General features: G+C 42.4%; 4 protein-coding genes and 1 pseudogene across 10 annotated transcripts in view; 3 read left to right on the forward strand and 2 right to left on the reverse strand.

Annotated features, from left to right (window-relative positions):
- arhgap39 (Rho GTPase activating protein 39) overlaps window positions 1-10,914 on the forward strand; it is a 197,321-nt gene extending 186,407 nt beyond the window's left edge. For both annotated transcript variants that reach the window (XM_052461380.1, XM_052461382.1), the window contains 4 exons: window positions 1,553-1,752; window positions 2,625-2,716; window positions 3,942-4,111; window positions 4,251-10,914. In XM_052461380.1, the coding sequence (XP_052317340.1) occupies window positions 1,553-1,752; window positions 2,625-2,716; window positions 3,942-4,111; window positions 4,251-4,445 (657 nt within the window). In that variant the 3' untranslated portion in view covers window positions 4,446-10,914. The remainder of the gene's footprint in view (window positions 1-1,552; window positions 1,753-2,624; window positions 2,717-3,941; window positions 4,112-4,250) is intronic.
- Window positions 10,915-12,562: 1,648 nt separating this feature from the next.
- LOC118393374 (GDP-L-fucose synthase-like) lies at window positions 12,563-17,486 on the forward strand. Its single transcript, XM_052461388.1, has 10 exons — window positions 12,563-12,718; window positions 14,447-14,607; window positions 14,825-14,939; window positions 15,241-15,369; window positions 15,445-15,518; window positions 15,782-15,915; window positions 16,185-16,316; window positions 16,438-16,517; window positions 16,646-16,745; window positions 16,947-17,486. Exons 2-10 carry the CDS (start codon window positions 14,447-14,449, stop codon window positions 17,000-17,002), a joined length of 981 nt encoding a protein of 326 aa, XP_052317348.1. The 5' UTR covers window positions 12,563-12,718; the 3' UTR covers window positions 17,003-17,486.
- A 2,896-nt stretch (window positions 17,487-20,382) lies between these two features.
- On the reverse strand, window positions 20,383-29,967 carry bmb (brambleberry). 3 transcript variants are annotated; one of them, XM_052461392.1, is made up of 14 exons: window positions 29,812-29,967; window positions 29,002-29,259; window positions 28,520-28,648; window positions 27,920-28,105; window positions 27,549-27,771; window positions 26,713-26,829; window positions 25,542-25,721; window positions 24,504-24,713; window positions 24,169-24,304; window positions 23,875-23,936; window positions 23,642-23,766; window positions 23,432-23,453; window positions 22,126-22,223; window positions 20,383-21,450 (listed from the first exon to the last, which is right to left on the reverse strand). In XM_052461392.1, the coding sequence occupies exons 2-14, from the start codon at window positions 29,236-29,238 to the stop codon at window positions 21,424-21,426; spliced, it is 1,752 nt and encodes a 583-aa protein (XP_052317352.1). In that variant the 5' UTR covers window positions 29,239-29,259; window positions 29,812-29,967; the 3' UTR covers window positions 20,383-21,423. The 3 variants fall into 3 exon arrangements, with proteins under 3 accessions (XP_052317352.1, XP_035641843.1, XP_035641834.1); XM_035785950.2 differs by lacking the exon at window positions 23,432-23,453 and having other exon boundaries at window positions 24,504-24,710; XM_035785941.2 differs by lacking the exon at window positions 23,432-23,453.
- Window positions 29,266-36,426, forward strand: pycr3 (pyrroline-5-carboxylate reductase 3). Of its 4 annotated transcripts, none has more exons than XM_035785972.2 (7): window positions 29,266-29,617; window positions 32,478-32,586; window positions 32,966-33,030; window positions 33,240-33,419; window positions 33,744-33,956; window positions 35,763-35,855; window positions 35,954-36,426. In XM_035785972.2, the coding sequence occupies exons 1-7, from the start codon at window positions 29,609-29,611 to the stop codon at window positions 36,164-36,166; spliced, it is 882 nt and encodes a 293-aa protein (XP_035641865.1). In that variant the 5' UTR covers window positions 29,266-29,608; the 3' UTR covers window positions 36,167-36,426. The 4 variants fall into 4 exon arrangements, with proteins under 4 accessions (XP_035641865.1, XP_035641875.1, XP_035641882.1 ...); XM_035785982.2 differs by lacking the exon at window positions 29,266-29,617 and adding an exon at window positions 30,083-30,222; XM_035785989.2 differs by lacking the exon at window positions 29,266-29,617 and adding an exon at window positions 30,252-30,512.
- A 5,416-nt stretch (window positions 36,427-41,842) lies between these two features.
- On the reverse strand, window positions 41,843-43,115 carry LOC118384588 (uncharacterized; annotated as a pseudogene).
- Between the last annotated feature and the right edge of the window lie 20,096 nt (window positions 43,116-63,211).

The following is a 63,211-nucleotide window of genomic DNA, read 5'->3' on the forward strand; positions in this document are numbered from 1 at the left end:
ATCCTGTAACCATGCTCTCTTTTCCCCATCCTTTAACCATGCTCTCTTTTCCTCATCCTTTAACCATGCTCTCTTTTCCTCATCCTGTAACCATGCTCTCTTTTCCTCATCCTTTAACCATGCTCTCTTTTCCTCATCCTGTAACCATGCTCTCTTTTCCCCATCCTTTAACCATGCTCTCTTTTCCTCATCCTGTAACCATGCTCTCTTTTCCTCATCCTTTAACCATGCTCTCTTTTCCTCATCCTGTAACCATGCTCTCTTTTCCTCATCCTTTAACCATGCTCTCTTTTCCCCATCCTTTAACCATGCTCTCTTTTCCTCATCCTTTAACCATGCTCTCTTTTCCTCATCCTTTAATCATGCTCTCTTTTCCCCATCCTTTAACCATGCTCTCTTTTCCTCATCCTTTAACCATGCTCTCTTTTCCTCATCCTCCAAATCGAATCAAACTTTAAATGCACTTTAATACAGTTTGATTTGATTTAATCATATTCTTTAACTTTTCTTTTTGGTTGAGATGGAGTCTTGAATCCAACATATTTTTTCATTATGAATTTAGATACATTTATGAATACCATTATTTTTCAGTAAACACGCAGTTGCTAAACATAGTGTGTAATATGTGACTTTGGGCTTCGCCTCAAGAGCCGTAGTTTTATATTATGGCAGAATTGTTAATATTTGTTTACATTTTTTTTTAAACTGATATAACATTTACATAAGTTTTCAGACCCTTTACTCAGTACTTTGTTGAAACACCTTTAGCAGCAATTACAGCATTGAGTCTTGTTGGGTATGATGCTACAAGCTTGGCACACCTGTATTTGGGGAGTTTCTCCCATTCTTCTCTGCAGATCCTCTCAAGTTCTCTCAGGTTGGATGGGGACTGTTGCTGCAAAGCTATTTTCAGGTCTCCAGAGATGTTAGATTGGGTTCAAGTCTGAGCACTGGCTGGGCCACTCAAGGGCATTCAGAGATTTGTATTGAAGCAACTCCTGTATTGTCTTGGCTGTGTGTTCAGTGTCGTTGTCCTGTTGGAAGGTGAAACTTCTCCCCAGTCTGAGGTCTTGAGCACTCTGGAGCAGGTTTTCATCAAGGATCTCTCTGTACTTTGCTCCGTTCATCTTTGCCTCGATCCTGACTAGTCTCCCAGTCCCTGCCACTGAAAAACCAACCATTATAAAAGGTTAAAGATAGGTTTTAAATCAACTTGTGAATTGTATTGAATATAGCCATGTTCCCCCTTTGTATCTTAATGTCCAGTATAGGAAATCCTCATTTATAGAAAAAAAAACAAATGTACTCTAAATCTCTACCTGAAAAGGATGGGCCACCTCTCTGAACCTGGTTCCTCTCTAGGTTCCTTCCTTCTATGGAACTTTTCCAGGCCACTCTGCTTCTGCCTCTGCATTGCATGCTCTGGCATTTAGGCCGGATAACTTTAAGCACTTTGTGACAACTGCTGAAGTAAAAAGGGCTTTATAAAATACATTTGATTTATTGATTAATTCATAGATTGATTGACGTATCTGCCTGTGTTGTAATCCAGGGGTTGCAGAAGCCATGTTTGGAGGAGATTAAACACGCCAGGAACGCCATCTTCAGCCCCTCCATGTTTGGCTCTTCCCTGGAGGAAGTGATGTCACTGCAGAAGGAGCGTTACCCCGACAGCCAGCTGCCCTGGGTCCAGACACGCCTCTCTGAGGAGGTCCTGGGTCTTAATGGAGACCAAATAGAGGGCATCTTCAGGTCAGTACCTACCTCTCACTCACTAACACTAGGGAGAGAGGTAGGGAGGGCGAGAGGGAGGAGTGGAAGTGGGGTAAAGGGAAGGAGGGAGGAGTTAGTAGTATTAGACATGCCTGTCAGTGAAGATCCTGGGCCCAGATTCACAAAACACTTCTTACGCAAAAACTTAAGAAGTTTCTTAAGAAAAAAAAAAAGAAGTTCTATAGATAGTTCCTACGTGCAATTCCTCAACAATATCTTAAGATGTAATGATTTTCTTACAAATTTCTCAAATATCTTGTTGTTGTTAGGCAACCGTTTTAGCTAGCTATCTAGCTAGCAATGGCAATCATATTAGTATATTTCATACTGATATTACTGTTTTAAAACGTGTTCTTGGGTTTAAAATAATCAATACTGAAACTTTCAGATGAAGTTTGTGAGTGAAATAACATATTCAATTGTTTTCATGAGCTTTTTCTCTCACTGCCCTGAGTTTAAGACAATGGTCTATCTTGGAATTTCATTTCCAACAACTTTATTTTCAAGAATCTAATTTCTTCTTAACTTTTTGCTTACAGAGAAACAGAAGAAATAGCGCAAGAACATTTCCAATAACCTTTTTGAGGAATAGCAACTTTGCTTAACAAACATTTCGTTACACCCGCAATATCTGCTAAACACGTGTATATGACCAATAAAATAGTTCAGGAAAAAAGTCAGTTAAGAAGAAATATCTTAAGAAGGTTTTGTTAATCTGGGCCCTAGTACTTAATGGAGACCAAACAAAGGAAGAGCAATACATGAATGAGCTAGAGGGATTGGTAAAGGGATAGAAATGCTGTGAGGAAGGAAGGAGGAGTCTAATGTGTTTCTAACCCCTGACCTCACAGGGTTCCAGGTGACATAGATGAGGTCAATGCTCTCAAACTGCAAGTGGACCAATGGAAGATCCCCACGGACCTGGAGGACCCACACATCCCAGGTAATACACACACTATACACCAGTGATGGCTGGTGGCACTTTAAATGGGGAGTACGGGTACATAGTAATGGCTATGCGCCCTCCCCTAGCCCCAGGCCCTCCCTCTTCTCTCCCACCCCCCCACCCCCCTTCTCTCCCACCCCCCCTAGCCCCAGGGCCTCCGCCTTCTCTCCAACCCTCCCCTAGACCCAGGGCCTCCCCCTTCTCTTCAACCCTCCCCTAGCCCCAGGGCCTCCGCCTTCTCTTCAACCCTCCCCTAGCCCCAGGGCCTCCCCTTCTCTCCAACCCTCCCCTAGCCCCAGGGCCTCCCCCTTCTCTTCAACCCTCCCCTAGCCCCAGGGCCTCCGCCTTCTCTTCAACCCTCCCCTAGCCCCAGGGCCTCCGCCTTCTCTTCAACCCTCCCCTAGCCCCAGGGCCTCCACCCTCTCTCCAACCCTCTCCTAGCCCCAGGGCCTCCGCCCTCTCTCCAACCCTCCCCTAGCCCCAGGGCCTCCGCCCTCTCTCCAACCCTCCCCTAGCCCCAGGGCCTCCACCCTCTCTCCAACCCTCCCCTAGCCCCAGGGCCTCCCCCTTCTCTCCAACCCTCTCCTAGCCCCAGGGCCTCCCCCTTCTCTCCAACCCTCTCCTATCCCCAGGCCCTCTGCGGTGCTCTAATTCTCTCTGAATATTAATAGCCCCAACACCAAAGCATGTTAGGAGCTGCAGCAGCAGGTCAACATGATTGGATGACCCACCCCCAGCACACACACACACATTCCCCCCACCACACTGACACACTGAATGGGCCCGCTGCTAAACTACTGCAATTTTTATAAATAACAATCAAATAGATTTCATAGCGGAAAAGAAGGAGCAATCCTGTGTGGAGGTTGGCAGAGGTCATCATCCGTCACAACTCTATTACCAACACAGACATGGATGAGCACACACTCACACATAGAGAAGTGCCATGGTGTTCTTCTGGTCTGTTCTGTGTGTGATTAAGGCATTAGTGTCAGTGCGTAGAGGGGGGCTGTGTGTCTGACCACTCAACTGTTTCTGTCTCTTGATTGGACTGTCAATGAATTTGTAAAAAAAATTGACTTACACTGTACATACAGATTGCTAGAGCCCAAAAATAACTATTTCTCACCGTCTCCCTTTTCCAATTCTACCTATTTTCCCCTTCTCTCTCCCCCCTCTCTGCTCCCCTTATTCCCACCCCACCCCCCGACAACCCAACCAGCCTCTCTGTTGAAGTTGTGGTACAGGGAGTTGGAGGAGCCGTTGATTCCTCATGAGTTCTATGAGGAGTGTATCACTCACTATGATGACCCTGAGGCTGCAGTCAACGTAGTGATGGGTCTTCCTCACATCAACAAACTGGTGCTCTGCTACCTCATACGCTTTCTACAGGTAACACACACACCATCTGCTCCAAACTCATCTTCTGTTCCAAATACACACTATCAACTTCAACATCACCCACTTCCTATAGGTAGCAAACACACACACAATCAAACACACCCATCATCATCTCTCTCTCTCCCTCCAGGTGTTTGGCCAGCCTGCCAACGTGGTGATCACTAAGATGGATGTGAACAACCTGGCCATGGTGATGGCCCCTAACTGCCTGCGTTGCCAGTCAGACGACCCACGCATCATCTTTGAGAACACACGCAAAGAGATGTCCTTCATCCGCGTGCTCATCCAGCGCCTCGACACTAGCTTCATGGACAGATTGCTATAGCCCCCCAAACCCTGCTCCATCACCCCAGGCCAACGACACAGGACCCCCATTGCCCTGCTATATCCCCCCAAACCCTGCTCCTGTACCCCAGCCAATGACACAGGACCCCCACCTCCCTGCTATAGCCCCCCCAAACCCTGTTCCTATACCCCAGCCAATGACACAGGACCCCCACCTCCCTGCTATAGCCCCCCAAACCCTGCCTCTGCACCCCAGGCCAACGACACAGGACCCCCATTACCCTGCTATAGCCCCCCAAACCCTGCTCCTATACCCCAGCCAATGACACAAGACCCCCACCTCCCTGCTATAGCCCCCCCCAAACCCTGCCTCTGCACCCCAGGCCAACGACATAGGACCCCAACCACCCTGCTATAGCCCCCCAAAACCCAACTCCTGTACCCCAGGCCAATGATACAGGACCCCCACCTCCCTGCTATAGCCCCCCCAAACCCTGCTCCTGTACCCCAGGGCAATGACACGGGACCACCTCCTTCCCCCTCCCTGTTATAGCCCCCCAAACCCTGCTCCTGTACCTCAGACCAACATCATCAGACCCCAATCCCCTTCCCTGCTATAGCCCCCCACTTTTAACTTCTCAACCAGAAACAACCACACAGGATGCCCCCCAACTTCGACTGTACCCTTAAACCTCCCAAGGCCCCACCGGCCCCCCAGACCCTGCTATAGCCCCCCAACAATAACTGTACCCCCGACCAACTAGTTGGGACATCCCCCAACTTCAACTACTGCCCATTAAACCCAGCTGTAACCTCCCAACTTCAACTACTGCCCGCTAAACCCAGCTATAACCTCCCAACTTCAACTACTGCCCGCTAAACCCAGCTATAACCTCCCAACTTCAACTACTGCCCGCTAAACCCAGCTATAACCTCCCAACTTCAACTACTGCCCGCTAAACCCAGCTATAACCTCCCAACTTCAACTTCTACCCACTAAACCCAGCTGTAACTTCCCGACTTCAACTATTGTCCGCTAAACCCAGCTGTAACCTCCCAACTTCAACTACTGCCCACTAAACCCAGCTATAACCTCCAACTTCAACTACTGCCCACAAACCCAGCTATAACCTCCCAACTTCAACTACTGCCCGCTACCCAGCTATAACCTCCCAACTTCAACTACTGCCCACTAAACCCAGCTATAACCTCCCAACTTCAACTACTGCCCACTAAACCCAGCTATAACCTCCCAACTCCAACTACTGCCCACTAAACCCAGCTATAACCTCCCAACTTCAACTACTGCCCACTAAACCCAGCTATAAACTCCCAACTTCAACTACTGCCCACTAAACCCAGCTATAACCTCCCAACTTCAACTACTGCCTGCTAAACCCAGCTATAACCTCCCAACTTCAACTACTGCCCACTAAACCCAGCTATAACCTCCCAACTTCAACTACTGCCCACTAAACCCAGCTATAACCTCCCAACTTCAACTACTGCCCACTAAACCCAGATATAACCTCCCAACTTCAACTACTGCCCACTAAACCCAGATATAACCTCCAACTTCAACTACTGCCCACTAAACCCAGATATAACCTCCCAACTTCAACTACTGCCCACTAAACCCAGCTATAACCTCCCAACTCCAACTACTGCCCACTAAACCCAGCTATAACCTCCCAACTTCAACTACTGCCCGCTAAACCCCACTGTAACCTCCCAACTTCAACTACTGCCCGCTAAACCCAGCTATAACCTCCCAACTTCAACTACTGCCCGCTAAACCCAGCTATAACCTCCCAACTTCAACTACTGCCCACTAAACCCAGCTATAACCTCCCAACTTCAACTACTGCCCGCTAAATCCAGCTATAACCTCCCAACTTCAACTACTGCCCACTAAACCCAGCTATAACCTCCCAACTTCAACTACTGGCCCCCAAACCAGGATGACCCCTATCTCCCAGGCGGAGTCTCATCCCAGTCTGAGCCTGACCCCTCTACCGCCACTCTACACACAGGGACTTGCATCGCACAGACATTGTACAGGGTTACACACACACTCACCTAGACATACTCTCACATGTACATTTATTGACACACACACACATACTCTCACTTCTATAGTACACATCCATATACACAATGACAATGCTTAGAGTGACAAATGGCTGACCAACACAGTACAAGATCGATGGGATCAACCTATATCATTATTGAGATATACTCAGCCTACTATTGTCATAAATACACACAATGTCGCACGCACACACACACACACACACACACACACACACACACACACACACACACACACACACACAGCTGTTTGGCTCCCTACCCACCCAAATGGCTATCACTGTCCGACATGTTTTGGTGCTGTCCACTCCCCAGTCCCCGCCTCTCTCCCAATACAAACCAATCACGTCTGCTTCCCCCTTCGTGATTCCCTGTGAGTTCTCAAATCAGTCCACCTATCAGCTCCAAGCCTAGTGAAACATTCACACTGCCATGAAGTCCCGTTTATCTGTCTGCACTGTTGTCACCAACCAACTAATGTCGATAAAGTTATTTTATTTTGGACGGCGGTGGCTGATCCAGGACAGGTTTTAGAGGGGATCACCGCAGCACTGCCAATCAACTGTGTCTGTCGCAACAGGAAGGGATGTCAGACACTGTTCCACAGGACTTCCTGTGAGACTTTCGAAATACTGATTTATCCCCTGCACCTCCTACCACCCATCCCCTTGGCCATAGCCACTTTTGCCCCCTTCACCCCTCTGACCCCCCAGACAACCACACAACCTCACCCTCCCCTCACCTCTCCTCACTCAACCCTCTTCACCCATCTTCAGCCCTTCTCACTCACCCCTCTTCACTCCTCTTCAGCCCTCTTCAGCTCACCTCACTCACCCCTTTTCACCCCTCTTCAGCCCTCTTCACCCCTCCTCATCCCTCTTCACCCCTCTTCACCCCTCTTCATTCCTTTTCACCCCTCTTCATTCCTCTTCACTCCTTTTCATTAATTTTCACCCCTCTTCATTCCTCTTCACCCCTCTTAATTTCTCTCCACCCCTCTTCATTCCTTTTCACCCCTCTTCATTCCCCTTCACCCTTCTTCATTCCCCTCCACCCCTCTTCATTCCTCTTCACCCCTCTTCACCCATCTTCACCTCTCTTCATTCCACTTCACCCCTCTTCATTCCACTTCACTCCTCTTCACCCCTCTTCTTTCCTATTCACCCCTCTTCATTCCCCTCCACCCTTCTTCATTCCTCTTCACCCCTCCATGCATCTTCATTCCCCTCCACCCATCTTCATGCCTCTTCACCCCTCTTCATTCCACTTCACCCCTCTTCATTCCCCTCCACCCCTCTTCATTCCTCTTCACCCCTCTTCATTCATCTTCATTCCCCTCCACCCCTCTTCATTCCTCTTCACCCCTCTTCATTCCTCTTCACCCCTCTTCATTCCTCTTCACCCCTCTTCATTCCCCTCCACCCCTCTTCATTCCTCTTCACCCCTCTTCATTCCTCTTCACCCCTCTTCATTCATCTTCATTCCCCTCCACCCCTCTTCATTCCGCTTCACCCCTCTTCATTCCTCTTCACCCCTCTTCATTCCTCTTCACCCCTCTTCATTCCCCTCCACCCCTCTTCATTCATCTTCACCCCTCTTCATTCATCTTCACCCCTCTTCATTCCCCTCCACCCCTCTTCACACCTCTTCATTCATCTTCATTCCCCTCCACCCCTCTTCATGCCTCTTCACCCCTCTTCATTCCCCTCCACCCCTCTTCATTCCTCTTCACCCGTCATCATTCCCCTCCACCCCTCTTCATTCCTCTTCACCCCTCTTCTTTCCTCTTCATTCATCTTCACCCCTCTTCATTCCTCTTCACCCCTCTTCATTCCTCTTCACCCCTCTTCATTCATCTTCACCTACCCCCCCTACACATCCTCAAGACTACATACACCTCCATTCCCTCATACTGACATGATTTCTGAATGTCTAAATTGAGATCCGTCCACCTCTGTCTGTTTTTCTGTCTGTATGTATTTTACTCTGTCTGTTGTTTACAAATGTACATGTCTGTCTCCATCTACAGGTTGTCAGAGTACTGTCTGTCTTTTGGACCCGTACAAAAGTATGTTTTCTATTAGCAGATGTGACTTGGTATGGATTATTATTTTTAAAGATATGTTTTTTGTTTTATTAATTGATGATTTGTTGTATTTAACAGAGTTTTAATGTTTTTTAACCCACTGTTTTATATAATTTAATTTATTTGTATTTATTTCAGCAATATTTCCTTAATGCCTTCTTCATAGACAGTATACTTTAGGGTTCAAAATGTCTGTGTCTGTCTCCCAAATGGCACCCTATTCCTTTATAATACACTTATTTTTGTCCAAAATAGTGCACTAGTATAGGGAATAGGATGCACATTGTCTTTATGTTTCTTTGAATGAATGTGTGTGTATGTGCAGGCATGTATGTGCTTGTGTGTGTTTTCAATATAACAGGGCATATACATCACATGTTCATATGCACATACATGTTGATATGTGACCCTGATATGTACAGTAGGTGTCTCTGTGTGTCTGAGAGTTAAGTCCTGCTGTGGTTTTTAGTTCTGTTCATTTGTGTTACATTTTTTGGTGACAGGTTTATAGGAATGGATGCTTGTGAACCTCCCATCCCTTGAGACCACCATGCTCACACACACCATCCTTAGCCTAATTATTATTATGGCAGAAGGACTCTCATGCTCTTGCATTCACGGAATCTCTCATACACTAACATATTGTGTGTGTGTGTGTATTTGAAGCCCTCATACACTAACATATTCTGTGTGTGTATTTGAAGCCCTCATACACTAACACATTGTGTGTGTGTGTGTGTGTGTTTGTGTGTGTGTGTGTACTTGAAGCTTTCACACAATCACATATTGCGTGTGTGTGTATTTGAATCTCTCATACACTCAGGTATTGTGTGTGTGTGTACTTGAAGCTTTCACACAATCACATATTGCGTGTGTGTGTATTTGGCGCTATCATACACTCAAATATTGCGTGTGTGTATTTGTGGTTGAATGATCTTTTCTTTGTTAAACTGGGTGTATGTGACAATAAAAAACATCTCAATCTAAAGAGATAAAGTGGATCAGTGAAGGAGAGAGAGAGAGAGTTATGTTTCCTCTGTCACCCTACCCCACTGCATCCTGATACACACTCACACACACACACACACACACACACACACACACACACACACACACACACTACACAGAACATGACCAACGTGTACATTGGACCACTGTACAGACCAACGTGGAAAATACAACAAGATTGCCATAACAACACAAGTAAATAAAGCATCACACGTACAGTACGTAACTATGGAAACAGCTGTGGAAATAATTGTATCAACAGGGTGTTGTTGGTTTTTGTTTGTATTATTATGTTCTGGGTGTGAGCCAGACAATGATGGTCAAGTTTTTTGATAGAGGTCTCTTTCTTCATCTGTGAGTTGGCCTTCTTAGTGTTTCTCTAAAGAACATTTAAACAACAGAAATTTGTGCCATCTTCAGCTCTTCCTATGATCAATTAAGTGTCCCAAATGGCACCATATTCCTTATATATTGCACTACTTTTGACATAAACCTGGTGGGCTCTGGTCAAAAGTAGCACATTATATAGGGAGCAGGGTGCCATTTGGGAGGTACACTAAATGTTTCTTTACCAAGACAACTGCAACACTTCTGGCCGCTGATACATTTAGCTCTGGGGACTTGTTTCCCAAGCAAAGATGCTATAGAAATATAAGATATCATAGACAGGATGATAGTGTAACTAGTCATGTGTGTGTGTGCGTGCGTGCGTGTGTGCGTGTGTGCGTGTGTGTGTGTGTGTGTGTGTGTGTGTGTGTGTGTGTGTGTGTGTGTGTGTGTGTGTGTGTGTGTGTGTGAACAGTAGATAGAATAGAATGCAGTGATGTCATGCATTGACCCAGCAAATTGATCGAATCAGCATGCAGAACTTTGGGTCACTACTCTTTTAAAAACATAAAGTTACTAAAAAAACAAAACATGAGAAAATCTACATCAAATACTTACAGAAAGGATTTACAATATTTAGCTTTAAAAAAATCCACTTATAAGAGATATGATTTGAAATCTCTTAAATATCTTTGTTTTTAATGATTACTGTTGGTTCTCATTTTTATTTGTTGCTACACATGTTCTTCTTATAGTCAGTGTCCATACTGTTATAATTATTAATGTCATTAAAATGACTGATATTGAACATAAGTAAGGTGGGAGTCAGCTGCTATGTACTCTGTACTCCTCACCTCCTCTTCTTCCTCTTCCACCTCCCTGCTCCTCAACGTTTTATTTTCTATTTTAACGTCAGCTGTATGTCAATCACTCTGTTGGAGAGAAGACTTGGGAATTAAAATGGACATTGTTTAATAAACTATTCAAATGTGAAATATCCCTGGTTTGTGTGACACTTTTATTAACTAACACAGTGACAGTCCATGATTTTCATTGTTGTCTCCCAGGTCAATATACCAATGCACCATGTATAATTTTGTCTAGGGTTGCAAAATTCTGGGAACTTTCTTAGGTTTTTCTGAAATCCTGGTTCGGGGATTCTGGATGTCCTGCTTGTTCCCATCTGATTCAGAGAATGTTGCTACCCGCATTTTGGAAAATCTGAGAATTTCGGGGAAAGTTAAAGGGACAGTGCAGCTTTAAAAAATCGAATTGGTTCCCTAACTCCCACACAATCAGACTGAGCATTTCAAGGGCCAAAGGAAGCTCATGGAAATTAATGATAACAAATATATGTTGGAGTTATTTTCATTAAATAAACACATACGGATTTATTAGACATACAGTGATGATTTTTTTTATATAAAGACTGCATGGGGGCTTAACTGAATGTTGCCACCCTAATTCTGAGTAAAGTCCTCTAGTGCAGACTGGCCTGGATCATAGAGGATTATGAGACTGGTGGTAATTGTGGTAAATATCCACTTGTAATTTGGTAATCTGGACAGTTATTTTGTCATTTTTATTTATTTGTTACGTTTATTTGGCTGGGACAATGTACATCAAAAACAAATCTCAGAGCACTGAGAAAACATGTGTTGCACCAGATTTAGTTAATAGCTCATTTTCATCTCGTCCCTAAAGCATCTAGACATACAGTGCATTCGGAAAGTATTCAGACCCCTTTACTTTGTTTTCTTACTTTACAGCCTCATTCTAAAATTGCAACAACAACAAAAATCCTCATCAATCTACACATAATTCCCCATAATGACAACGCAAAAACAGGGTTTTTTCTGTGTGTGTGTGCAAATGTATTAAAAATAAAAAACTGAAATACCTTATTTACATAAGTTTTCAGACCATTTGCTGTGAGACTCGAAATTGAGATCAGGTGCATCCTGTTTACATTGATCATCCACAAAGTGTAGAAAAAGTCAAGGGGTCTGAATAATTTCCGAATGCACTGTAGGTGAACTTCTAGCAATGGAAACATTATACAAAAAAAACATTATGCACATACAGTAAAAAAAATTATAATAGAACAGAGATCAGGACATAGAGACATGTTTCCTCAAGGTTTATGCCGAGGTGTTTGAATTCTGAGGCCGTTTTGATCTTTTGTCCATATATGAGGATATGGGAGTAGACCTGCTGCTTTTTAATAGATGAAGAAATACATGGCTACTGTTTTTCCCACATTTAGGGTGAGCCAGGATTTGTTGAGCCATTGTGAAACATTCTCAACTGCCACTTGCTCAGCTCTCTTTCCATAAATGTAGATAACCACCTGTCTGCAAACATCTGGAACTCCACTCCATGGCACACGGAAGAAGGAAGGTCATAAAACATATATAGGCTGAACAACAGGGGCCCAAAGATTGGAAATTGAATCGCAACAAGGAAACAGTCATGTGTTAGTCATATGTCAACCTGCCAATATGTAAAACCTGTGCACCTTGCTGAGTGCTGAGAACTCGATTGTCTCGGGGGTGAATTTCCTCTAGGAAGGGCCTTTACAGATCTAGGATCAGCTTCCTTTCCCAGTCATCCTTTACCATTGGTGGAGAAAATGCAAAACTGACCCCAAATCGTGTTTCCCCCCTGTTCAGCTGGAGGCGGGACTCGCCAAAATAGTTTCGTCATCATCTTAACCAGCTCATTTGGACTGGAATCCGGTCATGGAAGCTTCTGACTTCATAGCTAGTAGCTAGAAGAAGAATCAAGCTCTGGAGTAACTGGTAAGCAGAATTGTTTTTATGTAACTGTAGCTAACTAAAAATCGTAGTTTTTATCCCATAAAGGGTGCTATCTAAAAGAGAAATTTGATTGAAGTTGTACTGTTTACAAGTCTTGCTATGCGAACAGTATCCTCTTTTGGTAACTACTTTTTATGTATTCTTTACCTTTATTTAACTAAGCAAGTCAGTTAAAAACCAATTCATATTTTGAATTACGGCCTAGGAACAGTGTGTTAACTGTCTTGTTCAGAGGGAGAACGACAGATTTGAACCTCGTCAGCTCGGGATTTGGATCTTGGGGGGGGTTGAAGCGTATTTACTACATTTCTATACGATTTAGAAACATGCTATTTGGAGAACAGCAAAAACAAACAAATGACCCCAGTCATTAATTAGCCATATAACCGCAGGATTAGGTTTAAAGGTCTGTGGGTCGGCATATACAGTAACCACTACTCAAACGCGTCATAAATTGACTCATTTACTTATGGAACGACGCATACAGTGAAACATGACGTACATGTATAAAAACACGCTATGAAGTCCCAACAAGGCCGACTTCAAATACCAACAGGTTATTTTTTTTCACCATAAAATTGCACCTGTAGGATTGCAAACATCAACCCATCGCCTTTGCAGACTAATGAGAGATGGTGGGCTACTATTCCTAATGTGATGAGTAGATTTCAGTGCGTTATATTATTAGCTTAAATTATGACAATCACCATTAGCAAAACAACCCGATTTGGGCCCGGTTTCACAAAACATTTTATGGCTAAATACATCGTAACCGCCGATAACTTCCGAACAAAGTTGACAATAAATAAAAAGTTGCCAATGTCTTTGCAATTGATACAAACAAGCGATGTATATAACATGATTCAAATGAAAACCGAGGTGACTGCATTAAATATAAATACTATAGCTAGCCTACTGCCTTTCTAAACTGCCTATCATCTAAAGCTGTTGAGGACCATCGCCCAATAATTGCCAGTCGTAGTAGGAAAGATGCATCTTTAAAACACTCGTAGTTTAAGCCTAAATTCCATCACTATCGGGTAATGCAGGTGTCAGCACGTATGACATATAGACATAATTAGACGTTTCTTCTCCGTTCGTTGCAAGGAAAAATGTCGCCTTTTATAAACGCATTACATGCAATTCTACTACACTATTATGACTGGAGAGGATAAGCAACATGTTTTTTTCCTTCCTATGACACAAATTATAGCCTACTTTGCTGACACTAACAAACAGATCAGTAAAAACGACCTTGTTGCAACCATTTGAATTGGTTGAATTTTGAGATCTTGTGATTGGCCTCGGCAGACCTATTAACTGTCTTTCACTGCGTGCTGCAACCAACCTGAACTTGTGTAGACATAGTACATGTAAATGCATAACACTCCAATTAGTGTGATATGTTACCTTTCGTATGGTATGTCCATCCTCCATTGATGCACCCCAATCCTTTGAGAAACTGTAGAATAGGTTTATATTACCTAGGCCTACTTTCTGTGTACAGATGTAGTCTTCAGCTCTGTTAGTAACTCTTGTTTAATTGATCATTGAATACATCAGTCATTTCAGGAGAAATCCTTTGTAAAACTTTAGCCTACTTTCAGAGCACATGACCTGCAGATTGTAAGCATTTCACTCTTTGTTTCTGTGTTTCTCTCTCCTTCGCTTTCTTTCTTGACCCCCCTATTTTCCTCCCCCTCTGTGCAGATGGGAGATAGCATGGTGGATCAGAGCAGTCCTATGCGGGTGTTGGTGACTGGGGGGACTGGTCTGGTGGGTAGGGCCATAGAACATGTTGTCAAAGAAGAGGGAGGAGCGCGGGAGGGAGAGGAGTGGATCTTCCTCTCCTCTAAGGATGCAAATCTCATGTGAGAGCTACACGCGCACACACATACGCACTCACACATAGACAGACACACATGGTATGCATACACGCACATGTATATACACAAACAACACACACACACACACACACACCTGACCCTCTCCCGCCTCAGTGCTAACTGTGGGTGCCTTTGTAGCCCAGCCTCTGAGTCTTTGAAAAGTCAAGCTGACGTGTGTGTGGGTTTGTGTATGCTCACTCAGGGACATGGGTGAGACGCAGGCTGTGTTTTTGAAGCACCAGCCCACCCACGTCATCCACCTGGCAGCCATGGTGGGAGGGCTCTTCAAGAACATGAGGGCCAACCTAGACTTCTGGGTAAGAGAAGGGGATTCAGGGGTTGTAATGACAGAGGCTGCATCTCCAGAAGTGTGCACTTGCTCAATTTCTCACCTTATTTTGAAAATGGTGGAAATTGCCATGAAAAGGACTTGATGTTTATTTACCGATTTTAAGCTTAATCCCAATTGGTACTCTATTCACTATGGGCCCTGGTCAAAGGTAGTACATTACTAACTAGTTCATAGGGTGCTAATTGGGAACCTGATTCAACTGGTTCCATGTGTGTGATTGTGTTCATGTTTATTTACCAACGTATTCATCCATGTGTGTTCTCCAGAGGAACAACATCTACATCAATGACAACGTCCTGCAGGCAGCCCACGAGGTGGATGCTGTCAGGGTGGTCTCCTGTCTCTCCACCTGCATTTTCCCTGATAAGACCACCTATCCCATCAATGAGACCATGGTAACGGGTGTCTGTGTTTGTGTGTGTGTGTGTTGTAGACATGATGGTAGTTGACTATCTCTTATTATCTTGCAGATCCACAACGGCCCTCCTCACGAGTCTAACTTTGGCTACTCCTATGCTAAGAGAATGATCGATGTCCACAATAGGTGTGTTGGTATTTTATTGAACCTTCATTTAACCAGGAAGTCTTCTTTTACAAGGGAAGTGTGTGTGCACAGCTTCCCTATTTTGCTATAGATGTCCTCTGCGGGCCCATCCAGAACGATCTTGTGGGTCTCCTGTACCCTTGACCCTTTAGCTGCTCAGTGACCTCTAGAAGGGAGTCAATATAATCTGTGTATATTCAATAATAGTGTGTGTGTGTGTTCAATGTTTGTGGATTATGTTGAGGTGTGTGTTTGTCTTGCAGGGCGTATCACCAGCAGCGTGGGCGATGCTACACAGCAGTGATACCGACCAATGTGTTTGGCCCCCATGATAACTTCAACATCGAGGATGGACATGTACTTCCAGGCCTCATACACAAAGCCTACATTGCTCAGAGTAAGATGACTACACAACACTTACTGTTAACTATCACTCTCTAGTTATTTATTCTTCAGCTAACTGTTTTAATCTATACACTATACCTCCCTACAAGGATCGGTATAGCCACATTCCTTCACGTGTGTGTGTGTGTGTGTGTGTGTGTGTGTGTGTGTGTGTGTGTGTGTGTGTGTGTGTGTGTGTGTGTGTGTGTGTGTGTGTGTGTGTGTGTGTGTGTGTGTGTGTGTGTGTGTGTGTGTGTGTGTGTGTGTGTGTGTGTGTGTTAGAGGAGGGTAGTCCATTGGTGGTGTGGGGCTCAGGAACTCCCAGAAGGCAGTTCATCTACTCATTGGATCTGGCTCGTCTCTTCCTCTGGGTGCTGAGAGAGTACCCTGAGGTGGACCCCATCATACTGTCTGGTGAGCATACACACACTCTGACTTTCTCTCTCTCGTACTCACACATACTCTCGATCTCACACACACATTTAACAACAGTATTTTCAGGCTTCAGCGTTCATTCTCCCTGTCTGTATTTTAGTTGGTGAGGAGGAGGAGGTGTCCATTAAGGAGGCAGCAGAGGGTGTTGTCGAGGCACTGGGGTTCAAAGGTCAAGTGACTGTATCCTTTCACCTAGGTGCATGTCCAGATCTACAGCTCAAACACAGTCCCTCTTTCTCTTTCATACTCACTTGCTCTCACACACTGTCAGTCATTCAGTGTTTGATTCCTTAACCCCTGATGTTCAGTATGACAGAACTAAAGCAGACGGTCAATTCAAGAAGACAGCCAGCAACGCCAAGCTGCTGCGGTACCGCCCCAACTTCACCTTTACCCCCTTCAAACAAGGTACCTACCTCCCCAACACCAGCAATTTGAAAAGCCCCAAAAGTAGATTGTTTTGGTTAAATGCACAAATAAATGTGCACAATATCATATATGTATTCTGCCATCTTTATGCATGTTCACCACTGACATCAAATAAAGATGTCTGCTGTTTAGTTTCTGACGCTGAGTCTCCTATCCCCCCCACCCCCAATTCACACACAGCCTTGAAGGAGACATGTGATTGGTTCGTGGCCAATTACGACACCGCCCGCAAGTGAAGATTCCTCAAATGAGATTGGCTGTTAGGAAACCAGTCCCAGGAAGAGGGGACTGTGATGGAGGGGTCAGGAGGAGTGGAGTTGAAGGTTCTAGAACTGACTGGAATTACCCACCTATGATGTAACATGTGTCCCAAATAGTACCCTATTTCCTATCTTGTCTGGAGTGACCAGCAGGACTCCTATCTCCTCTATAACCATGTCTATACTATATGACTAGAGTGGGTATAATGGACTTAAACTAGTTCTTTGTCCATAGGATTTCTTCTATGTCCACCCAATATGGCAACAAAATAGAATTTTCCACAAATAAATAGTTGTGCTGCCATTTTGAGTGGGTTGTTCACTACTCAATTTGTCTGCTGTATCATATAGAATACCGGGTGGTTTTGGATATGTTCTTTTATATCTGTCTTTACTAAATACAACTGTGCAATATGTACATGAGTGGTGGGCTGAGAGAATAAATCAATGTTTATTTTAACTGCCGAGTCTGGGTGTCATTTTAGCACTACTTTGAGTCTGGTTTTAGTGTAGAACAGTGTTTTGTGGCTCTGGGGTGAAGTTTTCCCAAGGTTCAGAACCTGGATCAGCTTACCCTAACCACTAGTGGGTATTATCAACCAGATCTGCGTCAAGGGGTAACTTCATTCAGTCAGACCTGCCAACATGCACGCATTTTGCGTACCAGGTAGGCAATTCTCTGTCCGTGTACGCAGGTACGAAATCCGAGTTAAAAGTACGCAGAAATGAATAGGGCCTGATTTTTTTTGTTTGACATTTTTATATAAACATTTATCCACTGAGAATCTAACATCCCGATTCTCGAGCTGCAGCATACAGATGTACGGAGTTTGTCAACGGACAAGATGATAAATACATAATTATTTGCCGTAACGACCCCGTGTCTGCGCCTTCTGTTTGCTGTGATGTTGAGTTGGCCGACTGTCAGCAGTACGTAAACACATGGACAAATCCCCTTTCGACTCCGTTTGTGGCATTTGCCAGTGAAATAATTTAACTGCAAATAGGACAAATAACTGGTCGCATTTGTGATGTACATTTAATTCTGCATCTCAGTAGTTGTCTTTTCCACGTAACATTACGAGGATCACGCGACCTGATATAAATACAGTTAGTCTGTTCCACGTCACAAAAAGCATTACACAAGTATAACAAAAAATATGGGCATTGAATGGAGTCGGGAGTTTAGAAGACTGCACGATAAAGAATGAATAAGTGTCCGGTATCAGCTATAGAGGCAATACTTCGGAAATTCCTTAACTAAATTAGATTTGATCAATTTCGAAAATCTGAAATGTATGCGCTGCAAAGAAATTCAATTGGCACCTTTACATAGGCTGAAACAGCGGACTCTTCTACCGAACAGCGTTCAGATTCCCTTTGTGGTCTACTTTAGCTTAGTGTCGCCCGTTTGTGGTCTGTGTCGATGCCTTCATTTGTTTTTGTGTTTTCAAAATTATTTAGCTTTGTGTTGATTAGGAAACCGCGTCTAAAAAAGGCAATCAGATTTACAAACCGCGTGCGCACGGGGGAGGGGGGTTTAACATGTTATCAAAACACCAGGGAAAGCCCACGTGAAACAAAGGAATGGTGGAAAACTAATAGAAGAATTTCCATTTGACCTCTAGGTATGACTCTTACTGTGGTACACTATTTACATCCTCCCACACGGTGTAGAATGCAGACCTGCCAACCCTGTCCAACTTAAGAGTACCACAGTGAGTCTTAATACATAGAGGTCAAACAGGGAAATGGTTCTGTTTTCCACCATTTTTCCCCATAGTGGATTTTAAACTCTTAAGGGTTTTGTTTCACAGGTTTAGCCTGGCATAAATCTCTGTAGGACAATGTGATTTATCAATATAGTCGCCTGTATTTAACCCCCAAAAATGAAACGCTAATGTGGCCACCAAAGAACTACAAATGCCATGATAATCTGGATGAGACTGCTGAATCGAGGCAAAGGGAAGAATCTCTGGATTAACTAAATGTGGTCATGAATAAATAGGCTGTCTTTAAAAATAGACCATTCTGTGAACTGTCATGTGCAAGTTTAAATTAGCAATACCTGTTAGCAAAGCTTAACTAGAGATGACGTGAAGAAGCTTGCAGTGATTTGTAGTTTTGCATGACGTCTACTTTGATGGTAATTAGCATTTGCCTAAAAGAAGAATCTATTGATAAATCCTTGTCAGAGATTTACATGTTAACACACCAGGGAAAGCCCACACAAAACAAATGACACTTCCACCACAGGGCTCTATTAGCAGTTAGCTAAATTTGGTGCAAAGAATCATTTCCCAGTGCTCCGACAGACATGTTTTTTTTTGGACATTGTCCCGATCCACAAAGTTAAAAACAAAATATAAACACGAGGAAGCAAACAGAACCAAAATGGGGAGGGACCTACCAAAACATTTCACTGAAGACTTTTTGCAATGAAAACAAGTTTAATGGACAAATTCAGGTAGGTCCCTGAATTTAATTAGCTTCCGTTTGGTTCTAGTGAATACCCCCTGAATTGTCCATCTGCAAAACCAACATTCGTTGCAAACCAGTTTGCTACTATGTGCACAAATGAAGAACACCCCAGGTTATGGAGACGCATCATATTTACAATATACACTTGATAAATATGTATTATCTAACAATGCATTGAGAGCCCACGCTATATTGTGACTAACACACACATTAAGGTAGTCTGGTGGATCCAGCCTGAACACTCCATTCACTATTTCACTTGAAAAGATAAGGTGAACACAGGGATCAGGCTGGTTCCACTAGGTTAGGCTAAACTGTGTTCTCATAGGAAATCATTTAGTTGACAAGCCAGTCTACCTTGCCCAGCAACTCTTTTGATAGATAAAGAGCAACATCTCATATTTAGACTGGAACTAGATCTACTTATGCCACCAGTCCACTCCATGTCATGCCAAATATTTGGCATATGACACTCATGGTATAGGAGTGCAAGGAATAGAATGTTCACAGACTGGTACACAGGCTACCACACCTTCCTTTGCTGGTGTAGAACACCAAACAATGAATTCTAGGGCTGGTCTCCCAGACAGTTCAGGGCTTGGCTTAATCTAAAAGCAAACTCAAATAATCTTAATTGAAAGTGCTTTTTAGTCCAGGATTAGGCTTAATCTGTGTCCAGGAAATGACCCCCTATTCTCCTGATCATTGAATTGTCCTCTTTGCTTTATTTCCATGTCGACAAAATGTACTAATGACAGTTTCCATTGTCATTCTACTTCACTATTGGAGCTAGTAACAGAAGCATTTCACTGCACCTGCGTATCGGTGTGCGAGACCAATTCATTTCGATTTGAAATATGCCCTTCACACAAATGTTTACAAACTTTCCATTACTGATATTTTATTATTCATTTTAAAAACAAAAACAATAGATATGCCCTTCATACAAAAACACTTTGACAGGCAGCTTAAAAAAAACATTTAAGAACAGAAAAACACAAATAATATTCCCAACCGTTAGTCAAGACTGAGTAATGTATGAGTGCAATTTTGTGCTTTATGGGCAAATCGAACTTCCATTTACATGAAATTTCACTTAGTCTCTCAATGACATCAATACATGACTCAAGGAAAATTAATCTTAAGAGAAAGTTATAATTTGCCTCCTTTGTCCTCTACATAACTTGGACGCAAATGACAAATCTACACACCCTAAAAAAATAAAAGGTCAGTATCATGTACACACAGGGTCCATAAATCATGATAAAAGCAAACAATCCTGCCTGCATAAACCCTTGTAGAATTCAGTAACATTGGCCTTATCACATTACTTTCACATTTATAACCAGGGAGTATCATACTACAGGATGTCACAGGCACGCGCTTTCATCCAGACATACAAAAAGTTCATACACATGACAACTGGTCATTGCTTTAGACAGAGATACCATGGTTTATCTTACTGTCAGGGTAACAGCCTGATTAAACAAACATTAAAATAAAAGAATAGCCCAAGTACTTCCTGGTCATTCTGGGAGGGTGTTCAGTTGGGTACACAAGCAAAACGTTTTAAAACAAAAATCTGTTCTTATTGGTACGATTTCTCATTTCAAAACATTTTCTCCCACTGAACTTGTCCCTGGTGGATGGAGGAAGGGTTGGGGTAGCAGGGAGAGGGGAAGCAGGGTGTGCATTCAAATGGTAGGCTATTCCCTACATAATGCACTACTTTTGAGAAGAGCCCTATGGCCCTGGTCAAAAGTAGTGCACTATATTGGGAATAGGGTACCATTTGGAACACAGGCAGTGATATTCAGAGACAGTTGTAGGAGGTATAGCCACCCTCATGGACGTGGCAGTACTCCTGTCCCAGCACTGCCCTCTTCTTACATTGCTGTCCCATCCTGGTAGTGCCATTACATAGCTGACGACCAGACACAGAGCTGCCAGGGGGCAAAAGGAGAGAGAGGGGGAAGGGAGGAAAATAAATCTACACTTGAGGGGGATCAGTTTGAGCAAGGCAAGGTGCAGAACTCATCTTGGTCACATAATGAATAGTTATTTCAGATACAAGGTGATTTTGTAGATCAGGGATTCTGCGCAGCCCAACTGCAATGTAGTCTGAAAACACAGCCTGTCCTCTTGTCCTGGTCACAATGGTGAGAACTTGTCCAACTTGTATCAAATACCTCTGATCAAACCCATCTACTAGCTGTACAAGGCTAGCAACACAGTAGTAAACGTTTCTTCCTCTATAAACATTGTATGAGGTGTGGCATAAAGTAATTCTGTACGTCATTGGTTGTACTAAAATAAATCATGCAGCGTAATTCTCACAATGCACACAAGTAATCCCTGGTCCCGCTAATCACATAGGTGTGGCATAATGAGATCTGATGACACAACCATCTTTAGTTGTAGCAAGGTAAGCCAGGCAGTATAATTGATATAAAAAGTCAACTTCTCACACTTATAGAAACTATGAGCGTACACACCTAGCTATACATACAGTACAGGTGTGGCATAGCAAAAATGTCACACGGTGTATGTATCATTGTTGGTTTTACAGAGTTGATGCTTGAACCTGCTAAACGTATCGGGTTGGTTAGAACGCTAACCTGTTGCTGGCCAGGGATTGGTTGGGGCTGGCGCTCCGTGATTTGCTCACTGCATCCATCATTCCTCCCAGGTTCTTTTGGGGCAGACCTAGGACAGCCTGCCAATCAGAACACAAAATGTCAAGAATAGCCTACCAATCTAAAAACAGTATGTCAGTGATGACAGAGCCAATAATAATCTGTATGTGTAGCAGTGGAGGCTCCTCAGAGGACCATCCTCAATTTTTATGAAATTCACTAAGTTACTCTTTAGATACGACTATACTAAATATAAAATCACATCACCAAATAATTGATTAAAACACTATTTTGAAAAGGTCTACAGTAGCCTCAACAGCCCTCTAGGGTAACACCACGGTGTATCCGGAGGACAGCTAGCTTCAGTCCTCTGGGTACATTGACTTCAATACAAAACCGAGGAGGCTCATGGTTCTCACCCATGAGAACACAGTAATTATGACAACTTCCGTAGGACATCCTCCAACCTATCAGAGTTCTTGCACCATGAACTGACATGTTGCCCACCCAATCAAAGGATCCAAAAATGTATCTAGTACTGAAAGCATAAGCTGCAGCTAGCTAGCACTGCAGAGCATACACATGTAATGAGTAGTTGACAAAGAGAGAAAGACAGTAGAACAGTTTAACAAATTAATTTCTACCAAAATGAAGCAGCAAGTGTCCTTCACTTACTTAGCTAGTAAATGCAGATAGCTAGTTTATCCTACTGAAACACCATGCTCAAACAGAAGGATGTTATGTTAGCTAGCTGGCTATGACTTTCCAACACTGGAACTCTTCCAAGTCAAGGTAAGCTTTTGGTTTGACTAATTTATTGCCACCGGGGCCCACCGGTGTAACTGCTTATTGACTGTACACTAACGTTACTGCATGAATGTAGCGGGTTTACTAATGCGCTAGTTCTATTAGCCATGCAGAGTATGTTGTTACCTCAAATGTATCTCGACCTGTGTGCACCTACATTGTATACAGTAATTTATAGGCTAGGTTGTAGCAACCTCATGATGAGTATAGGGAAAATGTGAGTATCATGTACGAGCCTAAACCAATCACTGTTACATTGAACTGGGTGAAAGAAAGTCAACCAAAATGCTGTAATAGAAATAAGGCCATGCTCATGGGAAAAAAAGCAGGGGGAAAAAAAACTAATCTTAAATGGCACTGATGTGTAGCTAACCCTAACCACACGTGTATATACCCTAATTTCCTAACCATTAGGGGTAGCAGTGTGGGTAAGGTTAGGTTTAATAATCAGATTTTATGACTGGTTGTGCCAGCTACTAACCTGTGCCTCTGAGGAAAGTCACCTAAAAGTAATCAATGAGTAATACAAAAGTTAGTGATTAGATCTTTGGCCAAGTAACAAGTGACCTAATTACATTTAGTAAGTAATCTACATAAACCTACTGGTTTATAACTAACTAGGTCCATCAGAGTATGACACTAATACCCTCCGTATCCCTTAAGGACATTCATCTGCTATATTCATGCTCACCGCAGAGAGACTAGGCCGACACTTGAACCTGGGAGTAGAGTGGTTCAGTGAGCCCACAGGCACAAACCTGGCCTCAGCCATGTAGTGGGCATGGGACGGAGACAATGCTGCTATGCAGGGGTCACCTGGAAATTATTAGAAAAATAAATAACAGCCAAGAGAATAGTGTTTTCCATTCATTTTGAGAGGAATTCTGAAGAGAGCATGGTCCATTTGTAGTGTGTGTTACACACCAGTCATGAAGCTGTCCTGATCCAGCAGGTCTATTGGCTCCATGAGACCATCCAGCTCATCTCTGAGAGTATGGAGAAGAGAGAGAGAAGTATCAGCTACATTATATCAAACTTGATCTGTTCACATAATTAGCAGTAACCACCCATTACCGGCAAGGGCCACTTTGAAAATAAGTACTTTCATTTACGCTTTCATGAGTTTCTCTGGTAAATGCACATCTTGTGATACAGGGTTTATTAGCAAATCTGAAGTCAAATGTAATTCAATTCTGGAGCTACCCTACTGTCACTCACCTCTGGGGGGTGGAGGAGGATGGGCCGCAGGAGTGGAGGTAGTGGTGGCTTTCTGGTTCCAGGGTCTTCTGACTGGGGATCTTCTTTCCTCTCATCTGAGAACACACCCACAACACCTGCATCGCCAACCAGTAGCCTGAGGAGAGGGTAATGACATCACAATAGTCCACATCACCAATAAGACGGCTAATAATTAATATCCCAGTCAGTCATGAGTGACAGCGTGAGAAGGAGAAGAAAAAAAATATATATATAAAAAATAAATAAATAAAAAACACCCTTTTGTGGTTTCCAGTGAGGGGCAGCAACACACACACACAAAACCCTTCCCGTACCGAGTGACAGTGTGAGCAGCAGCATGCTGAGACTGGGCAGGTCCAGGGCAGGCTGTTGGTTGACCTCAGCCACAGCGTTGAGCGGGACCGTGAAGAGCAGCATGGCTCGGGAGAAGGACGGACAGCGCAGGAATGTCAGTACCACCGCACACAGCAGGAAGTACCCAGCATGCACCACACACGTCCACACTGCAGCCAGACTTAGACCTGCTGGACAGAAACATGGAGGGAAATTTACTGAAAAATGTGTGTAGCTGATGAAGGAACTAAGATTAAAATGTTAATTCTCACTGCAAAAGAAGATATCTGTTGACCTTTGCAATAAAAATGCATCTGGTGGTCTAAAGTTGTGTGTACCTGGTCTGAGATTATATATATACACACACACACACACACACACACACACAGCTCAAAAAAATACAGGGAACACTAAAATAACACATCCTAGTTCTGAATGAATGAAATATTCTTAATAAATACTTTTTTCTTTACATAGTTGAATGTGCTGACAACAAAATTACAAAAATTATCAATGGAAATCAAATTCATCAACCCATGGAGGTCTGGATTTGGAGTCACACTCAAAATTAAAGTGGAAAACCACACTACAGACTGATCCAACTTTGATGTAATGTCCTTAAAACAAGTCAAAATGAGGCTCAGTAGTGTGTGTGGCCTCCACATGCCTGTATGACCTCCCTACAACGCCTGGGCATGCTCTTGAGGTGGCGGATGGTCTCCTGAGGGATCTCCTCCCAGACCTGGACTGAAGCATCTGCCAACTCCTGGACAGTCTTGTGGTGCAACGTGGCGTTGGTGGATGTAGCGAGACATGATGTTCCAGATGTGCTCAATTGGATTGTCTAGCATTAGGAGGAGTCTTTTCCATTTGCACAACAGCAGGTGAAATGTATTGTCAATCAGTGTTGCTTCTTAAGTGGATCGTTTGATTTCACAGAAGTGTGATTGACTGGAGTTACATTGTGTTGTTTAAGTGTTCCCTTTATTTTTTTGAGCAGTAATATATATATACTCTACCTGCCCAGCCCAGGTAACCCTGGATAATATGAAGCCTCTCTTCTAGACAACGCTGCATGTTGTCAAGGTAACGCAGCATGGTTCCCAGGGTTCCATTCATGCGTTCCAGTTTTCCCATGAGATCCATGTAGTACTGAGCGGTCAGTTTCTGATACTGCAGGAACCCAGACATACTGTGGTCTGAGATCACATTCCCATGGAGAAAAACAAATGATCAGATCCATACAATTAAAGATATCAGAATGTCATTACATCATTGATAAACTGTCAAATTAGCTAAAACAATTAAATTGTCAAATAGTGTTTCATGTCATTTTAACCTGCACAAATAACTTCAACAGCATGTTTTGGTATTTTGAAAGCAGACCCTGAAACCAAAAGTACAATTTCACAGCTCCTGTTTGTTAGTGTTGCCACTCGCCAGAATCATTATTTATGAGACTACAGAAAATGGCAATTTAGGTTAAGTGTAGTAAATATTGAGTCACATTCTCCATCTTGACCTCAAAGATTTGACCTGTAGCCTAATCTGACTTACTGTCAATCTATGTTCAAAACAACACAAGGCTACAACAATAAACTCAAGTTTTAGGCTATTTATTAAATTGGTTTGCCAGCTCCACAAGTGGCACACATTTATTTGTAATGACTCCAGTGATAGTCATTTGAACATAATTATTGTATCAAATGGCAGCCGACAATGGCATATACATTGATAGACTACTTGATGGCCAACAGAGGCAAATGTATAATTCTCCACATGTAGCCTAATGTCCGTTTCATTGAGGATTTTTCCCCGTAAAAGGAACCACGTGAGGGAGTTCCATAACTTCCATTTTAAATTTCCACTCAGGCAGGCCCTGAGACGCAAAACCTGAGCATGCATAAAGCACTTCACTTGATAATGTTTTCTTTAAGCAGTCAACATTAGAATGCAGTTTAAAGTATTTAACAAATTAATAAAATTGTCCCAGACATCAAAACCTAGATAATGTATCTTGCGATGCATCTCAAGCTGTCAAACACATTTAATTAAATCAATAAGTAGCATTTGCAACCAAATACAGATCATTCATTGCATTTATCCAGAATCAGTAGATGTATCCCAAATTACAAGTTAGTGTGATGAACATACACATTGCTTTGCATGGTGTGTGCATGCGCATCTTACCCATTTTGCTATAGATGTCCTTTGTGCGCCCACTGACCTCAGCAAGGTCATCCAGAAGGGCCTTATGACCCTCCTGAACCTCTGACCTTTGATCCTTTAGCTGCTCACTAACATTCTCTAGAAGGGAGGTAGGGGACATGAAGTGAACATGATCTCACAAGCATTTTTGTAATGAGTCGGAGCGCAGAGCAAAAACAGACAAAACAGTGTTGACAAAGAGAGCAACGTCACATAAGAGCATGTAAGAGAGAAAGTGCTAGGAGTGAACAAGAGTATTATCATCAGAGAACAATGAGACAGATATTTCACTGGATATATAAATGAAGCAACCGCTTGGCTTTTCTAATCACTACCAAATATGGTAGTGAGTGCTTGCCAGCAGCGGGAGAAGATGGAACAAGATGGATTTTGGCCGACATGCTTCACATTTTCTCATAGATTAAACATTCTCAGTTCTGCTCGCAAAACTACAATCTGTTATGAACAGAGTGGACTAGTTTTGTAGACTTTACCCTTTGCAAAAGTTATTTTAAAATCACCTTGTTTAGGTGGGCAAAGACAAATTTAGTTGCACACACTCACTTCAGAGTAGGCATTCCCTAACAGAAATATGCAGATGCATGCTAGAATGTGCCAATAGGATCTCGCTAGCTTGTGCTTGGCTCTGCTCACCTCCTTGCTTGTTCTGCCCACTATGACTCATTTGTTTCCACAGGAAACGACAGTCTGTGGTCTATCTTGGTTTAGTTATAAAAAATATTTGGTATTATCATGAATTAAGGCTGTGAAATAGAGAACAACAAACAGTGTGTGTTTGTGCATGCATCTCCTCTTACCCATCCTGTGTGTGATTCCCTGGATGAGCTGGGCCACCAGTTCCTGTCCGGAGGCAATGAGGGCCTTCTCCTGACCCAGACTCTCCAGGTTAGACGAGAGCGAGGTCTCCAGCTGCTCCTGGCCCTCCCACAGTGCCCCCTGCTGGGCCACCAGGGCACTGTGACCCTTCAGCAGCCTCTCCAGGGAGGCCGAAGTCAGATCCTTCAGCTCCAGCTGACCCTCCTGTTGTGGAACACAGCAGAGACATTCAAGTCCACATATTATGACAGAAAACAGAAAGAAAAACAGACCTCTCCCTTTGAAATAGAAGGGGAAAAAGAGTGAGAAGGGGGGGCAGAACAAGGGAGAGATTGACACAAAGACAACGGACCTTCAGGTCCTTCATGGCGTCCAGTTGGCTGGTTGCTGTAGAGATTAGCGCGTTGACGGTGATCTCGGCCCGGCGGCGGAAGTGCTGCTGACGGGTGGCGTAACACACGGAGCGTGCCCGGTTGCTCACTATGTGGTAAGCATTCCACGTGTCCGAGTCCATGTCCACTGTGCACTGCTTTATGGACTGGCAGGAGAAGAGGGTGAGCATACTGTAGAGAGACTATGAAATCAGCTTCAGTGCTGTGCATGTAAACTGGGTCGAGCTCAGGCACAAAATTAAACAGAACCATGTAAAGCGGGAGGCACTACCTGAAGTTCTCCAAGAACACTGTTTCCCCTTACAAATCATTTAAAAACTATTTGCTGCAGTATGCCCTAATACAAATGACCCAGATTCAGACTGGGAAGAGGACAGAGCCTTCCAATATGAAAATATGGCACTAACAATTCTGCCTTCAACCCACCAAGTCCTCGAGCATCAGTGATTAGGACAGAACTGTATTAACATTCAAACAACTTGACTCCCAAAACAATTTATAAAAATAAAAAGTTCCTAGATATCGCTTAGCTGGAACAAATGATACATCTCGGAGCGTACCATGTCCTCAGTGCAGGGGTACGTCCTACGCCCCTCCACCTCTGCCTGGCAGTTGAACAGGACAACGCCCAGTTTGGCCAGCTGCTCCTCTGATAGGCTAGCGCAGGTCGACTTCAGCTGGGCAACCACCTGGAGGGAGAGGGACACTTTTTCTACTGGCTGATGATCAATATGAAGTCAGTTTGATTTAAATAAATGCATTAAACTGATGAGTGGATTTGCCCTGCAACTTCTGAGGTGCTGTGATGCCCATGAACATGCCTAGAAAGCCATTATGCTTCAGTGTCACTGCCTGGTGAAATAAATAGTTGTTAGGTAGACATATAGCACAAACTTTCTTTGGGAAAGAATGACAGTAGGACACATCATCATGCATGATTGCTCAGCCATAGACCATATTCATAATGGTTGAAACACAGATTGTTATCGAAGCGAGAAGACCTGACTAATGTTGTGTAGAGAATAACTGTCCAACACATTACCCGGTAATGACAGCTGTCCAACGGGCTGAGCTCCATATTTTTTGCCTCTGCTAGAAACTTTTCATCGGCTACCGTCATCTCAAACGGTTGGGCATCTCCCTCAGGTAGTCCAGGGACGAGGACTGGAGCCCCTGGCTGCGTCTGCTTCAACCAGTCAAATAAACCGCTCACTGGACCACACCGGGAGGCCAACACGCAGACCAGCAGCAGTATAAGGCCCATCACCGTCTGAGCCATCGGAGTGCTGGAGAAAGTAGGCTAGACAGGGAGGATATGTACACATGAAGTTCGAATGTGTACATCCAAACTTGCAATGTCAGTGACAGACAAGTTGAGCAATGGTGGTTGGGTAAAACACGCTTGGTTGATTGACTTGGCCTGACAGCTGAAGGCGTGCATTAACTCTCCATTAAAATGCCTAAGCTTTAACTCAGCGAGAAACAAGCGTGCGTACACAACCGGGGATCAAAGCCCACTGCTTTTTATTATGAGGGGCATATGTTATTCAATTAATTATGGACCGACTTCGACTCAAACAAATGTAAATGTCAGATGCAACGCCCTCTCTGAACCTGCGCTGCACAGGTGACAGGCGGTGTGGCCGGACATGCAGACGGTAAAATATTATTTGGAATCATTGCATTGAACTAAACAGGCGATACTACCGTGTGCATGTTTTAATTTTCCATTTAAAAAAAGTCCGAATCTAGTTAATGGAAAAAACTATTTGCTTAAAAACCACAATTGAAGCAAAGCAAAATCGTAATGACAGACTACCAAATTCAAAAGTTGTTTGGTATGCTAAATTACCTCAAAATGTATTTGTACTTCTGTTGTTTCGTCGGATTTCCGCTGGTACAATCGTTCGTTGATTCTAATGAGCCAACTCCAGCTGATTTGAATGAGAATCCTTTCATTTCTACATCCATATTCATCTGTTTTAAATGGTACAATGAAACAGCCAATCGGATCAGCGTCTTTCTGGATCTCGCGAGATACACAACCAGGAACAGGTTGACTTCTTGTTTGATGATTGGCCAATTGTCCCTTTGAGTTTTGGCAGATTCGTAGATCTTTCCATCATATGTGTCCTTTATGGTACATATGACTGACGTTGAGATGATATACAGATCAGATAATGTGCAGCAACTTGCTCAGACAGGAGGACTCGTGAGTCAGTTGAGCTCAAAGCCTCTACAAAATCCCTGGATTTGATTGAAGGTAACCATAACTAGGCAACTGTATAATGCATATATATCTCAAATAAAGAGACGTTAATTTGAATCATAGGCTAGCTAGCTACATAATTTGTTAAAATGTTGAGCTGTAGTAGCTAGCAGCTTGATGTTGTTGTGGTTCTAGTTCTAGTTGTAAAAGCACACGTGTGTGAGCCCGACGATTTGTGTTCGTACTGTCAGTCCTACACCTAGTTAGCAATTGAATTCAAAGGGGCTTTATTGGCATGGGAAACGTGTTTATGTTGCCAACGCGAGTGAAATAAACAAACAAAGGTGAGAAGACACAAATCCTCAACAACAACAACAAACTATTATAGTTTAACAGTAATTATAAACTGGGTGGTTCGAGCCCTGAATTGCGTATTGCCTAAGAACAGCCCTTAGCCATGGTGTATTTATTGGCCATATACCACACACACTCGTGCCTTATTGCTTAAATATTGCACTCGTAAATGTTTTAGACATTTCAATAGTTGTATTATCAGCTATGTACATGTTTTTACAATGTGGAAATAGTTGTAGTACGAATAGTAGGGGAAGATAAATATTGTTTTGTGCTTCACTGGTTGCCCTTTTTCGTGGCCACAAATCTTGCTGCTGTGATTTCACACTGCGGTATTTCGCCTAACAGATATGGGATTTTATCAATGCTTGAGTTGTTTTCACATTCTTTGTGGGTTTGTGTGATCTGTGGGAAATATGTATCTCTAATGTCGCCATACATTTGTCAGGAGATTAGCTCTTACACTAAGAGGTCTGAATGAGGGATGTCTTAAAATATATACATATTTTATGTGTTAACATTTGTTACATTTTTCTTATTATACCAATATCGTAACATATTGACCAATAGGTATTTATCAAATCAGTTTTCTTAACGTGTTATTCAAACGTTTAATAAAATAATGGTTTATGGCCTATTTGAGGGCTTTTATTATGAAGGCTGAAACCGGAAGTTTATTTGTTATTGTTCTGGCAGGCCACAAAGTCAACAGCCTATATCTTTAATATTATTATTATTTTTAAATAAAAATGTGGTCTTAATTTAAGGTTAGGGTTAGGCAGTGTGTTTAAGATTAGGGTTAGGTTTAAAATCAGATTTTAAGAAGATACATTTTCGAAATAGGAAATGTATGACTTTGTGGCGTTGGTAACTAGTGACGACCCCAGCAAAGCATAGGTGGAATGTGTATAATCCGATCGAGATCCATTCGGACAGATCAATATTATAATTTCATCACTACATATCACAGCCTAAAAAACTCATTGTAAAAAATGTCTGCCATGAAAAAATACTTCTGGGACTCGGAGGAGACTGAATATATGTTAAAGGTTTTAAGGGAACTGGACATAGCGAAGCACTTGGACGGTCGAAAGGTTTGAAACCTGAAGTTGTTCAAGGTAGCAGAGAAGAGAATGAAACAGGCCGGGTATCACAGATCAATTGACCAGATAAGGCACAGATGGAAAGTTATCAAGACATCGTATTATATCTGGAATAACAACCAGCAAACAATGAAATTTACTCGTTTCCCACAATATGCAACAACTATGCAATCAATCATGGATGAATCTGAAACATGGAGCCACTCCCAACAGCGGCCCTGTTCGTATTCGGAATAGGCCTAAGCCTACAGAGCATGACGAAGAGACAGAAGATTCCGAAGAAGAAGCAACTGCTGCTCAGTTGTTGCATGATCATTCTACTGTGGATGTCATTGTAGGCAATGGACTAATTTGATTTCTTACCATTGCCCAGATGTCAAGCCCATTATTATGTTGTCTGTGCCCTGGCACTGTATTCCCTATACAGTGCACTACTTTTGACCCAAACCCTAAGGGAAAGGGGGATACCTAGTCAGCTGCACAACTGAATGCATTTAACTGAAATGTGTCTTCCGCATTTAACCCAACCCCTCTGAATCAGAGAGGTGCGGGGACTGCCTTACTCGACGTCATCAGCACCCAGGGAGCATTTGTTGTGGGGGTTAACTGCCTTGCTCAAGGACAGAATGGCAGATTTTTCCACTTTGCCGGCTCAGGCATTCAAACAAGCAACCTTACTGTCCCAACACTTTAACCGCTAGGCTACCTGCCGCCCCACTATGAGCCCATATCTAAAGTAGTACACTTTATAGTGTGCCATTTGAGACGCAAGCGATCATGTCATTATAATCATTGATGCCCCTGTTATGGTTCATTGGTATGACAAGGGATTTATCTTTGCCCCCCATGCAGATCAAGTCAGACCCAGAGACACCTCCTGAGATGGACTCTAACCTGAGAATCGGCTTCATCGGGGCAGGCAACATGGCCTACGGGATAGCCAAGGGAGTCCTGCAGTCTGGTAGGTCAAAAGGGAGAATATAGTGTGTGTGTCTTCATCAGGGTAACATGGCCTACGGGATAGCCAAGGTAATCTAGTGTGTGTGTGTCAGGGTTGGGGTATATTAGAATTGAAGTCGGTCAATTCAGGAAGTGATTTGAATATAAAATTCCAATCTGTAAAAACTTCTTACATAAATAGCTTCTCCTTTTCAGTTAATTGTGAAGTCATTGAAAGTAGATGCCCTTTTTTCAAATATTGAATTGGAATTTCAGTTTACTTCCTGAATTAACTGCCTTCAATTAGAATTGACTGCCTTCAATTAGAATTGACCCCAACCCTGGTGTGTGTGTGTGACTCTTTACATGCCCCCAAAAACTTGCAGGATGTTTAATTGCAGGAGATGTCCCTCCCAGCAATGTTAAAGTGAGCGCACCCTCCGCAAGGAACTTTGGTCGCTTTCAGGTACATAGTCCTCCTATTTTTTCCCACACACACTTATTTTCTCTCCACCCCCGTCAGCTGATGTCAATCACTGTATTTGCATTGATTCATCTATTGCTCGGTGTGTGTGTGTGTGTGTGTGTGTGTGTGTGTGTGTGTGTGTGTGTGTGTGTGTGTGTGTGTGTGTGTGTGTAGAGTTACCATTCACCTCTGTTTTCATTTTATTTCAGGAGTTGGGTGTGGCTGTCACCCATTCCAATGCAGAGCTGGTCAGTAGCTGTGACTTGGTGTTCGTGGCGGTCAAACCACACCTCATCACAACCATTCTCAGTGAGATCACAGACCACGTCACCCGGAAACACATCATCGTCTCCGTGGCAGCAGGTGTAACCTTGGCAACGCTTCAGGGGGTGAGTCCAGATGAGAGGGTTTTTAAACTATTGCTTAGTAACCTGAGTAACTTGATTTGCTTTATTGGTTGATCAGATATCTGATAGACATTCCTGGGGATTTTCTTTGCAGACAAGAAAAAGACAAGGACATTTTTAGCAATAAAGCAAAAGACCATAATTGTATAATTTTGTGTTTTGGTCTCTGTAACATGCCCTCTTTCTTCTCTTCTTCTTCCTCCTCCATCCATCCATCCGAACACTGCTGTCCCTCTCGCCCTCCTTCTCTCATCTCCCTCCCCCCTCTCGCCCTCCTTCTCTCATCTCCCTCCCCCTCTCCTCCAGCTCCTGCCATTTGACACAGTGGTTTTGAGACTGATGCCCAACCTTCCCTGTCTGGTCCAGCAAGGGGCACTATTGTTCTCGCGGGGGACGTGGGCGCGGCAAGAGGACGGGGATCTGCTCCGCTCGCTGCTTCAACACTGTGGCCTGGTGGAGGAGGGGCCCGAGGCCTGGATAGACATCCACACTGGGCTCAGTGGCAGCGGGGTGGCCTTTGTGAGTGGGAGGAGGAGTGATGGCCTAACTAAGGATATTCAACTCTTACCCTACGAGTTCCAAAGCCTGCTGGTTTTCTGTTCTACCTGATAATTAATTGCACACACTTGGTGTCCTAGGTCTAAGTCAGTCCCTGACTGGAGGGCAACAATGAAAAAAATGCATTGGAACTGGCTTCAAGGTCCAGAGTTGAGTTTGAAGGGCCTAATCTATTGAATTTTCCCTCATTGTAAGTTGCTATGGATAAGAGTGTCTACTGAAATGTAAATTAAAAATGAATAAAGGAGGAAAGAGAAGGATGGAGGGAAGTTAGGGATTTTTTAAATGTATTTTATTTCACCTTTATTTAACCAGGTAGGCTAGTTTTACAACTGCGACCTGGCCAAGATAAAGCAAAGCAGTTCGACACATACAACAACACAGAGTTACACATGGAATAAACAAACATACAGTAGAAAAGGTCTATATACGGTGTGTGCAAATGAGGTAAGATAAGGGAGGTAAGGCAATAAATAGGCCACGGTGGCAAAGTAATTACAATATACCAATGAAACACTGGAGTGATAGATGTGCAGAAGATAAATGTGCAAGTAGAGATACTGGGGTGCAACAAAACAATTCAAATAAATAAAAACAGTATGGGGATGAGGTAGTTGGATGGACTATTTACAGATGGGCCATGTACAGGTGCAGTGATCTGTGAACTGCTCTGACAGCTGGTGCTTAAAGTTAGTGAGGGAGATATGAGTCTCCAGCTTCAGTGATTTTTGCAGTTAATTTCAGTCATTGGCAGCAGAGAACTGGAAGCAAAGGCGCCCAAAGGAGGAATTGGCTTTGGGGGTGACCAGTGAGATATACCTGCTGGAGCGCGTGCTATGGGTGGGTGCTGTTATGGTGACTAGTGAACTAAGATAAGACTTGGCTTTACCTAGGAAAGACTTGTAGATGACCTGGAGCCAATGGGTTTGGTGACAATATGAAGCAAGGGCCAGCCAACGAGAGCGTATAGGTCGCAGTGGTGGGTAGTATATGAGGCTTTGGTGACAAAACGGATGGCACTGTGATAGACTGCATCCAATTTTTTGAGTAGAGTATTGGAGGCTATTACATTGCCGAAGTCGAGGATCGGTAGAATGGTCAGTTTTACACGGGTATGTTTGGCAGCCTGAGTGAAGGATGCTTTGTTGCGAAATAGGAAGCCAATTCTAGATTTAATTTTGGATTGGAGATGCTTAATGTGAGTCTGGAAGGAGAATTTACAGTCTAGCCAGACACCTAGGTATTTGTAGTTGTCCACATATTCTAAGTCAGATCCGTCCAGAGTAGTGTTGCTGGACGGGCGGGCAGGTGCAGGCAGCAATCGGTTGAAGAGCATGCATTTAGTTTTACTTGTGTTTAAGAGCAGTTGGAGGCCACGGAAGGAGAGTTGTATGGCATTGAAGCTCGTCTGGAGGTTAGTTAACACAGTGTCCAAAGAAGGGTCAGAAGTATACAGAATGGTGTCGTCTGCGTAGAGGTGGATCAGAGAATCACCAGCAGCGAGAGCGACGTCATTGATGTATACAGAGAAGAGTCGGCCCGAGAATTGAACCCTGTGGCACCCCCATAGAGACTGCCAGAGGTCCAGACAACAGGCCCTCCGATTTGACACACTGAACTCTATCGGAGAAGTAGTTGGATAGAGGGATGGAGGTGAAGATAGGAGTGAGGGAGGGAGTGGAGAGTGGGAGAGGGATGGGATGGAGAAGACAAAACGGAAAGGGGTAACGTTGTTCTGGTTATAACAGAGAGTCCTTGGTCCTGCAGGTGTATCTGTTTGCAGAGGCGCTGGCTGAGGGAGCGGTGAAGATGGGCATGCCCAGTGCTCTAGCCCATAGCATCGCTGCTCAGACTGTATTGGTGAGTTTCTGGTTTCATAAAGCAGCCGTCATTTGTATTATATTAGCACAGGTACTTTTGTATCTCTGTTCAATGTGTAATTTTCTTCCCTGTTCTAGGGGGCAGGCCAGTTGTTGAGGGACTCAGGGAAGCATCCAGCCCAACTGCGTTCGGAGGTGTGTACACCAGGAGGCACCACTATCTTCGGGCTTCATGCCATGGAGCAGGGGGGTGTGAGGGCCGCCACCATGACCGCTGTGGAGACTGCAACTGAGAGGGCCAGGGAGCTGGGCAGGAAGTCAGTACCTACGGCCACAGAAAATAGGAAGTGAAGTCGTTTTGGCCCACAGTAACTGATTCAGGAAATGTATATATTTTGGTTGCTCTCTGCCCAATGCCCACAGAAAACCACTTCAGTCTTTAACTTTGTTACTGTTGGAGCCTAATCTAACTACAAATCTGACTGGAGGAGTTGTTCAAGGACACATAGTGATTGTGAAGAATACAGCAAGATGCTTCAAATCAGCGCTAATCCAGTTATCTTCATAATTTATCAATGCTCATTTGAATTATTAAAGTGAATTTATTGGTATTTTCAGTTTTTGTTATATGAAGAGAAGAAGTATGTGTTTTTCAGGATTCTGTTTTACAATATTAGCTGTGAAGCTTTTGAATTGGCTATTATTGATTTGATATAACAGAGAATAATTATATTTATCATTGAGAATAAATAGGGGTGATAAATTACTGTAGATAAGGTATTCCACACTATGCAACATATTAAATTCATGTTATTGTCAGATAGAATACTGAGGAACTCTGAAGGAAAGAGCTTGTAAGTGTAGGAAGGATTTTGATATGGTTAGCATTTGTTTTGGCTCTGTTTCTATTAGGAGTTTTTTTTAAATAGTATTAAATTTAACAGGAATATAGGACATCTGTAATGATTTAGGATTATTGTAAGGATTAAGATTGATTAAGGAAATGTAAGGACTTTAGAGATTGCCACTTATAGACATGTTTTTTCTCAAATCAATGCTTTTAGATAGTAAAACAGTGAATCGCTTAGTGGCATTTTGAGAGATAGGAGAGAAAGGAATTACTGTTTAAATCGGTAAATATATATATATATTTAAGAACATATATAAATAGCACAGATACTTCTTAAACTAGATAAGACACTTGACAGAGAATTGATACAGGATTGAGATGATTGGATGCCCAAGGGAGAATTGGACATACATGATAAATGTCAGAAAATAAGGATAGTTTACTAATCCTACCTAAGTCATTATTTAGGGTATACAAGGTTGTTACCTGGGCAGAGCCAGGTATCAAAAGGGGGGTGGGTAAGTTCGTGGCCTATTGGATAATAAACGAATCATTTTAAAAAATGTAGCTAACAAATAGGCATAGAAGTTAAAGATATAATCAGATAAAACATATGAGAAACTGTTTGTTAACCAAGCCTGTATGTCCAGGATTTTATGCATTACAGGTGAACTACAGGTGAAGTCACTCAATCCAGTCCCAGAGGCTTGTTGGGGACACCATACCAAGGACTCCTGGTGACAGCTAGCTGAAAGAGCTACCTGGATTCATATCACACGGCGGGAGGATAGGACACAGTGACACTGTCGAACAATAAACAGTGTTTGAGAGGAGAACTGGCATTAACAGAATTCCGGGGGCCATCTCTCGAATGAAGAAAATCATTCCTGTCTTTTCACCCCTGTTTTTGTGTGAAGTGAAGGTGTGTCTGGCTCTTGCTAGTGATGTGTTCTCGGGGAGAGGGTGGGGCTTCACATGGAAGCTGTTCATCTGAGCTGTCTTATCGTGGGTGCCATATTCCTGATACAGCACGTCCTACTTGAGTATGCTGAGAGTGGTAATTTGACCCATGGTTTAGACGATGGGGATTTTGTTCCAAAACAAGCATAAGCGATCCCTAGATCTGGGTAGACAAGAAGTTAGAGGTTGGGAAGGATCTCTCAATGGAGTTTTATGTAGACCAAATGGGGTCTCTAACTACATTGCAGTCTAGGACTCTGAGCCATTGTGGTATATATCGGTGCAGGTCCCCATATTGATCGTGGACACAGGTCATAGCTCATATGGAGAGAGAGGGCTATATGAATCCACTTACCCAGTATTGAAGGAGGTGGAGTATAGTGAAGGTGAGAGTTTTTGACTGTAATCCGGAGAGAGGGATGTATTGCATAAAGATACGCCTTACCCTTTAAACAGTAATGAAGGAGGATCTAGGGTTGTGGTATGATGGATATGACCAGTTTTTGGTCGACTCCCTAGTACGGTTCCGGGTAGAGGAGGTTAGGCCAGTATGGTAAAGCTGTTCACAAAAGCAGGAATGCCAGATAATGACAGTTGCATTGATTTGCACTATTTATATCCACAGGTTCCTCCCTTTACAGTGACCGGGGGAGATTATTACCGTTTGGCCCATTACAGTACACATGGGAAATATATGGGGGAAGTTAGTACCTGCAATAGGACAGAGAATATTACCACTGATGAGACCATGTCTGATTTGACAGGCTGGTTGAACTCTGGGGATTTCAACAAGGTAAAGTGGGCCAGGGCTGACATCTGGTGGTGGTGTGGGGGAATGTTATGGCCAGTATTACCGGCAGATTGGACAGGATTATGTGCACTTGTACATTTGGGAATGCCTTTCACACTCATTCAACACCAAGACATGAAGTTTAGCCAAACGGGAGAAAAGAGTGACTCCATCTGGGTCTTTTGATGACAAAGTATACATTGATAACATTGGGGTTCCACAGGGGGTGCCAGATGAGTTCAAAGCAAGAAATCAGATCCTAGCAGGATTAGAGTTGAGCATTTCCGGGGGGTGTACTCTCAATATGAACGTGGACTGGATTAATTATATTTATTATAATCAACAGCGCTTAACCAATTATACCAGAGATGCTATTAAAGGTTTTGCAGAACAGACTGAAGCAACCAGCCTGATGGATTGGCAGAATAGAATTGCATTAGATATGTTATTGGCTGAAAAGGGAGGAGTATGCGTGATTTTCAGGACCATGTTTGTGCTTACATCCCAAATAACACAGCTCCGGACGAATCAGTGACCGAAGCCTCAGCTGGTTTGACCACCCGAGCTCACGAGTTGGCAGAAAACTCAGGGGTGGATACTAATTGGTTTGATAGTACGTTTGGAAAATGGAAAAATGTTATGGTCACTGTGTTATGGGCTACATTCACCTGTGTGACTATTAGTTTTATGTGGCTGTTGTCTAATTCCCTGTGTACGAGGCCTTATTTCCAGGACTCTGGAGAAAACGATGACAATAGATGGTGAGGTACTAGCCGATTCCAGGTTCTGACCCGTGGAGTGCTGAATGCATGTCTACAGAACAAGTGGACGAATCTGGATCCTTCATTTGCGGGGAATTTATATTTGATGAGACCATTTTTGATGTTTAGGGAGGTTAGGTTGTATCTTGTTTCAATATTAGACTTTTTTTGTGAAGATGTTAACGATAATCCTGATAAGAAGAGTTATGATTCTGATGTAGGCCTAGGAAACAGTCAGTGCGAATGCAAGTAGTGGGTTATGTTTAGGTGATGTTTTGATAACAAGGAATATTTCTAATAAAAATTGCTTTTTAATATTACAATATAACTACATGTGTGATTGGATGTATAATATTTAATCAAAGGGTGGATATGTTAAGGGAATTTTAATCATGTCTTAGCAGGAGCAGATGGTGACTGGGCAGGGTCAGGCAACCAGGTGCTACACTTTGTTCTCTATGTGCAGCAAACACTGGACAAGCCTGAAGCAGAAAAGACTAACTATTTTAAGGCAATCTGACAAACCTCTAAAGTTGATTTCCAAACTCTGTTGCGTCGAGCAATCCCGTATCCGGGAGTGTAATTATAGCCTCAAGCTCATTACCATAACGCAACATTAACTATTCATGAAAATCGCAAATTAAATGAAATAAATATATTGGCTCACAAGCTTAGCCTTTTGTTAACAACACTGTCATCTCAGATTTTCAAAATATGCTTTTCAACCATAGCTACACAAGCATTTGTGTAAGAGTATCGATAGCTAGCATAGCATTAAGCCTTGCATTCAGCAGCCAACATTTTCACAAAACAAAAAAAGCATTCAATAAAATAATTTACCTTTGAAGAACTTCAGATGTTTTCAATGAGGAGACTCTCAGTTAGATAGCAAATGTTCAGTTTTTCCCAAAAGATTATTTGTGTAGGAGAAATCACGTTTGGCTAAGAAAGAAAAATGAAAATTCAGTCATTACAACGCCAAACCTTTTTCCAAATTAACTCCATAATATCGACAGAAACATGGCAAATGTTGTGTAGAATCAATCCTCAAGGTGTTTTTCACATATCTATTCGATGATAAATCATTCGTGGCAGTTTGGTTTCTCCTCTGAAGCAAATGGTAAAATAGACGTAGCTGGAGATTACGCAATAATTGCAACGGAGGACACCAACCGGAGCACCTGGTAAATGTAGTCTCTTATGGTCAATCTTCCAATGATATGCCTACAAATATGTCACAATGCTGCAGACACCTTGGGGAAACAACAGAAAGTGTAGGCTCATTCCTTGCGCATTCACAGCCATAAGGAGACATTGGAACACAGCACATTCAAAATCTGGGGCATTTCCTGTTTGAAATTTCATCTTGGTTTCACCTGTAGCATCAGTTCTGTGGCACTCACAGATAATATCTTTGCAGATTTGGAAACGTCAGTGTGTTTTCTTTCAAAAACTGTCAATTATATGCATAGTCGAGCATCTTTTCGTGACAAAATATCTTGTTTAAAACGGGAACGTTTTTTTATCCATAAATTAAAAGAGCGCCCCCTATATCCAAGATTAAGGGTTGATAGAGGCTTTTCCAGATGACACAAAACATGTTAAACAAAAATGTGAGGAAGACCTGGGAGACACTACTGATGAATGGATACAGATATGTTTAAATGCCCAGTCATGTTCATATATTCTCAGACATAAATTGCCATTTAAGACCGTCCATAAAATGTACTATATGCCAGTGTAACTGAATACCATGCACTCAGAAATTGTATTCCTCTCCTGGAGGTGTTAAACACAAAAGGGGACATATTTCAATATATTATGCTCTTGAGAAGGCTGGCAAAGAGTATGTTCTTTTATCTCAGCATGTCTACAGATTATCCCTGTTTTTTGTTTGCTTGGAAATGTTGACACTGGAGACTTATCAGAAGAAACTTTGTAACCTAGCATTCATAGCGGCTAAGAAATGCATTGCCATTAATTGGAAGGTTGGGGAACCGTTTAGAAATAACAACACTTGTTGTGCATAGCTCCCCCCCCACATTTGGTCCCACATTCATAGAGTTCAATGACTATATCAAGCTTTTGTTGGATGCATTTGCTCTTTGTTGTGTTTCAGATTTTGTGCCCAATAGAAATTAATGGTAAATAATGTATCGTGTCATTTGAGTAATAAAACCAATGCTTTCAAGCACTTCTACATAAATGTGGATGCTACCAAGATTATAGATAATCCTGAAAGAATTGTGAATAATGACGTGTCAGAAAGTTACAGATGCACAAATATATCATAGCCCCAAGACATGCTAACCATTACAATGACAGGGGAGGTTAGCATTTGTGTGAGGGGTATGATATGTGTTTCTATAACTCTCACTCATCATTATTCATGATTTATTCAGAATGATCCATAATCATAGTAGCATCCACATTAATTTAGAAGTTTTTAGAAACATTATATGTCCTCCCACACCCACACCTCTAAAACTAAAGTTGCTTGGGATAAATCTCTGAAGACCACCAACATTGAGTAAAATAATCATGCAAGTAAAAAAATGAAAACGGTAAAGCAACAAAATAAAGTGACAAATTAGCAAATAAAAACACAGAAAACAAGTTAAAGAAATCAAAAAGCAATGAAAAGGAGATGGTTTTGTTTGTGGAGGTCAAGACTCCTGGAATGGGTCATACTTGTCCCTCAGAGGGCCGTTGCATGTGACCGGTGATGCTGGCGATGACGTTGCGGACGCCGCAGTATCTTCTTCCCCAAGAGCCCCCTCCTCTCTGTTGGTTACTGTTGACTCCACAGGTACATTCTGGTAATAATAATAGAAACGTATCTCTGCATCCTCATAGTGTCCCCGGTCTAGCCACACCCTCTCACTGTCCGGATGAAGGAAGTAACAGACTCCTCCCACTGACATGGCCCCACCTTCCTCATCTGTGATGTCAGCAGGCTCCTCCTCCTCCTGAATGGTGAGCAGAGAGTGATAGACTTCGACCTTCCCTTGTGAGACCATGGCTGCTTCTTCCAACACTTCCTCCTCTTCCATAAGACTCTGTGGCTGGTCTCCAATACACCTGGAGGTTGAGTGAGCGTTATGGGTGGTACGTGAGGTGGATGCCCCACCATCCAGGTTGTTGCAGGTATGAGAGCGGTTGTTGCCGTAGAGGTTCTGGTAGAAGGCGGTCTCTGCCCGGTCGTAAAGAGGCTTCTGCAGCCACACGTGCCTCAGCAGCTCCACGGGGAGACAGGGCAGTCCATTCATCAGCTGGCCAGGGGCCAGGGCCGAGGTCAGTGGGGACGCCGCCTGGGAAGTCTGGGCCAGGGACAGGTACCCCTCGTCTGGTGTGGCGCCGCTGTTTGTGAGGAGGGCCAGGAATTCTGGCGCTGCTGGTTCAGCTACTATGGTTGGAGGGGTGATTGGGTGGTTCGGAGCAGGGGATGAGGTTGAGGGGAGGTGGGGTGGTTGTCAGCAGCCAGGGCAGTGAGCGAGGGTGAGCTGCTTGGCCTTGTCTTTGCCCCGTTGGCAGAGTGTGCCAACCAGCACTGATACAGACTCTCAGCCTGCTCATACACACTGCGGTCAAACCACACAGATTCACACTCAGACCCCATGCCGAGTAGGACCATGCTGTGGGAGTCAGGGACAGGGGCGTGGCTACTGTCCCCCTGGCCAGGTGGTGGAGGCGGATGCATCTCCACGGCAATGGATGCTGGGTGGTTGTCGGGTTGAGTGGAGCGTTTCCGACGGCGACGGCTCTTCCCACTGCGTTTCCGGTTGCCGTCTCCATTCACGCTGCTGCTCTCTGGGGAGGACAAAGAGACACCACCCCTGTTCCTCTGACCCCCTCTACTGCCACCTCATTGGTACTGGGAGGGAGATCGGGATCAGACTGATCCATTGCTGAACACGGGGGGTTCCACTGAGACAGCATCTTTGATCCGAAGCAGAGAAAGAGGGTGAGAGGGACAGGCTAGAGGGTTAGTTACATAGAGGAGAGAAGTATAGAGAGACAGATACATTACATTGATCCATTGGACTGTGCCATTTTTGCTTTGTAATGGATCAATCCCAGAATGCATTGAGGCATGCAGGAAGAGAAAGGAAAAGAACAGACAAAGAGCCAGATCCAGCAGACCAGGGTCGGATGAATGATGCACTGAACAATGTTCACTTCACCGGTTGTGTTCGTAGATCACAAACAGGAGAAAACATCTTCAAAGTGTTCACCAAGTAGTACAGGCTAGTGCCTCCGTTTCACAAGTTTTACTCCCATTTCATGCCTTCTGAACACAACCCCTCGTATCCAATGTTATATTCTGGAGTTCTTAGAATTCTCATATGTCAGAGGGTAGCCAATAGTAGATGTCTCTGGATAAACAGCCTCTATTCAGGTCCACTTAAATTCTTTATATGGCAACCAATACATGCCATCATGGCCAACTAAAGAACTGAATCACAAGCAAATGCATATATCTCCTTCACTCTCAAAAAATGCATATTCTGCATGCAAACGGAAAAAGTTGCTCCATAACCTTAAAGGGCAGAAAATAAAATATGATCACTCAGCAAGTTTGCTGGGGGGCGTTGTTGAATGGCGCGATAACAGAAACAGCACTGGAATGATAAATCAGATCTAATGCAGGTAGGACCAACCTCACAATGTTGAGCAGCCCAAGTGGCACCCTATTCCCTTTAGTGCATTAAGGCTCTGGTCAAAAGTAGTGTACTATAAAGGGATTAGGGTGCAATTTGGGGCGAATCCTGTATGTTCTGTGTACACATCATAGAATCCTAGATTCTATACAGTAGACTACACAACATAAACCGCCACAGCAAAGACTTGTGTTATTTGCAGTCCAGGATGAAGCTATGGTTTTGATGGCGGGCAAATCAAGCATAATTCATACCATAGTGAAACAGGAAACACATTTCCTTATAGCCATCTAGATGTGTGTCCCACCCCCCAATCGTTTTTAGTACTACTAATAGAAACAACTTGTCTGTAGTCCTATTAACAATATATATTAGAGATTATTTTGATTGTTAGATTTATTTACATCTTGATAGTTGGCCATTAAGAAAATGTTTTCCTGCATGATAGGCATGTAAAACACCTTATAAGTTGCCCGATATAAAAATAAACGAATGTAACTCACCTTCCTTGGTGAGTGTGTGAGACCAAACAACTTTCGTGATTAGAATGCGCAACACGTTATTTTCATCCATTTCGCCGCGAGCCATGAACAACGCAAACAAACATTATAATACTGCATACCGGCCTACCAGAAAACCAACACCTTGGGAATAGGCTACAGCATAGGCGTGTACATAGGCGTGTACATAGGCGCCTAAATATTAAAAAGTGTGACAGCCTCAAGAATGGGCAACACGTGCCTTTGGTTCCTCGTGGCACATACGGATTGAAGCCGGTGGACTATTTGAAGACTGCGTGATTGCAAAGAAAACGTTTATATCATGTCATGTCGACATAACATACGTCATATTTCATCGCTTTCAAGACATCGAGGCAGGTGGTGCCACATCCAAATTGAAGCCTTTGTCAACTAAAACGTTATAGCCACCCGTGTAGATTCATTAGCAATGAATTCTCTGAAAAATGACGTATTTTCTTATGTCTGAATATTGCAGCTTCTGTTGATATTCATATTTACCCGGTCGGACCCGGCTTGGACGCTCATGGCTGTCCCAACATTTCTTTACTTGACCGTTTACATTAGCTCTCCCTTACACCAAACAATTTGACTAGCGGCTACCATGTTCATTACCCGGTTGGAAAAGCGAGCTGTCAGTTACTTACTGTTCTGTATTTTGATAGTTAACGGGTCCGGTGTTCCTCGTGTGCTTGTTCAGTTAGGAGCCCAGAACAGAAAGGGAGAATAGAATAAGCGTCCACCGAAGGTGTGTGGGGGACAAGGGTTGCTGCGCGGTTGATTCACATATATCCTACTGAAAATATTTTAGGATTATAATATTATTAAAGTCTGGAACAGTGTGTAGTCATAATTTAGCTTTTATTAATTTGTTCAATCAGTTTTTCCAGGATTGGTATACTCCCATTCAACACGCACTGCGCTTTCACATGACAGAATAAGGAGCTGTTTAATAAAACGTAATTTCTTCCGCCAGCAGGGGTCACTTGATTTCAGAGACTGGGACCGCTCAAAATCACGTCACAATGATTTTTTTGTTTAATCTTTGGAATAAAAAAATGTTGGGATAGTTTTCAAAGTAAATACATTTTTAAAAATCAGAAAACCCAAGGAAGGTGAATTGTATGTAACATCTAACTTGATAGGCCACACTTTAGAAGAATGGAAATGTACTTTTAGTACATTAATGTACAGTACCACTCAAATACATTGTAATTTCCAATATCATACTATGTGCAGGATCTATAAGGACCATCTGAATTAACAAAGTGTGAATGTACAGCACCTGTTCATAGCCATCAGTTTGGACCAGATAGGTACAATATTCTTGAATTCCAAAGATTTTAGAACATCAATCAAAGAACTAAAATCCCCCCAGAATCAAGAATATAGGCTACTAACCTTGCCGCCGACTGGGAAAAGCATTGTTCGTTGGATCTAGTCACCGTCCCTGTGGTCTGGGGTGTACATCGGCCTAGTCTTTCCCTCAATTCAGAGGCCAGGTCTTAAATAACGGGACCAGACCCGCTCGTGCACGATTTATTCGGCGTACGACCTCCAGATGGCAGGGACGGATATTTAGATCCCGGTTCGAAGGACCAATTGTTGCAGGAATTTAATTCCTCTGTTTTAATACCCAATTAAAATTAAACACTGTCAATTCATAAGGATTTGTGTGACCCTTATTTTATAGAAAATGGACAGAGCCCAGTCTAAAGTCAAACAGCAGCCTTTATTCACGAGAGTACTGAACACGATACAGTTTACCACAGGTTATAAACTGAAAATTACGTCATTAGTTTTCGAACTGTCCCGTCTCTTCTCCCACCCTGGTACAAAGGCAGTATCTCAAGCCTTCCCACATCGTCTCCCTACCAATTTAATATAATTTATAACTGAGCCAAGGTCTTCCTGTGTAGATAAGCATTCTAGCCAGTCTGAAGATATAGTTCATTCATTTCTACCAAGGAACAGACAGTCATTGTTCTAATTCTTGATTATATTTACACACATTATATTCAGTACTAGGATTAAAAAGAAAATTAATATATATATATAGTAACATAATAGTATTCTGATTAGTCAGTCCTGATTGAAATGTATACATAATTAGTCATCATTGATTAAAATTACCTTAACACTGTGATTGGAGCAAAAACATGATCTAACGTTAGCCAACTTTTGACGAGCTGTAATGGTACATCAACAGGTGAAAACAAGCCAAATTAATTTACTTCTGTTGAAAAAGGACACAACTTAGGCTACAAAACATTTCCATACACACAACAGCTGTTAGATTCTACAGTGCCTTGCAAAAGTATTCACCGCCCTTGACGTTTTTCCTATTTTGTTGCGTTACAACCTGTAATTTAAATGGATTTTTATTTGGATTTCATGTAATGGACACACAAAATAGTCCAAATTGGTGAAGTGAAAGTAAAAAAAGAACATGTTTCAACAAATTAAAAACAGAAAAGGGGTGCTTGCATGTGTATTCACCCCCTTTGCTATGAAGCCCCTAAATAAGATCTGGTGCAACCAATTGCCTTCAGAAGTCACATAATTAGTTAGATTGCACGAGGTGGTGTCACATGATCTCAGTGTATATATACACCTGTTCTGAAAGGCCCCAGTATCTGCAACACCACCAAGCAAGCGGCACCATGAAGACCAAGGAGTTCACCAATGTCGTGGCAATTTCCTGTATTACCAAATGAGTAGAGTTACAAACCACACACCAGTCAGTTATATTTAAACTTCATCTCTAATAATATGAGCTTTACAATAGACCTTTGACTTTCAACTATTTACTATCTATAATGAATTGTGAGAGTGACTACAGAAGAATACAAAGATGAGTGATTTGAGCACAGACATTGTGGAGACAAGTAATTGGTTCCCCCTTAATCACGCCATCCCTTCACACGGTTTAACAGATACATTCACATAAGAAGACAATGTTCCATCCTGTCCTCTTCCCTTTCTGATATTCTGCATAGCACCAGAGACATGTAAAAGACAAGCCTGACCTCTCCCCTCTCTGGGCCCCAAGTGACAGAGCCCCAGCTGAGAAAAAAGTGGAACTGCCAACACTGTAGTCCAAACAGATACATTCTAATGACAAGTATCTCACATAAATAAGATGTTTTATTTACATAATATGCCAATCTATGTTTTGATTCATCTGCCACACCAAACAGGTCAGGGACAAAGTTGTGAAGAAGTACAGATCAGGGTTGGATTATAAAAAAAATATCCCAAACTTTGAACATCCCACGAAGCGCCATTAAATATATTATTTTTAAAAATTGAAAGGATATGGCATCACAACAAACCTGCCAAGAGAGGGCCGCCCACCAAAACTCACCGACAAGGCAAGGAAGGCATTCATCAGAGAGGCAACAAAGAGACCAAAGATAACCTTTAAGGAGCTGCAAAGCTCCACAGTGGAAATTGGAGTATCATAGGACCAATTTAAGCCATACAGAGCTGGGCTTTACGGAAGAGTGGCCAGAAAAAAGCCATTGCTTAAATAAAAAAATTGGTGTTCGCCAAAAGGCATGTGGGGGGACTCCCCAAACATACGGAAGAAGGTACTCTGGTCAGATGAGACAAAAATGTAGCTTTTTGGCCATCAAGGAAAATGCTGTGTCTGGCGCAAACCCAACACATATGATGCTGAGAACACCACCCCCACAGTGAAGCATGGTGGTGGCAGCATCATGCTGTGGGGATGTTTTTCATCGGCAGGGACTGGGAAACTGGTCAGAATTGAAGGAATGATGGATGGTGCTAAATACAGGGAAATTCTTGAGGGAAGCTTGTTTGTCTTCCAGAGATTTGAGACTGGAATGGAGGTTCACCTTCCAGCAGGACAATGACCCTAAGCATACTGCTAAAGCAACACTTGAGTGGTTTAAGGGGAAACATTTACATGTTTTGGAATGGCCTAGTCAAAGCCCAGACCTCAATCCAGCTGAGAATCTGTGGTATGTCTTGCTTGCTGTACACCAGCGGAACCCACCCAACTTGAAGGAGCAACTTGAAGGAGCTGGAGCAGTTTTGCCCTGAAGAATGAGTGAAAATCCCAGTGGCTAGATGTGCCAAGCTTATAGACATACCCCAAGAGACTTGCAGCTGTAATTGCTGCAAAAAGGTGTCTCTGCAAGTATTGACTTTGGGTGGGGGGTGAGTAGTTATGCACTGCTGTTATTTCTTGTTTCACCCCAAAAATATTTTGCATCTTCAAAGTGGTAGGCATGTTGTGTAAATCAAGTGATACAAACCCCTAAAAAATCTATTTTAATTCCAGGTTGTAAGGAAGCAAAATAGGAAAAATGCCAGAGGGGTGAATACTTTCGCAAGCCACTGTACCTGACAGATGGCTTGAGTTGCACTGGCTGTGGTAGCTACTAGCTAGCTTACGTTAGTTCATTCACTCCAGACAGATCTTAAGTCAAGATGGAATGAAACATTAGCTAACGTTACATGTCGGTTACACTACTAGCTCAGCACTGGGAAAAAATATTTTTTGTTCAGTCAAACAGCACTTACTTTGCCAGCTACATCAATCAAATAAAGAGTAACACGTTTCTGCTCTGCTTGCTTTTATCACTCCAGAGAAAAAGCACAGCACACACAGACAACAGCTACCTCTGTTTGCATGCTCTGTGGTGTCTGCACAGTCCTAAATCCAGGCGTCTGAAACCACCAAACAGCCTACCTGACCGCTCTGAGGCATCCGCATGGTCCTAAAGCACAACAATGCTGCTTTTTGTATCACAATCCAATGATAAAACTGGGGGGACAAATATGCAGTACCCATTGAAAGTCGTGTCCCTAATTTATCTTACTTTAATTTTCGTCTGTAGTGGGACACAGATGGTTAAAACAGAGGGATACAAACAGTCTAATGGACTGAATTACTAAACATTAGATCCCTTTCTCCTCCTCCCTCTTCTGTCCCTCTCTCTTCTCATATCTGCTTCCTCTTCCTCTCTGTAGCACCATGAGTGCAGCAGTAGACTACCTAGCTCAGGAGAAGATCTGGTTTGATAAACCTTGCTACCATGAGGCAGAGAGACATTTCTACAAACACATGAACGGCATCTCACACCCAGCACAAGTAGGTAGTTTCTCTCTCTCTGTGTGTGTTTGTTTCTGTGTGTGTTTGAGAATTATCTTCCTCACACATGTCTCCACCTCTCTGGTGTGTGTGTGTGTGTGTGTGTGTGTGTGTGTGTGTGTGTGTGTGTGTGTGTGTGTGTGTGTGTGTGTGTGTGTGTGTGTGTGTGTGTGTGTGTGTGTGTGTGTGTGTGTGTGTGTGTGTGTGTGTGTGTGTGTGTGTGTACATCAGTGTTTGACCTGGTCCCTGTACCTATAGGAGCTGGTGGGAGCCAACAGCATCCTGCAGGACATAGCCCTGGCCAGGGAAAACATCCAGAAGTCTCTAGCAGGAGTGAGTGTAATATAATACACATCTGAGCCTTCATACACCCCATCTCTCACACAATCTGCTTTAAAGCTGCACTGAAAGTAATAGCATCACCTTTTTAATATACAGTACTGTGCAAAAGTTTTAGGCAGGTGTGTAAAAATGTTGGAAAGTAAGAATGCTTTAACCTCTTGAACCTCTGAGGGCAGTATTTCATTTTTGGATGAAAAACGTTCCCGTTTTAAACAAGATATTTTGTCACGAGAAGATGCTCGACTATGCATATAATTGACAGCTTTGGAAAGAAAACACTCTGATGTTTCCAAAACTGCAAAGATATTGTCTGTGAGTGCCACAGAACTAATGCTACAGGTGAAACCAAGATGAAATTTCATACAGGAAGTGAGCCAGATTTTTGAGGCGCTGTGTTCCAATGTCTCCTTTTATGGCTGTGAATGCGCAAGGAATGAGCCTACACTTTCTGTTGTTTCCCTAAGGTGTTTGCAGCATTGTGACGTATTTGTAGGCATATCATTGGAAAATTGACCATAAGAGACTACATTTACCAGGTGTCCGCTCGGTGGCCTCCGTTGAAACTATTGCGTAATCTCCAGGTGCGTGCATTTTTTCCATTTTGAACAGAGGAGAAAGCAAACTGCCACGAGTGACTTAGATATGTGAAAAACACCTTGAGGATTGATTCTAAACAACGTTTGCCATGTTTCTGTCGATATTATGGAGTTAATTTGCAAAAAAGTTTGCTTTGTAATGACTGAATTTTCAGGGTTTTTTCATAGCCAAAGGTGATGAACAAAACGGAGCGATTTCTCCTACACAAATAATATTTTTGGAAAAACTGAACATTTGCTATCTAACTGAGAGTCTCCTCATTGAAAACATCCAAAGTTCTTCAAAGGTAAATGATTTTATTAGAATGCTTTTCTTGTTTTTGTGAAAAGGTTGCCTGCTGAATGCTAGGCTTAATGCTATGCTAGCTATCAATACTCTTACACAAATGCTTGTGTAGCTATGGTTGAAAAGCATTTTTTGAAAATCTGAGATGACAGTGTTGTTAACAATAGGCTAAGCTTGTAAGCCAATATATTTATTTCATTTAATTTGTGATTTTCATGAATAGTTAACGTTGCGTTATGGTAATGAGCTTGAGGCTATAATTACGCTCCAGGATACGGGATTGCTCGTCGCAACAGGTTAAAAAATAGACATGTTAATATATTATATTTATCAATTAACTAAATGCAAAGTGAATGAACAGAAGAAATCTCAATCAAATCCATATTTCGTGTGACCAACCTTTGCCTTCAAAACAGCATCAATTCTTGTAGGTACACTTGCACAAAGTCAGGGATTTTGTAGGCATAGGTGTAAGATTGAACAATTATACCAAACAGGTGCTAATGATCATCAATTCAATATGTAGGTTGAAACACAATAATGAACTGAAACAGCTGTGTAGGAGTTATAAAACTGGGTGAGGAACAGCCAAACTCAGCTAACAAGGTGAGTTTGCTGAAGACCGTTTACTTGTCAAAAGTCATACACCATGGCAAGACTGAGCACAGCAACAAGACACAAGGTAGTTATACTACATCAACAAGGCCTCTCCCAGGCAAACATGTCAAGGCAGACAGGGGTTTCAAGTTGTGCTGTCCAAGCTCTTTTGAAGAAGCACAAAGAAACGGCCAACGTTGAGGACCGTAGACATACTGCAGCAGATGAAATACACATCAAGCTTACTTCCCTTCACAATCGGAAGATGTCCAGCAGTACCACCAGCTCAGAGTTGGCAGAAAATAGTGGGACCCTGTTATACACGTCTACTGTCCAGAGAAGTCTGGTCAGACTTGCGCCCCAAAGCCATACCTCCGACGTGGAAACAAGGCCAAGCGACCCAACTGTGCACGAAAACAGAGGAACTGGGGTGCAGCAAAATGGCAGAAGGTGCTCTGGACTGATGTCAAAATGTGAAATATTTGGCTGTAGCAGAAGGTAGTTTGTTCGCCGAAGGGCTGATAGCGGTACATGAATGAGTGTCTGCAGGCAACTGAAGCATGGTGGAGGTTCTTTGCAAGTTTGGGGCTGCATTTCTGCAAATGGAGTTGGGGATTTGGTCAGAATTAATGGTCTCCTCAATTCTGAGAAGTACACGTAGATATGTATCCGTCATGCAATACCATCAGGGAGGCATCTGATTGGCCCAAAATGTATTCTGCAGCATGACAACGACCCCAAACATACAGCGAATGTCATTAAGAATTATCTTCAGTATAAAAGGAGTCCTGGAAGTGATAGTATGGCCCCCACAGAGCCCTGATCTCAACATTATCGAGTCTGTCTGGGATTACACGAAGAGAGAGGAGCACAATGAGGCTGCCTAAATCCACAGAAGAACTGTGGTTAGTTCTCCAAGATGTTTGGGCCAATTTACCTGCCGAGTTCCTTCAAACTGTAACTGCAAGTGTATCTAGAAGAAATGATGCTGTTTTGAAGGCAAAGGGTGGTCACACCAAATATTGATTTGATGTAGATTTTTCTTCCGTTCACTCACTTTACATTTTGTTAATTGATAAATATAAACTATTAATGTCTATTTTTGAAAGCATTCTTACTTTACAGCATTTTTTTCATACCTGCCTAAAATGTTTGCATGGTACTGTAGATCATCTTTTGTAGTGTGTTACCTGTTCCAAGACCCCCCCACACACACATGACCAGATGTATGTGGACACCTGCTCATCTAACATCTCATTCCAAAATCATGGGCATTAATATGGTGTTGGTCCCGTCTTTGCTGGCTGCTATAACAGCCTCCACTTTTCTGGGAAGGCTTTCCATTAGACGTTGGAACATTTCTGCTGGGACATGCTTCCAATCAATCACCAGAGCATTAGTGAGGTCGGGCACTGATGTTGGGCGATTAGGCCTGGCTCGCAGTCAACGTCCCAATTCATACCAAAGGTGTTTGATAGGGTTGAGGTCAGGACTTTGTGTAGGCCAGTCAATTTCTTACATCCCAATCTCAACAAACCATTTCTGTATGGATTTCGCTTTGTGCACTTTTGTTATTGACCAAATACTTATTTTGCACCATAATTTGCAAATAACTTCATACATTTTTTTTGTCTGTCATAGTTGAAGTGTACCTATGATGAAAATTACAGGCCTCTCATCTTTTTAAGTGGGAGAACTTGCACAATTTGGTGGCTGACTAAATACTTTTTTGCCCCACTGTGTGTGTGTGTGTGTGTGTGTGTGTGTGTGTGTGTGTGTGTGTGTGTGTGTGTGTGTGTGTGTGTGTGTGTGTGTGTGTGTGTGTGTGTGTGTGTGTGTGTGTGTGTGTGTGTATATATTACATTCACAGAACCAGTCAAAAGTTTGGACACCTACTCGTTCAAGGGTTTGTATTTTTACTATTTTCTACATTGTAGAATACTAGTGAAGACATCAAAACTATGAAATAACACATGGAATCATGTAGTAACCAAAAAACTGTTAAACAAATCAAAATATATTTGAGATTCTTCAAAGTAGCCACCCTTTGCCTTGATGACAGCTTTGCACACTGCATTCTCTCAACCAGCTTCATGAGGTAGTCACCTGGAATGCATTTCAATTAACAGGTGTGCCTTGTTAAAAGTTACTTTGTGGAATTTATTTCCTTAATGCATTTGAGCCAATCTGTTGTGTTGTGACAAGGTAGGGGTGGTATACAGAAGATAGCCCTATTTGGTAAAAGACCAAAGTCCATATTATGGCAAGAACACTTCAAAATAGCAAAGAGAAATGACAGTCCAGCATTACTTTAAACCACGAAGGTCAGTCAATACGGAAAATGTCAAGAACTTTGAAGGTTTCTTCAAGTGCAGTCGCAAATACCATCAAGCGCTATGATGAAACTGGCTCTCATGAGGACCGCCACGGGGAAGGAAGACCCAGAGTTACCTCTGCTGCAGACGATAAGTTCATTAGAGTTAACTGCACCTCAGATTGTAGCCCAAATTAATGCTTCACAGAGTTGAAGTAACAGACACATCTCAACATCAACTGTTCAGAGGAGACTGCGTGAATCAGGCTTTCATGGTCGAATTTCTGCAAATAAACCACTACTAAAGGACACCAATAGGAAGAGGAGACTTGCTTGGGCCAAGAAACACGAGCAATGGAAAACTGTCCTTTTGGTCTGAGTCCAAATTTCAGACTTTTGGTTCCAACCACTGTCTTTGTGAATGGAAGATCTCCGTGTATGTGGTTCCCACCTTGAAGCATAGGTGTTATTTCATAGTTTTGATGTCTTCATTATCATTCTACAATGTAGAAAATGAAGAAAACCCTTGAACGAGTAGGTGTGTTCAAACTTTGTGTGTGTGTGTGTGGGGTGGTGTGGTGTGGTGTGGTGTGGTGGTGTGTGTGTGTGTGTGTGTGTGTGTGTGTGTTGTGTGTGTGTGTGTGTGTGTGGTGTGTCTGTGGTGTGGTGGTGTGGTGTGGTGTGGTGTGGTGTGTGTGTGTGTGTGTGTGTGTGTGTGTGTGTGTGTGTGTGTGTGTGTGTGTGTGTGTGTGTGTGTGTGTGTGTGTGTGTGTGTGTGTGTGTGTGTGTAGATATATCTTTACTGAACTAGCCATATCTGACCAACCAGCTCAGACTGTTTCACAGCAACATTCTGTTTTGACTGCTAGTTGTGTTTATGTTGACCCTGAGCTGCTGACAAGAACCTTGAATACCCTGGGTTGTATTCATTAGTGCATGCAATGGAAATAGTTTTGCAATGAAAACAAGTTACGGTACTCGTGCCACATTTCAATTGGTTTTCTTCCTTTTTATTTCTAGTGAACACAACCTCGGCCCATCACTTGCACTTAAAGAACAAACAGGTGTGTTTTTGATTGTCATGCTCTGGTTTAGCTAACATGAAATCCAAAAGTGGGATTTCAAAAGCCATCAAAAGTGTTTTTGTCTGTGGTTCTTTTCAGCCCTAGCCATTCCTGCATGTTTTAGTAGCATGTTGTGGCTCGTAACGCTGGTTTAAGCCTCAGGGTTGTGTGTGGGTTTATGCAGGTATAACCTGCTGAGGCAAGATTTCTGTTTGTATGATTTCTTGCGTGACTGACTTAATCCTTCATTCCTCTGCCTGGGCCCTCCAGTAGACCAGTCCTGGGTATACCTCTGCCTTGGCCCTCCTGTAGACCAGTCCTGGTTATACCTCTGCCTTGGCCCTCCTGTAGACCAGTCCTGGGTATACCTCTGCCTTGGCCCTCCTGTAGACCAGTCCTGGGTATACCTCTGCCTGAACCCTCCTGAAGACCAGTCCTGTGTATACCTCTGCCTTGGCCCTCCTGTAGACCAGTCCTGGGTATACCTCTGCCTGGGCCCTCCTGTAGACTAGTCCTGGGTATACCTCTGCCTGAACCCTCCTGTAGACCAGTCCTGGGTATACCTCTGCCTTGGCCCTCCTGTAGACCAGTCCTGGGTATACCTCTGCCTGGCCCTCCTGTAGACCAGTCCTGGGTATACCTCTGCCTTGGCCCTCCTGTAGACCAGTCCTGGGTATACCTCTGCCTGAACCCTCCTGTAGACCAGTCCTGGGTATACTTCTGCCGGAACCCTCCTGTAGACCAGTCCTGGGTATACCTCTGCCTGAACCCTCCCGTAGACCAATCCTGGGTATACTTCTACCGGAACCCTCCTGTAGACCAGTCCTGGGTATACCTCTGCCTGAGCCCTCCTGTAGACCAGTCCTGGGTATACCTCTGCCTGAACCCTCCTGTAGACCAGTCCTGGGTATACCTCTGCCTTGGCCCTCCTGTAGACCAGTCCTGGGTATACCTCTGCCTGATTCCTCCTGTAGCTCTGTTTCCTTTCAACCACTGTCCCCTCAGCACCTTCAACTTCAGTCAGCTCTCTTCCTTCCTTCCTTCCTTCCCTCTCAACCCTACAGCTGAATAATTCACTGTTACCTAGCAGAGACTCTGGTCAACCCCAGAACCACTATCCTGTAAGTGTCCAACCCTGTGTGACAGTAGCTAGCTACTGCTTACTGAGAGCAATGTGTCACACACAAAACACACACACACACAGACAAACCCTTTTTCTGGCCAGCCACCCTGACCCTCCTTTCACCCCTATCCACTTTATTCCCCCTGTATAATGGGCATGCTTCTGTCTGTCTGTCTGTCTGTCTGTCTGTCTGTCTGTCTGTCTGTCTGTCTGTCTGTCTGTCTGTCTGTCTGTCCATCTCCATGGTCTGCCCTGTCCACCCTCCTCTGAGGTGTTGCTAAGATGTATGTTTGTGTATTTGTTATATATATATATAATTGTTTTTTGAAGAGGCTTCTTCCGTATAAGTGACAAAAAGAGAATTGTCCAACCTATAGTGTATCTCACCATACCTCAATATACCATGTCTTGAATATACAGATGGATTAAAAGTAAACTTACATTGTAAATCTTCTGACAGCCAGCTTTCTAACTGACCATAACTTTTGGACTTCATAGCATGCCCAGAAGGAGTATATCCTATTTTATGAGTATATTTTTCCCTCAACATTGCTCTGATGTCCAAAAGCTTTCAGGTTGAAATTTCATGAACTAAAATATGCATATCCTTGATTCAGGGCCTGAGCTACAGGCAGTTAGATATGGGTATGTAATTTTAGGCAAAAATTGAAAAAAAGGGGCTAATCCTCAATTTTTTTGGTAGATTATAAATTATTTATTTTTTCTTCAGTTTTTTCCGTGTTCATTTTATACCCTTGAGATTTTAGAGTATTCAATTCATAATGTTTTTTACAAGGGGTGCATTGACTTTGTTATTTTAGTCAGGTATATCAGAAGATTGTCTGCAAATACGTTTTGTTTATATTCATGTTTACCAATACTGATACCTCTTAAGTTTGGGTCTGGTCTAAATCCTTCTGAAGTGGTTCAATTGCTAGTGCAAACAGGAGACATCCCTGCCTCGTGTCCCTTTCTAAAGCTTTTTAACAGATAAAGTATTATTTGTGAATATTTTTGCTTTAAGATATTTATATAATATCTTTTTAAATGTATTATTTCAGCTGGAAAGTTGAATGCTTCCAACGTTTTTAATGGAAAGGGCCCCTTTGTTCCAGAATATAAAATACAACTCTATGGGAAAGCTGTCCATGCCTGGTGCTTTTCTCCATGCGACTGTTTTAACAGTGTCTAATATACATTTTCTTTCTATTTTTTGTGATAGATAAAAATGTAATTATAGTTTCTTCATGGTTATTGAGTCTAAGAAGGCTGAAGTATCAGTCCAACTATTATTTAATTGTTTTTATAGATTTTCATAGAAGCTTTAAAAAATGTATTAATAGCATTGTTGTTTGTAATTAAAGCATTTGTATCCGTATCTTTTAAAATGATAACTAGTTTGGCGTGTATTCATTTTGTGAGGGCTGCGAGGTGTTTGCCAGGTTTATTTTCCATTACATCATAGCATGCTTTATTTTAGTTTAAGCTGTAGTTGTTGGCTCTCTTCAAAAGTACAAGATCATATTACTATTTAAGTTCAGAAATGTTAGTTTCTTCATTACCTTGTACAGATATGTTTATGGGTTGTTTAATTTGAACTTCTAACTCAGATTTAACTTTTGCCGAGTATGAGATTATCATTCCCCTAATGTATGCCTTAAAAGCATCCCAAATTATGTGGTGGCTACATTTGTAATGGTAAAGGTATTTTCTGTTGGTGTAATTAAGCATTATACAAAATCATGGATTTTAGAAACCAGTACAGTATTGTTTTCCTGGATACAGTATTGTTAAGTGCGTAAAAAAGTAGTAAATTGTTGAATAGCTTTTCTTACTTTGATTTATTTATTTTTTAGTGGTATCCAATTATTAGTAGTTATTGTCTTATCGCTGCAACTCCCGTACGGAATCGGGAGAGGCAATGGTCGAGAGCCATGAGCTTCCTGGAGATGGTTTCTGATAGTTTGTGCAGATATTCTTTGGTTGTGCAAACCCACAGTTTCATCAGCTGTCCGGGTGGCTGGTCTCAGACGATCCTGAAGCTGAAGAAGCCGGATGTGGAGGTACTGGGCTGGCATGGTTACACGTGGTATGCGGCTGTGAGGCCAGTTGGGCGTACTGCTTATGGTAGAGAAATTAACATTACATTCTCTGGCAACATCTCTGGTGGACATTCCTGCAGGCTGCCTTCCAATTGTGTCATTGTGTTGTGTGACAAAACTGCATATTTTAGAGTGGTGTTTTATTGTCCCTTGCACAAGGTTCACCTGTGTAACAATCATGCTGTTTAATCAGTTTCTTGTTATGCTACACCTGTCTGGTGGATGGATTATCTTGGCAAAGGAGAAATGCTCACTAACAGGGATGTAAACTAATTTGTGCACAAAATTTGAGAGAAATAAGCTTTTTGTGCATATGGAAAATGTCTGTGATCTTTTATTTAAGCTTATGAAACATGGAACCAACACTTCACATGTTGCGTTTATGTCTTTGTTCAGTATGTATGAATGATAGTAATAACTTAGTTGTCTTTCTAATACAATGTATCACGTTCCTAAATTACCTTTAAAGGCTTGAAAATTATAGAATTTATGCATTGCATTCAATTGTAATAAATTAATTATAAATATATTCCTATGAAATAGCAAATGCACATGGGACCAATATTTTAGCCTGCATTGTGCCAATGTGGACATGTTTGCTGGGTTGGTTAAAATAATAATTTTCATCTAATGGATGGTCAGTTTTTGCATCTATAACTCTGTCTATGAATTTGATAGTGTTTACATTTCTCAAATCAAATCAAATGTTATTGGTCGCATACACATATTTAGCAAATGTTATTGCGATGTACCAAAAAGCTTGTGTTCCTTGCTCCAGCAGTGCAGTAATATCTATAAATTCACAACAATACACACAGATCTAAAAGTAAAATAATGGAATTAAGAAATATATAAATATTAGGGCAAAATGCCGGAGTCTAAATATACACTACCGTTCAAAAGTTTGGGGTCACTTAGAAATGTCCTTAATGCTCCTCTCCGTTCTCTTTCTACCCCCACATATTGTACATTCCTTTCTTCCTAGGTACATGCCATATAACCCCTTCCTAATGAACAAACATTATTTAACACTACAAGAAAGACAGGGTAGAATTCTTGCCAGTTATAGTGCAGTATACCTCATTTAGTCATTATTCATTAAAAAAATCCCATAACAGATCTATAGACATTATGGACAGTATGTGGAAAGAATATTTAGTATATCTGTAGAATATGTAGGATAGAATATTATACAATATATACAGCAATAGTTGAATAGGATGGCCTTGACTCGAATACAGTATACTGAATACATGACATGAGTAAAACATGATGTAAACATTATTAAAGTGACCAGTGATTCCATGTCTATGTACAAAGGGCTACAGACTAAGGTTCAGGGTTGAGTAACCAGGTGGTAGCCGACTAGTGACAATGACGGCTAGCCGGCTAGTGATGGCTATTTAACAGTCAGATGGCCTTGTGATAGAAGCTGTTTTTCAGTGTCTCGGTCCCAGCTTTGATGCACCTGTACTGACCTCGCCTTCTGGATGATAGCATTGTGAACAGGCCGTGGCTCGGATGGTTGATGTTTTTGATGATCTTTTTGGCCTTCCTGTGACATCGGGTGCTGTAGGTGTCCTGGAGGGCAGGCAGCGTGCCCCCAGTGATGTGTTGGGCAGACCGCACCACCCTCTAGAGAGACCTGCGGTTATGGCGGTGCAGTTGCCATACCAGGTGGTGATACAGCCCGACAGGATGCTCTCGATAGTTGTCATGAAGTGGCCCTCTTTGGGGATAGCGAGTACCATCCCCTCTCTCTACCCCCGGGTTCTGTTATCGCAGGTCATAAACTCCACGAGGAGACATGGCCATGCAGTATAGAGAGAGTTTTACACAAGAACAAAGGAACCTCTTTCACATCACAGGACTTGAGAACTGAACAATGTCCATGTTTTGGAGAATGTGTACATGGTCGGGGGAGAAACCAGCTATGACCGGTCAATACAGAGACAATACAGCCATATTACCATAACTCTGTTTATACAAGAGTCTCAGTTGTTAGGCTTGCATCTAATTGTTGTATAAAATGAATGAGTAAAGATGAAACTATTTGTGAAATGATGTAATGTGATTTTAAACTGATTCCCTTTGGAGTTTAACTTCTTGCGTCGAGCAATCCCGTATCCTGGAGAGTAATCATAGCCTCAAGCTCATTACCATAACGCAACGTTAACTATTCATGAAAATCGCAAATGAAATGAAAGAAATATATTCACTCACAAGCTTAGCCTTTTGTTAACAACACTGTCATCTCAGATTTTCAAAATATGCTTTTCAACCATAGCTACACAAGCATTTGTGTAAGGGTATTGATAGCTAGCATAGCATTAAGCAGGCAACATTTTCACAAAAACAAGAAAAGCATTCAAATAAAATAATTTACCTTTAACCTCTTGCTCCTACCTGACATGCAGGCGTCCCATCTAGACATCTGGAAATGCAAATGCGCTACGCTAAATGCTAATAGTACTAGTTAAAACTCAAACGTTCATTAAAATACACATGCAGGGTATTGAATTAAAGCTACACTCGTTGTGAATCCAGGCAACAAGTCAGATTTTTAAAATGCTTTTCGGCGAAAGCATGAGAAGCTATTATCTGATAGCATGTAACACCCCAAAAGACCCGCAGGGGACGTAAACAAAATAATTAGCATAGTCGTCGCTACACAAACCGCACAAATAAAATATAAAACATTCATTACCTTTGACCATCTTCTTTGTTGGCACTCCTAGATGTCCCATAATCACTATTGGGTCTTTTTTTTTTCGATTAAATCGGTCCATATATAGCCTAGATATCGATCTATGAAGACTGTGTGATAAACGGAAAAAAATAGCGTCTTATAACGTAACGTCATTTTTAAAATTAAAAAAGTTGACGATAAACTTTCACAAAACATTTCAAAATACTTTTGTAATGCAACTTTAGGTATTAGTAAACGTTAATAAGCGATCAAATTGATCACGAGGCGAATTATATTCTTTAGCTGTCCGTCTGGAAATATTGTCCGGGTAAATCTCAACCAAAATATCCGGTCGGAGACCGGAAGAAATGCGCTGCCTTGCGTCTGTTTGACCAAGAAACAAATAGTAGGCAAATGACAAGACTCTAGACAACGTGTGGAAGCTGAAGGTATTGCAACCTCAGCCCCATTAAATGTGGTTCACCTTTATCAATGGGTTCAAGTCGCGCATGGATATATTTTTCCATTTTCAGTGATCAGATTTTCCTGCACTTTTCGATGAAACGCACGTTCTGTTATAGTCACAGCCGTGATTTAACCAGTTTTATAAACGTCTGAGTGTTTTCTATCCACACATATTAATCATATGCATATACTATATTCCTGGCATGAGCAGCAGGGCGCTGAAATGTTGCGCGATTTTTAACAGAATGTTCGAAAAAGTAGGGGGTAGGAGTAACAGGTTAAAGAACTTCGCATGTTTTCAATGAGGAGACTCTCAGTTAGATAGCAAATGTTCAGTTTTTCCAAAAATATTATTTGTGTAGGAGAAATCGCTCCGTTTTGTTCATCACGTTTGGCCAAACTTTTTTCCAAATTAACTCCATAATATCGACAGAAACATGGCAAACGTTTTTTAGAATCAATCCAAGGTGTTTTTCACATATCTATTCGATGATAAATCATTCGTGGCAGTTTGGTTTCTCCTCTGAAGCAAATGGAAAAATACACGCAGCTGGAGATTACACAATAATTTCGACGGAGGACACCAAGCGAGCACCTGGTAAATGTCTCTTATGGTTAATCTTCCAATGATATGCCTACAAATACGTCATAATTCTGCAGCCACCTTGGGGAAACGACAGAAAGTGTAGGCTCATTCCTTCATTCATTCCTCCATTGGAACAAAGCGCATTCAAAATCTGGGGCATTTCCTGTTTGAAATTTCATCTTGGTTTCGCCTGTAGCATCAGTTCTGTGGCACTCATAGATAATATCTTTGCAGTTTTGGAAACGTCAGTGGTTTCTTTCCAAAGCTGTCAATTATATGCATAGTCGAGCATCTTTTCGTGACAAAATATCTTGTTTAAAACGGGAACGTTTTTTTATCCAAAAATTAAAAGAGCGCCCCCTATATCGAAGAAGTTAACTAAGTCTTAGGCCCACCCCAAGAGCACAGACATTGAACTGGCGTCATGGGACAGCCCTTTCCTACTGTTCTGGATATAACCCCACCTTGGGAATTTCCCTTCAGACCAAGCTACCTCGATTACCGAGAGGGCTAAGGTTTGAGTAGAGACCATGCATTCCTTGTTGCTGAATTCTTAACCATACCACGTGGTTAAACTCTGACTATCGATACCGACAGAATAAGAGCAACTATTCGATACTAATTAATTGTCTGCAGCTAGGAATTCTGTACCATTGAATGCGAAGACCTACAACCGCCGAAACATCTATCTATAAGAACATTTCTGAATGTTACTCTGAAGTATCTATTCTAACCAAAGACTCCAGGGCCACAGAGAATCTCGGTTGAACTCTCCAACAGAGACCACGACGACACGCTGGGAGTAAATATATATTTTGATTGCAATTATTCCCAAATGAGTGAGCGTTCATGTGCAAAGGATTAGCATTTACATTTTTATAATTATCAACTGTGTAGTGTCTTTTGTCTTTCACGCCCTTCTCAGTGCCTTTGTCTACCAAGCCGCCATACCGGTTTAGCCCACTAGAGCACATCCCCTATTATTTCCCTGTAACCATATCTACTCTGTTTGTTTGTGCATTTCTGTGATTAGTTAGTTAGTTAATAAATAAATCATTGAGACAATTGATGTATGGATGATTCATAGTGAAGACTGGGTTCGTGCAGATTTACGACGTTTGGAATGAGACCAACGTGAGGTAAAGAATAATTCATTAGAAGACTAATTGATCAGATATTAAAATATCTGAAAGTTATATTAGGAAAATTGTAACTTTGTAATCTGAAGATTTTCCTTGGTGCCCCGACATCCTAGTTAATTACATTTACATGATTAGTTTAATCACTTAATAATAATTAGAGAATTGATTTGATAATCTAACAGTCTTCATTTTAATGATGCCAAAGACACAACATAGTGCATTTGTAAAAGTTTGTGAGAGTCTTAGGGGCCAAGCCAAATTTCGTTAGCCTCCTGAGGTTGGGGGATTGATTCCCAGCCAAGTCATTCCAAAGACTAAACATGGTACCCGGTGCGTCTCTACTTGGCACTCAGCATTAAGGAGATAGATTGGGGGTAAGGCCCTGTATACACTAGATTTTGGCACTCCACCCCCATTGTGAAAAA

The sequence above is a fragment of the Oncorhynchus keta genome, chromosome 1, assembly GCF_023373465.1.
Source record: "Oncorhynchus keta strain PuntledgeMale-10-30-2019 chromosome 1, Oket_V2, whole genome shotgun sequence".
In the NCBI taxonomy this organism is placed as follows: domain Eukaryota; kingdom Metazoa; phylum Chordata; class Actinopteri; order Salmoniformes; family Salmonidae; genus Oncorhynchus; species Oncorhynchus keta.

Coding starts and splice junctions, on each gene's coding strand:
- LOC118393374 (XM_052461388.1), top strand. CDS start 14,447: ATGGGAGATAGCATGGTGGATCAGAGCAGTCCTATGCGGGTGTTGGTG. Junction 15,916..16,184: donor CAAAGCCTACATTGCTCAGA/GTAAGATGACTA, acceptor TGTGTGTGTTAG/AGGAGGGTAGTCCATTGGTG. Junction 16,518..16,645: donor GGTTCAAAGGTCAAGTGACT/GTATCCTTTCAC, acceptor CCTGATGTTCAG/TATGACAGAACTAAAGCAGA.
- bmb (XM_035785941.2), bottom strand. CDS start 29,238: ATGGCTCAGACGGTGATGGGCCTTATACTGCTGCTGGTCTGCGTGTTG. Junction 25,722..26,712: donor GGACATCTATAGCAAAATGG/GTAAGATGCGCA, acceptor ATGTGATCTCAG/ACCACAGTATGTCTGGGTTC. Junction 24,714..25,541: donor GGGTTACCTGGGCTGGGCAG/GTAGAGTATATA, acceptor GTTTCTGTCCAG/CAGGTCTAAGTCTGGCTGCA.
- pycr3 (XM_035785963.1), top strand. CDS start 31,807: ATGAATCTGAAACATGGAGCCACTCCCAACAGCGGCCCTGTTCGTATT. Junction 32,587..32,965: donor CAAGGGAGTCCTGCAGTCTG/GTAGGTCAAAAG, acceptor GTTTAATTGCAG/GAGATGTCCCTCCCAGCAAT. Junction 33,031..33,239: donor GGAACTTTGGTCGCTTTCAG/GTACATAGTCCT, acceptor ATTTTATTTCAG/GAGTTGGGTGTGGCTGTCAC.